This window comes from Thermobia domestica, chromosome 18 (genome assembly GCF_964235325.1).
Source record: "Thermobia domestica chromosome 18, izTheDome1.hap1.1, whole genome shotgun sequence".
Taxonomy (NCBI): Eukaryota; Metazoa; Arthropoda; class Insecta; order Zygentoma; family Lepismatidae; genus Thermobia; species Thermobia domestica.
In genome coordinates this window covers 120,698,134-120,770,222 of record NC_137471.1, presented here as the reverse complement: position 1 = coordinate 120,770,222, position 72,089 = coordinate 120,698,134, and positions in this window count along the sequence as shown.

Below are 72,089 nucleotides of genomic sequence, written 5' to 3'. Positions count from 1 at the left end.
ATTATTTTAGAAAAGGTCTTGAAAAAATAGGAAGACAAAGGTTTAACTTTATCTAAAAAGAAATGTTCCTTTTTTTCAACTAAGGTTTCCTATTTAGGATTTATAATTGAAAATGGAAAAATGTATATGGACCCAGCACGGGTTGAAGTAATTCGTAAATTACCAGCTCCTAAAAAAAGGAAAAGTTTAATTTCGCTTAGCTCTTTTCTGCAATATTATGGCAAATTTGTTCTCCAATTCCATGAAATAATGGAACCTATTAATCGATTAAGGAGTGCTTCTGTAAAATTTATTTGGGGGCACGAACAACAGAAAGCCTTAGACGATATTAAACTCATGTTTGAAACACACATAATGTTGAATCTTCCTGACTTAAATAAGAAGTTTATTTTGAATACGGGTGCGTCGCTCAAGAGTCTGGGAGGCGCAGTACAACAATATGATGAAGAAAGTATCTTGTTACCGGTTGGTTTTTTTAGTCGTCGCCTCAAGAAATATGATTTAAATAAACCTATTTATTTACTTGAAATGATGGCAGTGGTGGAATTGATGGAACGGTATAGTACCTATTTTCATTCACAGTTTGAATTGCGTATTGATCACACGGGATTAGTATATGCCATAAAGAATATGAAAAGAGTCAAGCGTTATGGTTCATTATTGTATCGTCTTTTTTCGTTTTATTTTGTTGTGAAATCGATTTCAACAAATTTAAATATTTCAGCCGATTTTCTATCAAGGTTGTGCGGTAGTAATAATTTTGAGGAGATAGATGTTAACCCATCATATGAGGAACAGGTAACTAATTATTTTTTGATAAATTTATGGAATATGCCTTGTGCCAATATAGCCATCAACGAACATCAAGAAAATGATTCGGATCTGAAAGAAATTATAAAACAACTAAAAGCGAAAAAGACTGTTGAGGGATATAAGTTGGTACGGGGGATATTATGCAAGAAAACTAGGGCAGTTAGAAACCCTTATAAAGTATGTCTTCCGACGACTTTGGCAAAAAGCATCATTCAATTCTATCATTCTAATATTTTGCCCGGATCGCACTATGGCATAGAAAGAACAATTTGAAAAATATTCGCGCGCTTTACATGGCCGGGGATGGTCCAACAAATAAGGGATTTTGTAGCTACTTGCAGAGAGTGTCAATTAAATAAAAGTTCTAACGTGAAACCCCAGGGACACTTAGTATCTCAATATGAAAAAATGGTTAATTGTTGTTGGGAAATGAACCTTTTGGGGCCAATGGTAGAGAGAGTCGTTCGGGACGTTATTGTTTCATAATAGTTCATTCTTTTTCCAAAAGACTTTTTCTAGCACCCATCAAAGTTTTGTCGAGTCAGTCTATTATTAATAAAGTATATAAGTTAATGTGTAGGTACGGATTTTGTTATTCAGTAGCGCATGATAATCATTCAATGTTTAATTCGGCAAAATTTAAGGATTTTCTTTATGAAAATGGGATAGGGGACATTAGAATTGCTCCTTAACACGCTGCTTCGAATCCGAGTGAAAGATATGTCTCAACTATTAAAAATTCGTTAAGAATTTACTTCAATGATAAACAGAGTAAGTGGGATAAAGGATTATGGAAAATAGAATTTTCTATTAATTCGAAGATACAAAGTGTAGTCCCATGGAAATGGTTTTTACATACAATCTGTTTGACCCTTTAGATATACGGTGGAATGTAAGGTTAGAGAAAATTTATACTAAAGATCCTCAAATATGGAAGACAGCCTTAGAAAATATGGAGAAGGCATGGCAAAGAAAGAAAAAATTGTATCATCAAAGAAGACTTCCTAATACATATGAAGTGGGAAATAAGATATTGATTAAAGCTCAATTTCAATCATCTTTGAAAGATAAAAGAACTAAATCATTATGTCCAAAATGGCCTAGGGCCATTTTTTATTGAGCGCTGGTTGGGAAGGAATACTGTCCAGGTTCGAGCGGCAGATAACAACAATGATGTACGTAAGGTTCATATTGACATGATTAAACTATTCAGAGAGGGTAGAAGAATTCTAGGAAATTGAATATATATATTAAACTCTAGTCATTGAATGTATGATTCAACTAAATTAAGACCTATTAATTAGTATCATCAAGCTATAATTATATGCTTATAATTTCGGGAAAACTTTCTATTTATATATATGCGTGTGTGATAATTTTATGTAAATTTTATTATAAATTTTTAATAATTCCAGGCCTGGGATTATTATAAAGAAAATTTATACATTTTAATGTACGCGAATTTAGAGGATTGTAATTAAATGTGTGTCACAGAACGCAAATTTATTTGACTGGATTGTAAACGTCAATTCGATTTTTGATGGAGCATCGCCCTGGAGAAAACTTGGAAAATCAGAGATATCAGCGATGTACATACGTAATTATATATATTGAAGACACACAAGTATGTATCTGTAAATTTATATTTTTAGAATACGAAATGGTTAAAAAAACTCACCAAATTGATATTAAGATTACGAATAGTTTATAATATAAATACATATAATAAATTGAAAATTATAACATTTTGTAAAGGTTATGAATAGTCCGACATTGGACTCAAATTTACTAAATTGCATAGTGTAAGTAGAAGGATGAGTCAGTGTGAGAATGATTTTGGGGGATAGTTTTTTCCTTTAGTTTTTTTCTTTTTTCTTTTGGATGAACGAGAGTTTGCTGGTATGTGGTGGTAGTTAGTAGGTTTTGGGGTAGAAAGGTAGTTATAGATACTAATTCAACATGACGTTTAAAACTGACGATAAATTTTCTATTCATAACTTTCAGTACGGTATTTGTAAAATGATCGGGTATTTAAAAAGTCTGTCAACTTTTTATGTGGGGTGAGTGATATGTGTATCGTATTGACGTTACGATTTTTTCCCTGTTTCTAATGAGACGGTTATGCAACCAGATATGCGATTTTAAAGCGCCATATCTGGCAATATTGGGAACTACTTGTTCTTGCTCTAGCCCTCTGGGTGACATTAAGGTCATACAGACTAAAAAGACCAAAGTGGAGAGTTGGATTCCAGAAGTTGGGAAAGTGTTCAAATCGTTTTTGAAAGTTAGATGGGCAAATCTAAAAAGTAAAATAACATTGCATTTGCAATAGATAGGAAAGAAGTTATTCTTGGATTTGAAGTGAATCGCAGTTTCGTTATTTATTAAAAGTATTATATTTAATAGTGATATTACCGTGAGAAGTTATTGTCCAATAAAAGCAGGTGGTCTTCTATCAAAGCGAATATGAGTGCACATATTAAAATCTCCATGGTGTAACATGATTAAGGTGAGTGTGTTTTTTTTTAATTATACGTATGTTTCGAAGAAATCAGCTTTACTGACTAAGAGGATTAATATTAAAAGTAACAAGTGAATTATTTCGGACTATTGCAGCATTTAAAACATTAATGTTCGATTATGAATTATGCCAAGTGATTGTTTAAATCGAACAGTCTACAGGTTTTGTTAAATGTGTGTAATGAGAAACTTTTCGTATCTTCTTTTTGGAATATATTTTGAGGAAGTTTATAAAGTTATTAGTAAAGAGGACTTAAATATGTTAATATTTCAAAATATACTTTTGCCTAAATTTATGGTTGCCCTGTGTTTGTTGAACAACTTTCTATACTCTGGAGTCGTCTTACCATTGATGATTATTACTAAAGGTACGTATATAGACCAATTTAATTTTTACGTGAAACGTGTCCTAGCCTATATTAAAATAGCTAGAGCCTCCACGAACGAGCTTCAGATATATAACGAGAGCACGTTACAGTTTGGACTGATATCAGATGAGGCGAACTTTATGAATGTCATATGTTTATACCAGTGATGTGCCGTAAACTATAATTTTACGTATACGCGATTGTCTACTGTAATCTATACGTAATCTACATTACACCTTTTTCCGTGTAGACTATGTAGACAACCACTAATAAATGTAAGGAAGAATTTCGTTGCTCGTTTGTTCATATTTCCTCTTTCAGTTGTTTTGCTTCGGTGCAGCGAAAGATTAGGAAAACGACTAACATACAAAAAGTAGATGGAATTATCTAATCTGTATGTTTACTCTGCTCTGCATATACCACTTCCTTAGATTTTCCACTTCGAGCACTGCTTTTATAATGAAATTTACAAAACTAATTCTTACCTGTGGGCTTTCAGTTTTGAATCTGCTGTATTTGCCAATTTTTTCTTGCATATTTTACAAAATGCATAATATTTTTCATTTTCCTTCATCAAGACGAAACTAAGTATTCGAAAGTTACCATTCGCTGGTCTAGTCGCAAGGTAACGACAAAAGAAAGCCCCTTTATTATCCACGACACCATATTAAATTACGTGTTGTTGACATATTCTACATAGTCTACGTTGTTTACATTGTCTACGCATAGTTGACACGTAAACGTAAACTATCGTTTTTTACGCGTAGACGCACATCTCTGGTTTATACATTAAAAACTACATGAACAGTAGTGAAATCCATGTGGGAGTTCCTTTATGTCCGAGAGTAAAAATGAAAGAAATGAAAATATTAAATGTAATTTCAACGTTTACATGATGCTGGAAATTCACTGTTCGTAACATCAACTGAAGAATGTAGATCGTTTTCACAGCTTTTCTGTCCAATGTAATACATGTTAAAAATTATTATTATTATTATTATTATTATTATTATTATTATTATTATTATTCCTAATATATATGAGCTATCGTGTCCAACCATGATATATTTCCAGTTCGGTAGAGATTACATCGTGATGTACAACGATAGTAATTAATGTTAGATTATGACTGATTTCAAGAAGTGTCATCTAATTTATATTTTTATGTTGTAGTGTCTACGTGTCGTTTTCATTTCTTAATAGAAGTGTATCTCAGTTTATCTCTGAATTAATTAATTAAGTGTAAAGTGTAGCTTGCAATTTGTGTATTGAAATATAACTGCGCTTTTTAACCTACAGAACAATTCAGTAGAAACGCTTGAGACATGTTTTACATTTTATTTTTAACACGTTAACAATGGCGAATCAGAAAGACCAACAATGCTCTTTATGTCATTTATTGGCCTACGATTGATATTGATATTGATTCCGTCTTGCATCGGAATATAAAGGGAAAGCAGGATACATAGGGTGTTTGGAACATTTACCTTGGACTTCAGTGACCAAAAGCAGTTGTGAGTGTAATAAGTTTTGATGGCATCGAAATGTAGAACATCTTAGAGAAGAAGAACTGAGCCTCATGGGAGATGAAACGACAGTTTGTCATTGAACTGTGAAGCAAGAGTGGTGGTGAAACATCACAATGGAGAGCACCATTGAAGAATCTGGATGGAAATTATGCGGTGATGGAACAATTAAGTGAAGATGATCATTGAAGGATCTTGGTGGAGATTGTATGACAGTGGTTGTGATTAATTCTTATCTGATCAAAGATCAATGAGAGGTTGTTCTATCTTAGTGGAGGCCTGCAGAAAAGAATCTAGATGAAACGTTCGTAGAATTTTAATGTAACTCTGAAGCAAAATGTTTTCAGATCTTATGAGCTGTAATCCATTCACTTACGCGGGCGGGATGCTGAGAGTGGAAACACTTTCTCAAGAAGTATCATAACATGTGCATTACACAAAAGTAATATTGTTTATTTCATTGATACATCCGTATATTCTTCAATATATGTGTGTAGAAAATATGGGTTAGCTTGTAGACGATTTGAAGTCATATTTGATTAACACCGTTATGCGGTAGTAAGCATATCTGCCTTTAATTTAATATATCAAATATCTCGAAATATGTCTGTCACATGAAATTCTAATGCATTGTAAAATGTACAGTTGATGCGTGGAAATATAAGAAGACATTTGTAAGTTAAATCACGCGTATACTTAAATTATTTCAGTTTAGCATAATTTTCAGATCGGGTTCTAAACATCTAAGATAATAGTAATACTTCGAAAATTTGTATTTCTTCGTGTCAAAGTAGTTTCTGAGTAGCACAAAATTGGTATTAAAATATTTATCACTTTTTTCTTCATAAGGCAGATGAATAAAGCTAAATATAAGAGTAGAAGCAACTTTTCCATACCCAGGAAGACGAAATGCATAAGAATATCCGAAATATCAACAGAATATATAAAATAAGAAGTAAATATTTGGTGCAAATTCTTAGTTTAGATTTTTTACGACGGAAAGACTCACAACGTGACGAGAATTGAGAAATTGAGATCCAATACAGTAATAATTGTTCTTAAAGTATACTGCTAGTGTTCCAAATTGTAAGTCTTCTAGCAAAGTATCAATATTATATGATTTATTGTCACAATCCAATCTAACAAAAAAGTGACAGGTTGCTAGTATTAATTGAGATTTTTTCTTTATAATATGAAAGCCACTTATTTGTAGCCATAAGAAGGATTTGCAATATTACAATGGAAAAACTTCAAACACAAAAACCATATGTGTATTATAATAAAAAAGGTAATTTCGGAAAGTGTATATGCAATTTAACTATATAATTGAACTAGCTGAAACTGAATGTGTTTTTCTCAACGAAGCGTTCAACTTCAACAACCAAATAGAAGAACATTGAAATAGACTAAACAATGGCAAACAGATTATATATGTTTAGGAATAATACAATTCTGAATATTTTTAACAAAGGAAGTAGATACTGTGGGTAAGAAGGCATCAATAGTGAGAAAACAGTATAGATGGAAATAGATAGTACTGAACTAGTTTTCTTAACGCTGTACATTAATAGAAAATCTGGATACATATTGCCCCACAAAAGCAGAAAAACGCTAAGCGCCAAAATGCAAATTTGTCAGGAGAGCATAAAAAAACGAATGAAACTCTAATTAATTTCAATTCTTTCTTTCTTCTAGAATTCAGTTTTCACTCTATACCTTTCATATTATCTCCTAGCATCTGTCTCCTTTCTGTACAACATTAAACATGGAATCTGTATTCAAGATATGCACTTACAGTAGTTGGAAATGAAGGAAAGTGGCGCTTAGCACATTTCTGCTTTTTGGGGGGCGATATGTGGAAAGCTAAAATGCGAATTACGAAAATGATGTTGAATAAAATTTGGTACTTAAAAGAACTAGAGAAAAGGACTCACAGAAAAGTCTTAAAGAAACAATAAATGTGATTGTAAATTAGCATCAATTAACGATGTGTATATTTCTCAAGACTATATAAAACACATACAAGAAAATGTATGCAACATACATCATTAAGAAGAACATTAAAGATAACTTTACTCTCGCATTTTCCTACCAAAACTCTAAGCAACTATTGATCACATATATATTCCATACAATTTACAAGATTTAAATACAAGGGGGGCAATATGTTCATTGTTAAAATTACGTTCTTAATGTAGATGTAAGATACTAACCAGATGCTATACTAGGATATTTTTCAAACATCGTTAAACCTTCAGAGAGAAACACATCAGATGGCGGAACACAAAATCAAATCGGGTCACTAAGAAGCGTCCAGCATACAAAGAGAAAGACCTCGATTTCTAGCATTGTGGAGCACTAAGCGTGAAATCGTTTCGATTGGTATCAAAGCACCAAGAAAACATTCTAATGTATGATGTATTTCGATTCTTCAGGCGGGAGAGCATAATACATCAGTATTTCATAGCAAAATACTCAAAGGAATATAAGTAAAATTTATATTGTTGTTGAGTAGGAACATGGATAACAACGATTAACTTAACAATTATAATTTTCCCTCGAATTCTAAAAATGTTTTAATATCACACAGTAAAATATTGTGTTATTTCATACTTTCGAATATGAATCATTTATCTGCAAAAATATTTTCCAACTCACAAGTAGGATAGATTTTTATCAAATTATCCTCGAAGTATTGAGATTCTCAATTTCTATCTGTATGCATTTTTTGTTCCCAGTTTCCGAAGATTGTTCAAATCACGACTGATATTACGCTGTCCTATGAGACTTGAAATAATAACAACATATAACTTGTGATAAGAACTAGAGCCCTTAAGTACATTCCTAAAGTTTGGTGAACATATACGACAGATATCCTCTTTAGAAATTAAAGTGTGTACTTCATTTTTTCCTAGGAAGTTCCTTGTTTATTTTCTAAAATGTAACTATTGCCAGACTCAAACCATTCATAAGTAAGTTCCAACAAAACTTTATTCTACACCGTTGACATTCCCGTCCATCAAATCCACGCCACCTATCCTATTTTTCTACTTAGATTATATATGATGTTCAGGAACATGGATGCTTATCTTTAAGTTACAAGGGCATCGTTTTGTTTTCATCATTAGTAAGTTTGTCTGGTAATTTGATGCTAATGTAGTTAGGAGTACTCAGTTCATCTACTCATGATAATATCACCGTTACATTTGAAGGCATATTGTAAAGGTCCCCACCTTCCAGTGCGAGCACCTGTTATATCCATAAAACATGTAATATTATTTAAATCATTAGTACAAGGAGACGATACATATAAAGTGATCAGAAAGACAAAGTCAGCACGATGAAACATGGAAGGAAACGAGATTTACTTATAAAGATAGACCTGAAGAGAACCGAGTATCAGACGACTACTGATCGCTTAAACTACACCTAATGCCGAGGTCGGCCTGGACGAAGGATTACTACCTTGCCCAAATCTCTGTGGGCTGCAATGAACTATAGGTATCCCTATGTACAAAATGAACTTCTGGACGCTACCTTGAGCTAATGAGGATACCAAAATACCATATCCTTAAGTCGTTACAGACGCTCTGTAGGCTGCTGTGAGCAAAGGGGTATTTCCTTCCTTCACCTTACTTGTTATAAGGAAACACTCTGATATAATTCTCTGTGTACATACAAAGACGTTTTGTAATAATTTCATAAAATAAATTCGGTGAAGTGTCAAATCCTGGGCTGTTATCGTCTCTACCAAAGATACGTTGCAATATTATTTTATCATCTTCTTCTTTCTTCCATTTGCGCTTAACCCTTCAATACGAGGAGGAAATTGTTATTACGTGAGTGGACGGGTTGTGCCTGTGAAGCACCACAAATCTAATTAACTTAAAAATACACAAAATACTTTTCTTAACTAAACTGCCTTTATGTCTCAAGGGATGCATGTGATACTTGCTGATATATAATGCCGAAAACACGGAACTCGTTATTTTTATTTTCTTTTTCAAAATGTATTAAACATGTTTGTTTTACCTTATTAAAAACGGATGCATTCAAATCTTAATCGGTAAAATTACAACTTCTGAGAAATAACATCCGATTTCACGAATGAAATATTAAGAATAATGTTTGTTAACATAAACAAACGTATTGATACTTACACGTGTGTTGTGTATTGTTTTAACCACAAGTTAACAAATTATTTTTACCCATGCAAATATTATCCTCAATTCATTCCGTGCATAACATTTCACAGTGTTTGAGGCACAGCCAATGTTTGCACAACTTAGAAGAGATCTATGTTCCAGAGTTTTCGCACTTGATATCTCTAACTTCTTTCTTGCAATGGGTCCTCTTTCTCTGGTTTAAAACCTAACAATCTTGCAGCGGACTCATGATGTGTTGCGGCAGATAATGCACCTGAGCTCGTTCTCTTATTTATTCGACAATTAACTCCTAAGTTCTAGAGAAACTGCCTTCTTGATATAGAGTTCTGTTGAATAGTACTTGATCGAAACACAATATAGGCGTTTGTTCCAGATACTGTCATTAGTGCATAGAACAAGCACAGTGGCGAACTGCGTACATTTCTGCGCACATTGCATCTGTCTCATCCAATCTTTTCTTCGTCCTATCGAAAGATTTTAGTTTTCTACTATTACAGGTTTCACGGTCAATTTTGTTACGGTGGTGTATTGACGAAAGTAATACTACACATTTCCCTTTCTTCAGAACATAAGAAACCAGGGTGCAGCTTCGAAGCTCATCTTCACATTATGAGAACGGGCAAGTTAAAAAGTGGTATCTGAGTCCGAATCATCGTCCGAAAATTCCAATTCCGACAGGTCACTGTTTTCGATCAAAATTCTCGTTTTTCTACAGTCAATTTCTGCAACATTTTCTACAAAACACAAATTACAAGTATCCCAACGAAATTTTCAATCAGTGCTTTCTATGTTACGCGAGTACACGGGTGTAGTCTGATAGGCACACAGCAAAAACAATAATCCTACCTTCCCACTCACAGACGACTCAAGCACGAACTATACAAATATGAGTAATTTACCCTCAGCAATTGCAAAGGAATGTACATTGAGTGACATAATAGTATATATCTGTCATTTATTGAAAAAAGAGAAAAATATATTCTTACTGTTTGCTGCGTACTTCTCAGGCACAACCCGTATACTGAAGGGTTAACAAGGAATATTTACCAGAACTCCATTCAATTCATATACCGGCTGCTTTTAACTACTTGATTTAAAATACTTTTAACAATGGATTATATTATTATATTAGTGTTCTACCCTACAAGCCTATGAGATGAAGAGGTTATCAAAGAATACTTCAACTTGGAGAGGATAAGTTACAATATCCAATAAGCTATTGAAACTTTGTCTAGGTAGAGATCTAGGTTCATCAGTTTCCTTAAATTGAAAGATTTCCATGACACATCGGTATGCAACACGTGAACAATATGTACCAATGTTGAATCCAAAACTATTGTTTTTAAACTTTTCACAGGACTCAATATATAGTAGCCACAATAGTATACCATAGTATATCGACGAAAGTACATACTAATGTAGATTATCATTTCTTTCACTATACAATATCAGAATTTTCGCAAGATTTCTCCTTGCTTCAACCTGGCATTATCCGCAACATGAAATGTCTTTATATATCGAAATTTCTGGATAAGCCTGGAAGTTGATCCGTTGATACATTTAAATCACCTGTAGTGCACAAGCAGAATCGTCCCTCGAGGTGTTGTCGAAATCATTGACTAAACGCAGCGACTGAAAATTTTCTTTATTTGTTTATTTTGTCCAAATTACTTTCAAGGTTTTGTTTCGACTGTATTATACGATATGCCAATGTTCTTATTTGGGTACATCGTGTTTGCTATTGCTATTTTTAGAGTATAAGTGATCATACAAAGGTGTGATATTAATAGCTATAGCTTTACAAAATATTTCAGCTTAGTTACACTACCTCTTCAACCTATTTAGGTCATGTATAACATAATGTTATTTAGAACTTATTATTTGTATTTAAGTAAAATCAGAAAAGTGAGTATAAAATTTCTAGTATAATTATTGTTTCTAAGTTGACTTTAGACATTCATAAAACACAACTAAAAATAAACCGTGATGTCATTCATTTCACGAGACGCTAAAACATGTTTCATACACTGTTTTCAAATCAAAGCATTAGGAGGTAAAAGGGACGAGGTGGCTCAGTGGTGTAGCGTTTACTTCTGGTGTGTTAGATCCCAGGTATAATTGCCGCTTACGCCAAGTGAACTATGTGGTGGACAAACACTGTCGTGCGTGGGTTTTCTTGTGCCCACTCCAGTTTCCTCCCACTTGGTTATTTTATCTACTTTTTCATCAACATTCAGTTGCTGTTTATCGTCACCCTTAGATTAAAAGACACACTTGTGGTGCCTTTAACTGAGAGAATTCACTTTCATATACATTGAACTGTTTCTGAGATAACTTACACACGAAATATTACTCTGCAGTTCTAGAATAAGTCGAAAATGTTATGATATTTCTGTCAAATTAGGATTTTCGAAATTAAAAAAAGTCTTACCTCATTGCCATATTTCGTGCAAGTTTAAAATGAACCACGGCATCTAAAGACGAATGCAATATAAAGTCATTCAGAGTATTCTTGAAGACAAGCATTGGGTAGCAAGTTCCGCGTCTGCACAAAATGAGAAATTACATTCTTATTAATATACTAAAGTTTGCTAATATAAGTCTTATTGAAAGTGAAAATAAAAGTTCTAAAGATAAATTTTACAAAATAAATCGTAGTCCAATATTTACAAAATTGAATGAAAATAACACTGTTAGAAAAACAATAAACTTTAATATCAATTCTAATATAGAAAGCATAACTGAAGTCTATTACATTCTCGTAATTAAGTTAGTATTAAGTTGGTGTATAGCCGGACGAAAGAGATTATAACTACGTTGAATTCAAGTATTTTAATTTTAAAATATTACTGATAAACTTCTAAATTACTATGTAGAATTAAGAAAATATGCTAACATATCCAAATTCTTATTTGCATATGACTGTCACGTTATACACGCGCGCCGGATTCTCAGAAATCCCTCCTTTCCGTGTCAGTCACAGGTGACCGACGCAACAGTGGTTTCTTTATTTATTTCAACAATGGACTGAATTATTCCACAAAGCTTAAACTTGGTTCTGAGTACACACAATTTTATTGTAGAAGAAAGTGAATATGAAACCTTTCTCCCAATTATTATTTTTGCTTTCAAGAAAATAATAAATACCGAAACGGGATATTTATAATTTCCATACATTGTTCAAAACACAAATAATTGTTATATATTTTATTGACATATTTCAAAAGCATGTTACTTTAGTTTTATGATTATATAAAATTGATGAAACGCATGGATACATAATCATAAATGTGATAACTCATATGTTAGATCACGATTTTTCATTCATTAGATTATGATAAAGAAAATTTGATACTAAACAATATATGTTATATTTTCTATAAATTTCATATAAAAATGCATTGCAAAACCAATTTTTATTTGAAATTCATAGAAAATACAACATATATTTCTTAGTGTTTCTTTATCCACATAAACTGATTAGCAAAACAATCAGGCCTTGAATCTTACGAAACCGGTATCCTCGAGTACACGCATTATCACAAAGTGTGTCATACGAAGCAGAATTTCGAATCTATTTCTTGACATGATAGACGGCGCGAAGATGTTTCTAAACATGTTTTCCTCGCTTCAATAATCCGACAAGGATGGCATGTTCACTACTCCCATATGTAACTACAATAGAAACTTTCTAATACCTGAGTGGCATATAGGGCTACACTAGTCTGATCAAGTATGCAACATGCAAGAGAAAAACTAGCTAGGTGCACTTTGTGCTGAAGCTGCAACAAAATTTTGGTTCACTCCTTCGTTTTCCATAAATTGCTTTACTTGCGAGAAGATGTGCAATTGTTTGGCAACACACTGCGTATATTTTCTATTTGAGACGTATAGACACGGAAAGAAAGATCACAGCTATGCGGAGCAGAAATATGTATTTTCTTCGTCATGTTACCGCGTATACTACCACTTTCAGCTTCGCTGTCACTTCATGCACATCAAGAATTCTAATCCGAAACACTTTATATATAATCGAAATCATCATCGGAAGATATATCAAAGTTCTCATCAGACATGTTCTCATTAAGCATATCTTCTATTTTTGATGGTGATACAAAGAATTTACTGTTTCTTCGTTTATCCATATTACAGTTGTATATAGAACGCACTACAATTCCAACAAGCGAAAAAATGTTTCTTCGTATTAACAATGAATTCTTTGTGAAAGAGACAAAACTCATACTTCTATATTTTCTACATACAAGGCTATAATAGCAGCATAAAACAAGAAATCATCACAACCGGTGAGGTATTGAGTAGAATAATAAATATGCAAATCGAGACGGTGACCGACAGGCTGCCCGACGCGGCGAAGGCGAAAGAATTTTAAGTTCTACGCCGCATCGAGCACACGTGACAAAAGCTCACTTTTCTCTTTGTAACCGTCACTCTACGTTAATAAATAATATAAGAAATAAATGTTTTACTTATGGTAATAATGGTATGAATGGAAAGAATCCGATGGAAGGCTCGGCAGTCAAAGTATTAATACTTAAGTTTGCTTTTATAATTTTCATAAAATGTCAATTATTTATTAAAACGTATAGAAAATAATTCTATAATAATTTCGTCGCTGAAAAATTGAAGGTTAATCTAATATATTTAAAATTTTAGATGCATTGATAGATATTAATTATAATAATATGTTACATATCAATACTATTAATCATTTTTAAAACGCTTTATTATATTTCAAAAGATTATTGCATATTTCATATAGTTAAATTTCCTTCTGCGTCGCATAATTTATCAGTATAACATTAGTTGTTTTGAACGTAAAATGATGTTTATGAATAACATGTTATTATAATAATGTGTTCCTTTTTTTATTAAGTTATACGATTATATGAAGTTAGAATATCAAACGTTCTCTTTTCTCTAGATGTGAACATATATGGAACTTGACAAAACCAAAATGTCTGACTATGTATTTTTATATCACATACTTTAAAGTTTTAAGTGAAATTTCTTGTTGCCATGATTCTCGTTTTATAATTTAGCAATCTTTTTTTAAAATTTTTCTCTGCCATTTAAATAACACAAAACTTGGAACATACAAAGAGTACCTAGCTCGCATTCTTTCTTGAAGTGTGTATGCGTAAATGACACACTATCTCACATCATTTTAACTTTATAGTTTTCATTTATACAAGTTTCCACCATCCTGCAGTACACACAACAGCAAATCGAATATTTAATTATAACATGTATATATATATAAATAGATAGTTGGAACATGAACCGTAATTTCAATGCTTTAATATGTATCAATATTTTCATTCTCCCTTTTGATATCACAGTCAACAATCAGCTGCATATTTTTTTCGGCAAGTAGTTGTTAAAATAAGTAACGAATATTTCCTTATTTTTGTAAGCACTTTGATACAGAGAGGTTAATTTTAAATTAACCCTTTGACTACCTACGGGAAAAATGTGTCCCGTAAAAAATATTTATTAGTGTACATTTGATAAATACTATTCAATTCCCAGCTGTATGAACAGCTATCATTTCAACAAGAGAGATTCCCAGATTCCAAGAGAAATTGATAAGAGATCAAATTAAATTTCCTGCAAATAAGTAAGGAGAAATATCAACGAGACAGATGATAGTGAAGAAGATACTTTGCTAAGCAATTGGCACTATAATTCAACAGAGAAGAGTCACCACAAACAGAAAAATGGAAGGAAATTGGAAATAGATAGTTCGAGTGCAATTTGTCTCTGTAGCAAATACATGGGAGATTTCGACATCTCTAACCAGAGAGTTGGCGTATATGATGTTTTACAGACGATTAAGAAAATAGTTTTCTATAAGTTCCATATAGTGTCAGTGGTGAATCCTTGGATTTTCTTCAATGAACTCAAAAGAAAACACGTAAAGGTACTGTAGTTTCTTGTACCTATACCTGAAGAAATATTATATATTCAAAAGCAAATAATCATGTAAATCGCAAACGAAGCAAAGGAAGGCCGTCAAAAGTAGCAAAGTTAATGCTGAATGTAGATGATCACTTACCGATGAAAAATGGCACAAAGAAACCGTGTGTCGGATGCACATGACAGAAGGTTGAGAAGAGGAACAAAACTTCCTGTATCGTGTGGCAAATACCATTCTGTAAACAATAATTTACACCTTACCACTCATAAATGGATAACGAGCCTTCATTATGCTTGAATTGTAAATGATTTACAAATAAAACATTATGCTTATTGTTTCTCACTGTGTAATTTCGTTAGCTAGAATACCATTGCGACAAATATATGCGCCTTGTAGAACCAGTTGCACGTATATAAGAGAATCCTGTGTTTACCTGCCCCCAACATTATATGAACATATCCAGCGGTGAGTAATTTATAATGTGCCTATCTAACACTATATTATGAATGTATATATAAAAAATTAACAATCAAAAGGAAACTAATACTTTGAATTACAATGCATGCATTATTAGCTGATGATTATACTAAGGTTTAAAGCAGCGCAATACCTTTGTCTTTCCTCATGTTCAAAACTACAAACGTTGATTATTCTAGTGGAATACCGACGTTGAAATCTCGTCAGACCTATATCAGTTGGTTCACTTTCCTTTGGAAAAGTTTTACTTCTCTGCCATCTTCTCCATATATTTAGCAGCATATTGGCAAATCCAAGGATGCTGAGATACAAAAACTCTATAATAGCAACTAAGCTTCCACCAACAAACAAACTCCCAATGCCGCCCAATGATACTGTAATTAGTAACAATAGAAAGCTATAAGTAGTGACAGATCAGTAATATAAATATATAAATTTAAAAATCGTCTCAAAATTTTTAATTTATAATAGAGTTTTGTGTAATAAATAAAATTTACTAATAATATTGATTATATTTTAAAATAGCTACAGAGCGATGGTAGTAGAAGGAATAAAATATTAGGGCATTTAGCGTGCATGGCCACTATAATGAAATCTAAAATATTCAGTGAAAATCCGAAATGCCAAGCTGGAAGTGAGACGTGTCGCATAACAAATAACACTCGTAATAAAATACAAACTTTTAAATCTACAAGGGTAGTTGGTTGTATTATATGAGTAACATACTTGGAAAATGGAGATTTTCACTTTCTTTCTATAATTCAAATTTCAACAGTTTCTGAATCTTTGGAATAATATCTGTCGAAATATGCGACAAAATATTAACAATGGGAAACTTTTTTGGGTAAAAGTCACAATGTAAAACTATTTGTTACTGCCATATGCACCTCGTTCATTCATTTTAGTATTTTTAATTCAAAATGGAACATAACAAAGCATTTGCATTAAGATTTTTTAAAAAAGCACATTTTCAGAAACTCGCTCAAGGTTCAAACTATACTTCCTTCTACACTAAAAGTAACGATTTAGTAAGTATTCTTTGTTGAAAATAATATCCTTATGTATATGTTGTGTTTACGTTATAAGCACAAAAACTTCAAAAAGCACATAGTAACGACACGGTGCAACACATCTTCAGTGTGGTGGCACCGTCTAATGTACTTCTCTATTGCTACAGCACACATGGAAAATTACGCTAAAATGTGGTAACACACGCGTTGAATATATTTGCGTAGGGATCTGACATTCCGGAGTTTATCAGCACAAACATTCTATTTTATATTTATAGAATGCAATTGTTTTGCGTCCAGATGATCTGGATGCCCACTTAACGTCACCAATTCAACGAATTCACATTTCTGAAGGATATATATAGATAAAACTAAATCATTTTAATTTACGCCACTTCCTTACTACAGGTAGGTTAAAGGAAACGATGATGATGATAGTGAGTAAAATAGTGGGACCAAGAAAGTTTGGGGATACGGACAAAATCTCGCGGCCGAAACATCGCCGCCCAAAATCTCGCCGGCCGAAACCTCGCGGGACAAAATCTCGCCGGGCCAAAACCTCGCCGCCCAAAACGTCGCGGGACAAAATCTCGCCGGGCCAAAACCTCGCGTAGTCAAAATCTCGCCGCCCAAAACCTCGCGTGGCCAAAACCTCGCCGCCCAAAACCTCGCGGGACAAAATCTCGCCGGATCAAAACCTCGCCGCCCAAAATCTCGCCGGGCCAAAACCTCGCCACCCAAAATCTCGCCGGGCCAAAACCTCGCCGCGAATGAAACTTTTCTTTAAAATTTACCCAATGTGTTTCTTAATATGCAATTCCACATTACAAATAATAAATAATAATAATAATAATAATAAATAATAATAATAATAATCAGAAGAAGAAGAAGAAGAAGAAGAAGAAGATACAAAACATGGTGTGTGTGAGCTATCTCGGGTTATTCCCGTTTCCTCCCACTTTCTTTATTCGATCATTTCCTTCATCCTGGTCATCTACGTCTCCTTTAACCTATAGGACATAATCAAGGGACGTCGTAAAAACTCATATATTATTTCATACTTTCATCAATATTATTAGATTTTTGTTAAAATTTTAAGTTTTTGGATGTTCCAAAGTTCTCGAAACTAACCTCGTTAGTTGTCATTACTTTCCTCATGCAGACTTTCTTTCCTTATAACCAGTTTAAAAACATCCTGTCGCCCTACCTTCACATTGAAATCCTCTAATACAGAAATAGAATTTTCATATGGTATCGCGAGACTTGGTCAAATACCCGTAATACTTCTTCCGAAACAGCGTCTTTTATACCGTCATCCTTATCATCTGTTGGAACACTTACATTTTGGTCAGGCGAGATTTTAGGTATGGCGATATTTTGGGGCGCGAGGTTTTGGGTGGCGAGATTTTGGCCCCGCGAGATTTTGGCCCGCGACGTTTTGGGCGGCGAGGTTTTGGCCAGGCGGGGTTTTGGTCCGGCGAGGTATTGTCCCGCGAGGTTTTGGGCGGCGAGGTTTTGGCCAGGCGAGGTTTCGGCCTGGCGAGATTTTAGGCCGCGAGGTTTTGGGAGGCGAGGTGTTCGCCGCGAGGTTCTGGCCGCGAGGTTTTGTACCCAAACCGAAAGTTTGAGGAAACGGGAAAGTCCTAAGAAAAGAAACGTTTACATTATTTGTCCGAAACAGAGTCCACATATCCCTAACGAGCTGAACCGGGATGTACCTGTCGAAACGTCAGATACTGTTCCGCCAAGATAGTTTCGATGAAAGGTAGACCCACGAATTAGATGTCCCATTACTTCCACCAAAGAACTACACTTCCTGTATTATTGTCCTTACTAGGATAAACCCAATTTGATTTACTGACGCACCAGTACTGACAATTACGCTGATGGGCCTTTTCCCGTTCCTATCCCAGCAGAAATAAGTTCGACGTAGAAATAAGTGAACAGTGTGATACATGTAAATCATTGAATTGAATCGTGTTGATTCGGGCTATGCCTCTAGGTCATCATAATTTTATTAATGTTTCATGATATAAACTATGGCTTATAATTATGACAAATTACACAACTTTCCATGTGAGACGACGAGTACTGCGTTTGCACCTTTTTACAATATAAACTAGTATCGTACTTCAAACTCTTCATTTGTAACAATTTTTAGCTACCCCCTACATGGCATATTTTCTCGTTATTAGTCGATCATGTGCGTAGCCGTGATGCGCAATAGTGGATGTCTTCCTAGGTGCTTCTATTGTAGTCCTCTGCAATGTATCTAGAAATGCTTATCCCGAATATTAAGATGATTTATTATCTTCTGTTTCTTTCTCAGAGACATCTTTAATCACTTAGTATAATATGAAATTATATCAGTAACATTGAAATCTGTATAATGTTCAGTGTTCATAATATGTAGACCTTACAAGATATAAAATAAACTATTACATCTTTGGAGTGCGGAACACACGCCGGTATCACTTGATATTGAATGTACAGTCCTGCACTCTTATAAAATTGTAATTTACGTAAATAAAGTAAATTAGTAAAACATTATTTACAAATCATTAAAGTAACGTCAAAGTCCTTTCTTCTGTTTCGCCAGAAGTAAGATATAAGTTTCAAAATAAAACAATGAAGTATATGTCTTTCATGAACTGTATATGTCATCACCTTTACAAATCACCATGTATTTAGAAATACTTTCAATTGCTGATATTCTTTTTCAAATTCTATTGTAGTGACATGTATTGAATGGTATAATAGAAAACCTTTTGTTACCATTACATACTTTTCCATATAAACAACATTGAACGATGCAGTTTCAACTTATTTCTTATTTTTTGACAGTTTAACTGCTTCCTGTTGACCTCTTTACCCTGATTCGATTATTACAAAGGTAGAACTGCAACTGCTGTTGCTATTACGAGAAATATTATATTAACGCTTTCAGGTTTATCCAAGTATAGAAAATCGCCTATTTTGCGAACTTAATAACTGATCGGTAGGCTAGAATTGATTTTATAACTGCACGCATTGCACCAAATTAAAGTGCGAAGATAAAAAATCTAATACTGCTCTAACAGTGTCAACAAAACATTAAATATAGCTATCACTTTCATTAACACTTAGTGCAGCAAATAAATATCGAAATATCTTATAATGCGTCTGTAAACATTGATCTGAACAAAGCATATAGAACCTCTAATCATTACTGCCGGTTCTACAGTAAAATGGTATACTGAATCTAATATAATCTTCATTTTTCCCCATCACAGATCCTTTTTGTGGGAGGCTCGCCCACTTGTTTTCGAAATTTTTTGCAAACTGTCGAGGTTTGAAGAGGATTAGTTTAATTGCAAGGAATAATAGATTCAAAGTAAAATAATAAATATAAGGGTAAATAAATAAATATATACCTTCGTTGAGGCTTGGTTTATATTTAACCTTGAAGTAGATTTCTCCCATACGAAAACCAGTTTGCTCTACCGATGTACACGCGCTGAACTTTCCTGAAAACCTCCTCCCGAACTTAGTGATGTTGTAATGGAATCGTTCTCGCTGTTCATCAGAAACTACTCCTAAATTTTCAGGGAAGAAGTCTAGATGTCAGTGAACAATGCAACTTAGGAGAAATATTACACCCTTGGTCTTATAAGCTGCAGTAGTCCCAGTCATGAGCGACGTAAAATGAAACCTTTAGGTTTTACGTCACACGGTTATGCCTGTTAGGCTAAAGGAGGCGGTGATGATGAGAGATGAGTTAAATGGTGGAATGAAGAAAGTGGGAGGAAACGGAAGAACCCCGAGAAAACTAACGAGCGCGATGTTTGTCCAATGAGCGATGTAGCCATCACTTTGGTTGTTACCTAAAATATTTCACATATGTTTTGGAATCCTAGCCAAGCTCGTTTCTCCTTTCGTTTCAGGTGTCCAAGGAGAGTTGCATCTATGAATATGTGTAATGTGGACACTCAGAATAACTCCATCAGTAAGAGGAGAAAGTTTTGTTTCCAAACATTGAAATGCATCACCTGCCTTCTCATTTCCTTTCACTAACTATTCGATCAATCCGAGTTTGATATGCAAAGACTCGAAGTAAACATTACCCTTCGAAACCAGAGGATTATGGACGAAATATTTATCAAAAAGTAAACTTCCTTGCAGAGGTCAGTAAGAATGATGTAAAGTTTTTCTCATGGTCGGCTGTCCAATTCACATAGAAAGCAGCACTGTATTGTGAAACCTGATCGCAGACCCTTAAATAGAGCAACAACTTTTAAATTAGCCCGAATTAAGATTTTCCAATTATAATCATGATAACCGTCTTTATCAAGGATTTAGTTGATATTTTTGTATATCTCCATCTTATTAACACAATATGCAACCAGGACAGATGATAACTAACTTCCATTGGCCGACAGGACTACTTTCAAGTTTGTCTTTGACGAATCTACAAACTGTCTCCATTTGTCTGGGTTATGAAGTACATGGCAATTTGAGTTCTATCATCAGAGCATTTGATTTAAAGTAGACAACTAAGCATTCATCTTCCAAAAAAAGTAATTTCAGGGTTGAATGACTGGGCGTGTATGAACAAATTTCTATGCATTTTTCTAAGAAATTCGACTGCTGAATTCAGTATCCAAGACGTTAAGATTTACTCTTAGGTAAATACATTGCTCCACAAAACTTAAGCAACCCGAGAGAACGTGGTATAAGTGACGTGTGGGGCCCATTCAACACTGGTTAGTGGCATGCACATATACAGAGACACACAGGCAAGGCGAGCACCCATTCTATCGCATAAGCAGCACCGTTGCAAGCGCGGTGAACAACTTATGGCATGAGGCGTACACCACAGCCCAGTAGTGTCTGAGGCTCTGAGCATTGAGATTGTGGTTTTTGTGTGGGGTACACACCTTGCAATGGCTGGTAGACAACATTTGATTGACTTTGACCGCGGGCGAATAATTATATTTGGGCGGTTGGAATTGGGCCGATCGCAAGTGGAAGTGGCGCAGAAATTCAACGTGAACAAAAGTGTTGTGTCGAGGTTGTGGAGTCGCTTCCAAAATGGAGGTGAAGTCACTAGACGTCATGGAGAAGGCCGTCCGAAGAAGACGTCGGTCGTCGATGACCTAATTCTCACAATTTCTGCCAAATGTAACCGTCAAGCTTCATGCTCTCAACTGCAATGAGCTGTTTCAGGCTACAGAACGCCTGTGCTGTGTGTGTAATTGAAACTGGAGCACAAACGTGCGCGTTACACATGGTGTCAGGAACATGTTGCATGAGAGGAACACCAGTGGGTGCGTGTCATGTTCTCCGATGTGTCGAGATTCAGCTTGTCGTCAGATTCTGGTCGGACTTTAGTGTGGAGAGAGCCAGGTACACGCTATCATACAAACTTTATTCCTGAACGACCGTCTTTTGGCGGTGACTCCATTATGGTGTGGGGTGGAATTATGCTGGATGGGAAAACAGACCTCCATATTGTGCAACATGGCACTTTGACAGCACAACGGTACCGGGATGAAATTCTCAATACACATGTGCACAATTTGCGCGGAGCATTTGGAACAAACTTCCTGTTCATAGATGACAATGCCCGTCCACACCGTGCACATCTTGTGTCCGAGTATCTGGAGAGCGAAGATATTACGCGTATTGCAATGGCATACATATTCGCCGGATCTGAATCCCATCAAGCATGAGTGGGATGCTCTTGGGCGCTGAATAGCGTAGCGCAGTCCACCAGCACGCCCTCTCTCTGACCTGCAAACAGCTCTCCTCGAGGAGTGGATCTGCCGCAAGACTTGACCAATACTCTGATTTGCAGCATGGAGGCCAGATGTCGTGCCTCTATAGCTATTCGTGGTGGTCTCACGCTATATTGACAACCTATGTCCTCGCACAATCCAGCTCCGCCTGTTGGTGTATCGTTGTGCTGAAATTTTTGATCACTCTGTACATCCTAACAGTATTGTTCGTTTTCACTTGTATTGCATTGTGCATCTGGACCGTCTGTTTGTTCATTATACTTGGTGCAGTGACTGTGTCGTTTTATTTTCTGCCACTTCCTTGGAGTTGCTTAAGTTTTGTGGAGCAGTGTACAAATCCTGATGAGATCATTCAATTCCGACTAAGTAATGAGATGAGATTGCCGATGAGCCAAAACAGCTGCACACTCTCATTACCGGTGGGCATATCATCGGTTTATGATACAAGCTGTGGATCAAAACCTTTCAAATCATTTTCTGACTGTAGAGTGTACGTTTTCTGGGGCAATGAGTTTTTCTAATATTCGTTGTGAGAAGTTAGTCTTAGGGCTAAAAGGATAATAGGATACTAAATTGTAATTTAACGTATGATAGAGGACCCGGCGGTGAAATTCATACAAAAGTAACATTCTACTGGACGACAGCTAGGTTCGCGCCAAGCCATATATAAACAGAAAATGGCATTGATTTCTGATAATTTTAATCCATTTTGTAAGCTACTGTAACAAGGAGCACAGCATATATTTGGAACTCAATCCTTGTCATTATAGCTAAGTTGGCAATCGAAGTAAAATTTATAGGCAGTTTTAAGAAGGAGAAAAAGGAGTTTTCATTTGCCATTAAAGTCATTTCTTCGCAAACATAGCAGAAGCTATTAGGATGATTTTTACACTTACGTGGCATAATTAAACAGTAAATCAATGTTTCATGTTAATCACAACTCGGATTAACGTGCTGCAATTCATTTGGACAGAGCCGGTGTAAAAACATACCGTTTTACATAATTTCAACAGTTTAAAAACTCCGAATCCCCGCCTAGCACCAACAAATGAATCCTACGGTCGCTAGAAATATACTAATAAGCTAAGTATGAGAACAATGACTGGTAGATATGTATGAATTTTATTACCCTGGGTAAGTGTGGATCGGTTATCATCGTGGTGATAGTCACTGGGTGCGAACATGCCTTGTTTATCCGCTACGTATAATACATATGCGAAGCAATGACACGGTGAGACTGTGCCGAGTTATACTTTAAAAACACCGGGAAAAGACAGAAAATGAAAAATGTGTGCAGGTAACCTAATACTTACGAAAGGGGAACACGTAACCAAGAAGAAGACAGCAGTGTCTCACAGTGTGGGCAGTGTGGCCAACACAACACAAACATGTATTTTTTCAAATATAACATTTACCATTTTATGGCATTAAAATAATTGGCGTATAACGTAAAAGAAAATAAGCAAAAGGTGGATTATCAGTGGTGCCAAATGTGCTAGATATGAGGCTCTAAATTTGAGAGATTATGAGGTCCGTACAGAAAAGCGAATACATGTACAAAAATATCAAGACTGCAGAAGGAACAAATGTATAGTAGGGAGTAAAAAACAGCATGCACATCATCCCGTGATTAACGGGCTTGATACAGGATTCACCCATAAATAAGGCACATCTTGAAGTAGCCGTAGAAAGAAGAAGTCCCATGTGACATAATGCGGAAATGTGAAGAGCAAATCTTCCTCTAGCGCAGCAATTCCAATGGCGTTTGTTTGGAGTCAATATTTCTGTAGAGCTATAAAACAAACTGTCTTGCGGATGCAACATCGTATAAAATCTTGCATGCGTTCCAAATCACAGAAACGACGGCATAGAACTTCAAAAAGTACAGAAAATCTATGGCACGAAAGGTAACAAATCTGTGACAAGAAAGTACGTCAGAATCGATTCTCAAAGATGGATGACCCATAATATGTATCAGTCGAAAGTATAGGTAACATTAGCATGTGAGGCAACGATAAAGGCAAAACACACTGCATTCAGGTTACTGATAATATACAAACGAAAAATAATTTAACATAATAAGTACACTAATATATACAACAGAAAAAACATAGATAGTATGACAAAAACGTACATTTCTCGATCTAGCCATATACTCGATATGACTTATCAAGCCCGTTAGTCACTAAATGTTGTGCATGTTGTGGTTTACTTCCTACTCGAGATTTATTGTTTCTGCAGTCTTGTTGTTGTATATGTGTTTGTTTCATTGTATGGACCCCATAATCTCTCAACTTTAGAGCCCCATATCTCCCTTATTTGGCAACACTGATAACTCACCTTTTGCTTATTTTTTCACGTTGTATGCTAATTGTTTCAATGTCATAATATGGTAAACGTTCTATTTGAAAAACTAAAAGTTTATGTTGGGATAGCAACACTGCTTGCGAGACACTACTGCCGTCTTGTAGTTCACGTGTCCCCTTTCCGTAACTAACAGCTTACCTGCACACATTTTTCATTTTCTGCCTTTTTCGTCCCTTTTGAGGTATAACTCGGCACAGCCTCACCCGGTCATTGCTTGGCATATATATTATACGTAGTATTTAAACAAGGCATTTTCGTATTAAGCGACTATCCCCACGATGATTAGCGATCCACAATTAGTCAGGGTACCAAATTTCATAATCATCTAGCTGTCGTGGTTTGCATACGTCCCTTGTAAGAAAAGGTAAAGATTACAGTGCATGATACAGTGCAAGTTTCAATTTACCATAGCGTGAAACTTAGTGTGCAAGCGTGAGGTTCTGTGTGCGCCAATGTAGTATAGAGAATCTTTAGAACTATTGTTATATGTTTATATTATTGTAGCTATTGCTTTTCTTTCAACACACAAACAGTCCTATGAAATAATTAAGCCTACTCGATCGATACTGCTCCCAAATTTTAGAAAGCTGTCCAAGTTATTTCTCTCTGCTAATCTCTGTTGTTTTAACAAACTGGTTATTCAAACCTCCACAGCATTATCATGTAACGTAAAGGCAGAGGACAACAATTGTCTGAACATAAACTATCTATAGCCTTGATTAAAATCTTTAGCGATCGTAACTTTACGTAACATGGTGGCAATTACATATTTTGTGATTTCAAATTAACTGTCCAGGAACAAATCTCGGCTAAGCATCAGGTGGTGCTGCAGATCACTAGTTATGCACAACATTTGAGAAATGGCTTTTGTGTTACTAAGAACGAAGGTATTAACCAATATTGGTATCGCAGTACACTTAATGATGTTGTTAAATTAAAATTAGAGGAATTCTGTGTTGAAAGTGATAATGACATAATGCTTGAGACTCTGTATATCAATTATTGCTACCTTCTATCTAGAATGTGTGTTTAGGAAATTCAAATTATAAAATGAGAATCAGCAGTGATTATCCATAACGCGCTCGTTTATGGAAAAAGTTGAAGTGATTCATTGGTTTCGAGCTTGATCCTACGTTTCGTGCATCAAAATCGATATAAGTTAAAATACGATCCAACTAACGTAGAATCGAAACCTAAATCTAGCCCCAATAATTTAAAAAGCTCTAAAGAAATATTCACTCACAGAAAAAGTTTGATGTCATAATCTATTTTGACATAATCTATAAATGTTGATATAGTTAACTTAAAATAATCAGTACTTACCTAACATTTCTAAGTCTCCAAATACAACATCACGCATATATCTAATAGTTGGAAAGATTGTCATAGGACATGATACTCCATTTACTTCAATACTGAAAAATGAAATGAATTTACTTGTAAAGAGAATTGTTCTGTCTTTTATAATGTAAATCTATTCTGAAATTCATAAAATTATCTTAAACTCAACAAAAGGAACGGTAAGAGGTAGTGCCTCCTAAATTTTCTGGAATTTCTATTCAACAAAGGATCAAATCGCATTTACATAATTTCACATACAGCTATTTTAAAGGAACTTTCTAATTCAGTGTCAGTCAGCTTGTATTTCATTTGGTACTGTAAATTTTGTTCGACAGGTTCATACCTTAGGTTAAAAGAGATGATAATATAACGTTATTCTTCGTTACATTCCCCAGGCCCAAATCTTAAAGAGTTGGTATTTATAAAGTTCATAAGAAGAAAATAAGTCACACATCACGATTATACACTTTAGAGTATATATATTGTGCGTTAAATACTAAATTTGATTCATTAAAATGATGAACGTCAAATTTACACAAGATGGTCTAACGTTATATTATATCTTAGCTACACAATGAGCAACATAAACAGGTAGTCATAGCAACCAAAACAAGAAAATATGTTGATGTAATAACGGCTATTAAAATTAGTTTTATATATATTCACTCTACACCCACTCTACACCAACTAGTTCACATTCCTCTCCAAATTTTTCTAAGAATGTACTAGCTGGTATATCCACAGATCTACCTCTAAATTTAGTCAGAAATCATATTTCGCTAAATTTTAAACGGGTATTATTATTAAAATATCTTGGACGTCTAGATTTTACGTATGCATTGTTCCTTCGATGCGGTCTTCTTTCTACATTCTCAGCATTAGAAACGATCTCATCCTTTCGGAATAGCTTTCAGATGAATTACTATCCTTTTCGCATGATCTCGATTCAGCTATCTTACGTTCCACATAAGCTACGTTGACGACCGTATCAGAATTATAATTTACTGTACTAAGCTTCTCCTTAATAGACTTTATTTCTTCTCGCAATCTCCTAATCTGGTTTGTATGGCCATTAACTTGAGTTTCTACCGCTTCAGCTGTAATTTTCACGACCGCAAAACTGTGGATAATTTGTCCTTTTTTATTGTCGGTTAGTTTCAGTTTTGTGTTTATCTGTTCCGACATTTGTCCTATTCTGGCACTTGAACGCTGCGCTATTTGTTCCATTTTGGTATTCAATATTTGTGTTACTTGTTCTATTTTGGTATTCCTTTGTACTATCATAACATCTACTTGCTCTTTATTAGTATTTAAATGTTGCGTTACTTGTTCCAATTTGGAATCCATATGCTGTCCTGGTTGTCGTATAAGGTCAGTCATACTCGTTAATGTCTCAGTTACTGCTAAATTAGTATCTTCAACTCCAGTACTGATATCTTCATTTCTATGAATATTTATTTTGGTATTTCTGTATATTTCCCTTTCATTTCGTAATAAAATATACTCCGTGATGTTCAAATAAATGAGACAATTTACTGAAACTTCTAACTAATCTCAAAGCTCCCGTTTCGGCACCATCTATATGTAATGTTATTCTTCGTTACATTTCCCAGTTCCAAATTTTAAATAGTTGGTATTTATATAGTTCGTAAGATTAAAATAGGTCACACACCACGATTATACACTTTAGAATATTTATATATTGTGCATTAAAAACCAAATATGACTCATTAAAATGGTGAACGTGAAGTTCATACAAGATGGTCATACGTTATATTATATCTTAGTTATCTTATGAACAACATAAACGGGTAGTCATAGAAACCAAAACAAGAAAATATGTCGAAGCAATAACTATTAAAATTAGCTCTATATATATTCTCTTCTTCTTCTCTTCAGCACCTTGTGCCCTTTTAAACAGCACTTTACTTCTAAATAGATAAAATACTGAAAATAACATACAAATATACATTATCGTTGTAATAAGAAATTAAATATGATAATGGTATGAATCTTGAAGGATCAACACAAATTACCGACAATGTAAGCTTTATGATAGTCTGTTACTTACTGGTGTTTAAACACTAGTTCAACCCTTTATACTCCTCCATTACATTCGTGAAAGCAGGTTTATTGATGCGATGAATTTAGAAAATTAAAATAATTAGAAACTGTTAGGATAGCAAAATATTGGTTTCATGTGTATTGCTGTTCCTCTTCTCTATTTTTAATTTTAGTTGTATTGAAGTAATTAATAAAAATTGAAAAGAAGTCCATAAGACAGAATAAAAGTGTATTTCTGTCTGGTATTGTTGCATTATGGTTCAATCCCAAAACATTCCACCTAGAAAGTCAATTCCACTATAAGTGGTCGTCGGATCCGTTTATATATAGTGTGAAACCTCTATTAACGGACACTTCTAAAAAGCGGAAACCTGCCATAACGGGCTTATTTTGCAATCCCCAAACACTGTAATAGGAAAAAGCATATTGGCAAACCTCCGTAAAGCGGACACGCCCTAGTAGGTCAAGGACAGTCTTTCCTGTCTTTTATCGGTATTACTTACCAATAATACCTATTACGGACACTTTCTCTAGAAACATGTTGAAACGTACAGAAAAATGCGTTTTTAGCAGTGCATGCGTGTGTCACCAAGGTTGCATATGAGAGTGTTACAACATTTTGCCTCCTTAACTGTCTGCTCAGCAACCCAAAGGAGAGATATTCGTTTAACTACACCCTCATGCTTTTTGCTTGTATTTCACACTCACCGAACCCGTTTTAAACACAAAAGTGACTGACAGTTGCCCGCTGTTAGGGATGGCATGTCATTCTACTTTCTCGCTAGAATACCTAACCAAGCAGAAGACAAGTTTGGTATATTTTACCCGCGGGTACGCATTTTATCTCAAAAATGATCATTACTGGACAGCAATTAACCCTCCAATAAGCGCGCGGGCTAGTACTGTAGCCCAGCGTTTTTATTTTCCTTGCCCCAAAGTAATTCGAGATGATAACTCAAAGGGTGTCTGTATACTTTTCTATCTACTATCATTCTGCTTGTTTAGTGAGTGGTCAAACGTGAAATCCAAAGGAGATCATTGTTATTCTGCTTGAAAGTTTCATGGGCTACATTTGTAGCCTGCGCGACTATTGCTGTCACGGGTGTCCCAAAGCGTCAAAATTTTTTCATTATAGTTTGAGTGTTGATCAGATGGTCAACGAGTTTGCAAAATGCCAATTCTGATGAGGAATGTTTTCTAGATGGCGATAGTTAACATTTTGAGAGCGCAGAAATGCATTTATCGGACACAGAAATAGTGAAAATTCAGAAGATGTGCCTGAGAATTCCGGGCGGCAAAATCACTGATACCTGTTGATAATAGTAATAAAGACAGTTCTGAAGCAAATTATTATGTAGTAAAAGACAATCTCAAATGAAAAAAAGTCACTTCTACCGTAATATTTGCGCTCGTGCTCATAATATTGTGCTTCGTTTTCCAGGACCTAAAGGTGGGGGTAGGTTTGCGTTGTCGGAGCTTGAATATCTAGATGTGCTTTTAGATGCAAACATTTTGAGACTTAAGGTTGCTTTTACCAATATTTACATTGACAGTGTTAGATTGAGATTTGTACTTAACCGTGATGCAAAACTTACAGACGAGATTGTAGGCCTACGTGCCCTTATTGATATTTTGATGCTTTTGATGAGTGGTCAATGCTTGAAGGAAAGTGTGCATTGATCACTCACCACTTGTGTGCAGAACATGTTTAGAAGGACAAGAATACGGAAATATAAAAGGAAAAATATATGAGTGTAAATAGCATATGTAAAATTATGCAATATCGTGATCAAACTTTGATACCAGAAACCCTTTATGCTAAAAAGGTTTATGTTTTATGGATAATACGTTCATTTGTAATATTTGTAAATTTTTTGAAAAATTATACTTAATTTTTAAAGAACTCTAACACATATGTTTAAGATGAAGAAAATTTTAAAATGCGCCAGATTGGTCCATTTATTGATATATACAAATAACTTTTACAGTCTTGAAAAAATGTATCACTTTTGAAAAAATGAATGGTGTTGGTCTTCTTTGTATATACATAGCTTTCAAAATAAACATATTTCTCAAATGGTGTATAAAACCTTTAAAACAGTTTATAAAAACAATTCTCTACAAGAAAGACAGAAATATTAACAAAGATAGGCAAGATAATAAAATAAAAACAAAGGGCTACAGTGGTAGCCCGCGCGACTAAATTCCGCGCGCGTATTGCAGAGTTAACTCACAAATTAGAGTAATACACCGAAAACGTAGTAAGTAGCGATACGTGTAAAGTGCAGAAAACCGTAACATCTTATTTCCATGTTTTGCCTTGAACAGGCCTTAGATAAGGAAGGTAGAATAACATTTTCGTAATATTCTTAAATACCTGATTCATGCAAAAATATTTTTTCTAATTGCATATTACCTCGTACTAATTTACGCAAGAAGATATTGAAACGGACGGATATTGAAGATCTAAGGCATACATCTCTCTATAGCGGACAATTTGTGATTCCCCACGGCTGTCCACTTTCGAGAGGATTCACTGTATATAGTAATCTTACAGTTAAGTAGGTAAAAGAATACATTTGATAATAACGCAAGTAATGAAACATAGATGAAACTTGATGATCGCCATTATTATATGGAATTGACATCTTTAATTCCATATTGTATTGTTGAAAATTAAGCAAACTTTCAAAATAAATTATCATTCTTTGTTATATTTGTTTGAATTGAACCAAGGTAACTCATATAAAGAATATGCATACTTGATGTAATGCTTTCCTTCGTATTAGGATAGATTACTTTAATGGTATATTTCAGTCATCTTATTGTTCACCTTAACCATAGATTGGTGGGTAACGTGGAAATGTTGAAACTTATAATAGATATTAATTATACTCTACGGTATTTTTCATTCAATATTTTTATCTTTATAAAATTGGTATGAAAAAGCCATTCCAGTCTTGAAGTTCTTTATTATTTCTAAACAAATTTTACTGACATTCAAGATATCACTGAGAGCTACTAAGTCAAGAAGTAATGGACATATTTGATAAATTCAGAAGTCTTATATATGACTTAATAGAGAACAATATTATTACAATATAAGAGAAAAGATCCAAGTAATGAGACATGTAATTATCACGGAACATAATGGACTTACATAAGTGCCTGCAATTTATTTTGTCTATTTTTGAGAAAATTCACGAAATAATTTACTTTAAAATCAAAATTGATGTACAAAAGCAAAGGCAGCTATCAAGTTGATACTGATATTCCCGCACACACTAACTGAGCTATAGTTTTCTCGTGGTAAATTCTATAATAGAGGTAGTGTTCAACGCGGAAGACTCATGCTTAATTATCAGCTGGAAATTATGTGGTTCGCATCCCGCATTAAACTACATGTTAATATTTCAAATAGGCTAGCTACTGAGAGAGGAATGTGACTTAAATACAACACAATAAAACACAATAAGAATCAAGCTGTGCAGGACGCCAGCAAAAGATTATTGTAAAGTATACTTAATGAAATATAGCCAAAAATATAAGAAAGAGTGTAACTTTAGTACTTTTCAACTATAATGTTTTCCAGAAACAAAACATATGAGGCGTTCCGGAAAGAACGAATAAACTCAACATCGAATTCATTTTTTCTACTTTCGAGCGACGATAACAGATTGAAGTTCAGGAATTTATAGAAGAATCCCGGGAGAAGTATTTCAAATTATCTTCCTACATCCAAAAAAAAAGGGTAGCTTACTCATAAGTGAAATAAGAAGAAAATGTAGGGAAAAGGTGGGTAAAATTATCCCTGCAGGTAAAATTATCCCTTCCCCTTACAGTGGATACTGTTGGCGCTGCCTGAAATACCACGTGGTTGGTACGTCACACAAAAGATGATTTTCTTCTTTGTAAGTTCTCTTAGGATCAGAAATGTTTTCCTTGTCATCCAGACGAAAAATGATATTTTCAATAAAATTGTTTATAAGGTAAGTGCTATTTTTGTTGTATTTGTAATAATACATGAATTAGAATATAAGTGAGACGCTATTTGCTGAAAGGTCAGTGCTTAACGCTATACATTTAGCAATAAAGGTGGAAGTGTTCTAAGTGTTTTGTCACAAGAACGTATTTAATGGAAGTCATATGAAAAGACAAAACGATTCCGGGAACATTTTACCTAAGGGCTATTCCATTTGCTTAGGGACCATTTTGCCGCTTTTGTTTATTTAACTCAAGATATTCAAATGATCACGATAATGACATCCTTGGAGATCCTTGAAATTCTTCTGGAGTTTTCAGCAAACATTTTCTATATTGAACAATATGTTAGCCTACTTCAACAAACAGTTAATACCATTATGACTAACATACTTTAACACAGTATGATTACACACTGCACTCCATTTTTCTTTAAAAATATAATAATTTTTGTAAGTGAACAAGATTTTTCTATTATAATTATTTTTAATGAAGAAATCCTTTTACCTACCCTCTAAAGCAAAATCATTCTATCACAATAGGTTCAAATTTGTGTCAAAATAATATCAGAGATGTCTATTAACAATCTTCAAAATTGCACGTTTGAAACCTGAGATATAACCTTATCCTGCTGACACAATTGACATAATAAAGATCATTAGAGCTAAAATCTGGAGGCCAATAAGTCTTAAAGGGATCATTTTATTCACCTCTCCCCTACTTTTGGGTGGGAGATCTTCCTGCATGATTTTCTCAAATATATATATATGTGTGTGTGTGTGAGTAAAGATGATTGATTCCTATATTTTCTTTTAATCCCCGATTAACGTTCTTTTTGTGTTCTTTAGATACTTAAACGACAGTACGGTAACTTCCTCAGGTAGGATTTATATATATATATATATATATATATATATATATATATATATATATATATATATATATATATATACAAGCCTGATGGTTTCTTTCGACTCCTGGGTTGTGAACTCTGCGGTCCTTGTGGGTATCGTGGAGGCATTCATAAAAAGGTAGGAAGATGGGAATGACAACGACGGGAAACGAACTACTTACTCATACAGCAAAGAGTTAAAGCGAGCCTCCGGCTAGCTCAAGTAGTACAGGACCGGCTTCAGTGCCGAGGTACTGTTAGTAATTAAATAAAACAACGACATTCTTATGTAACGAAATGGTTACAAAGAACAAAAGTTAAAAATGAAGAAGAAAGAAAAAAGAAAATTATATAAAGTGTACTATATCAAAGATTTCCTTGGCGAAGCATTTCTGTAGCTAGTAAACTAGCTGGAATTTCTTAACTCTCCGCTAGGTGGAATGATAGCCCTAGTGTAGTTGGCTTGAAACCTTCCCCACTCCCACACACCACTCTTCTTTGTGGTTTTCCTTTATTTTCCTCAAATCTTTTCTATGTTAGAGTTCCCCATCCACCTCTCACCACTGCTCTCCGTTCAAGAATGACCCTGAACAGGTATATAAGGAGTTGCAAACGGCCTTAACCTTCCTACTACCGTGGGGTCCTATATGACCCCAAGCTAAGTTTAACAGTGTGTAACTCGCGTAATATATTACATTAAAAAATAAAAAAATATTGGATTTTCATGTTTGCTTTGGAACTTCACTTTGGTACATTGTGATATTTTTTGAGTGTATGTGAGCGCAAGTTTCTTTACTTCCTGCACCGAGTACCATTGGGGTCATATAGGACCCCAGCAATTATTAATAACTTTTGTATTTTTCGATACATGTCACTAATTATTCGGAGTGAAATTTGACACAAATCACTCTTCAATTGTTTTCTCGAATGTATGAGAAACACCATGGCATCAAAAAATCTATTTTGCGAAGACGTAGAAAAAAAATTCATGAAGAAATCACTGATTCTGACTTTTCGCCAGAAGATCCTGCAAGTGATGATGTTTCATTTAGTGACGATTGTGAAATGGATGAAATTTTGGACTATAATGATATAGATGAATATGATTCAGATTCATTTCTAGATTCTGAAGATGACTGTATGCTTGAAAGAAGCAAAAATGACACCTCAACATCTGCACTTACAAATAGGTATATTCTAATGGACTTCTACTTTTGTTGCATTTGTACTTTTGTCAATCATTGTTGTCAATTGATTTTATTATTTTATGGAAATTGTAAAATACAGTGCGATATACTTTCATGTAGTATAAAAATCTAAAATAATGATTTGTTTTGTTTTGAGTTTGACGTCTCTCGATTATGCTGTGTAGACTAAAGGTGACGTAGGCGTACTGAGTGTAGGGGTATCCGAACCAATTTCTTCCTTCAACTGTACTCCTACCGGGAATAGAACCCGGTCCTGAGTCGAAGGTAAGTGTGCTATCCTCTCGATCCAGCGGTGTCCTGAAAATAATGAGAAATAGCTTCTAGTTGAAATCGTAGCCTTGCAATATCTGCTGTATGTCTTGTCCTGATCTATTAGTTTTCTGAACTTTCATGAAAGACACATTTCAGAATTGTTCTTTTATTTGATAATATGATTCCCCTTTTCGTTATTTCTTTTTTCCCATCCTTATTCAATATTGTAGAAAAAGGAGTTGGAAAAGAGTCGATGGTTATTCCACCTAGGCTAAAGCTGACGACGATAATGAGAATAAATAAAATGGCTGATAGAAGAAAGTGGGAGAAAACGGGTGAACCCCAAGGAAATCCATGCACACTGTGTTTATTCGATTGAACCAGGAATCTCAGGCACCAGAGATGAAGGTGCTACCAATGAGCCACCGCGGCATATTATTCAATGTTACAATCCTGAATAATCCACTAAAATTGTTCCTAATGAGCACGATCAACTACGATGATAAACATATTTCTATCCTTGTTCTGAATTTGATCCTGATTTCTGTTAGTCATCTTATGTTATTGCAATGTTGATTTTCCCTTTCTTTTTATCTTATGAATCCGCATTTTCTTTTCAAGTCGGAGAATGGACATTAAATCTACAGTAGTAATCTACTAAGGACTTTTCAGGACTCGGTTTTCGTCTCTAAGACTCTTTTTCGCAATATTATCAAGACTGGAAACAGGGCTTACACGTCATAGTATCAGGAATGTGGATACGGTTCAATCTCCTTTCGAGCACTTATGAGACCCAATATTCTTGAAACTATTTAGAAATGGACAAACAAGGAATGTTCTATTACATTTTATATAAATGAGCGTATGTTGATAAGGGTGAACTTCAGTGTTTCATATTGCTTCTTATACTGAAGGAAGTATAAAAAGCACACAATGAATGTATTATACATTTGTGGAATAAAGAAGATGACAGGCCTATTTGCAACAAATCAATGTGGAGAAATAGATTTACATAGATATCTCGATGTTTCCGGTTCAATGACACTCAATAACGAGGCAAAAATCATATTTCGGACAAATTATTTCCAATTAGAGACGCTTTTGATGCATGTGGAAGTACGTTACAGGACGCATATATAGTGGGTAACATTACTATTGATGAACAATTAGTGTCATTTTGAGGACGCTGACCCCTCCGTCATTAGCTTCAGTGCTCTCGACGATTTCATCATTTGGTTTTCACTCAATCCTGAATGGAACAGCAGAAGTAATTACAGATGGAGAATATTTCTTCTTGAACTAGCTAAGTCTCTAACTACACAAAACCGACTTCGGCGTTCAGAGTTCCCGTGTATATCTTCAGAAGCCAATAAATATGGAAAACGTGGTCGTTGTCATTTCTATGAGCGGTATGTTATGCAAGACATATGCAAAGATGCGAAACATACGTGTATAAGCAACACTCAGCTATTCTTTGTGTAAAGTGTGACAACGACTAAAACGACAGTGTAATTTTGTACAAGTTCTTTTATGAGCAGTTTGTTTCATGGAGATCAAAATTTCCTGAAAAAAAAACTTTACTTCGCAGGTAAACAAAAATTTAGAGAACTGTTTTAGAATCGAATTGCATGTCTAAAATATGCAATTAGACTGAAAAATTCAGCTATACTACTAATCATCATCCAAATTATTAAGTTTCCCTATGTGCATACCTGTACTTAATTTATATAATTTCACTATGTTATCAATTTATCAACACATTAAGCATATTACGTGACCAGAAAAGCTAAGTTAATAACAATGTATAAACAAACACGATAGAATGTAAAAGTGGGCATCATTAAATGTGTTTTTTAAACAAAGAAGGCTGTGTTTCTTGAATAAATGAAATGGGGTCACCAGTGACCCCAACGGTATTCAGTGTAATGTAAAAATTCCGGTAGTAGCAGGGTTAATCAGTTCCGGGCATCAGTTTTTCATCGACGTTCAAGACGAACAGACGTGCTCGAAGTAGTCTCCGATAGCAGTAAGGTATGATAGGACTTAGCCTCTGAGCTAAGTTTTTCCTGTAACATAAGAGTTGGTCTTAGAATCGGGAAGCGGCCTCGCCCTTCTCATAGACTGGTTCAGACAGACTACTATGTCCATTCGGTCTACTTTGAATAGCCTTAGCCTCTTTTTACTTCTTTTCTCTTGCTACTCTCTTTTATGATTGTTCCTCTTTTTCGCGATTTTTCAACAACGAGTTAAAGCAATAAATGAAGCGTGGACGTATTAAGGAACTTAATCGTTTGAAATAATCAAAGAGTAACTGATAGACTTTAACTTGTTAGACTAAGTAATCATGGCACTTGTAAGAACCTAGTGTTCACACCATTATATTTCTTCTCTTGTACTCGTTCTGTATAACTATCCAATTACTGTAATAAACTCTACTATTCTGAACTTTTTCTCTTCATTCAACTTCTTGTACAGTAGAACGACTACTGGGTAGATCCAGAAAGAAGTGACCAATTGAAGTGATGCCCATGCAAAAATAATTAAAGCACTTTTCTTCGTCATTGCGCAAATCAATAAACATGGAAGAACATTCACCTTTAAGCAGTCGTGAGCTTAGGTACGGATGAACCCAGTATCGCCTCTATTTCTTCCTTGGGATTTACTGGTTAAGTATACGAAAACAGCACGTTTTCTTCTTTCAATTTCCATTTTCATTCAACTGCAGCTGAAAATAAAAAGAGGTGTTTTCTATGTCTATGTGAAGTGGTTGGGCTGAGACGCCCGCACGAGTCTGCTACGAGTCGGTTGCGGGCCCGCAACAGACTTTTCTTCACGTCTGAACCGAATCTTAGTCAACCTTCCATGATCTATAGACCTTGAAAAATACTTTTCACGTTGTAGGCCTATAGTCTTCAACGTCCCATTAATGAATCTTCTTCAGGCAGCATCCACACATTATGGTCACTCTATAATAGTTATGATTTTTGAAAGCGAATAATAAATGTTATTCAAGACCTACGCTAATGACAATAACTTTGTTTAAGACCAAATTAGGTTTGTCCCGAACATTATTGAATGAAGCATCAATTTTTCACGTGGTAGACAGAGATTGTTTCGACCTTGTGGCATGTCGATTTTTTTCTGATACATGCTACGAAATCACCACTCTTTTCTATATGGTTTCACACTTTTGTTGTTGGAATCTGTACTGATATCACCTTTAACACTTAAGTTTATATTTTTGGAGACACGATTTTTCGTTGCTTCTTCCCTAAGCAACAGAAAGCACTACTTTATTAGAAAAACGTACAAGTGGAAACCTCATTTTTATTTGTATATTGTCAATCCATAATGTGCTTATATTTTGATTCATTTTATTTTTTAATACTTTTTATATTTCTATAACATATAACAGTAAAAATGTTTGTGTGCCTTTACCATATTTTCAATATCTTAATACGTTTTATGTTTCTTGCTATTTGCTTATTCATTCATGTGTTAATATTTAATATACATACAAAAATATTCTAAGGGAAGATTTTATAGACACTTTCATTCTAAGGAAACTTTTATTTAAATGTTTGATATTTCTTGAAGTCAATATTTTTATGATTAGTTATTGTGTTTATACATCTACTTCATATAATACAATATAAGCGATTAGAACGCTTCAAAACATTTTACGAATTATGTAAAGTCAGTTAGAAAAGAAAGAAAGAAAGAATTTAAATAGCTCTTATAAACGCTGTATGATAAATTATAGTGAAAAACATAGGGGAGAGAAAAAACGTTAACACACTGGTGTTCAAACCACATAACGTTTTTCTAACACCAAGGTATGGATAATATTCCGCCTTTCCCCTTCTGATCAGCTCAGCGCTGAAGAACAACGTGGAACATTCAACATGGGGATAAAACAGAGCATTTCTTTATACGCAGTGACGAAGAAATGGAAGACAAGGGAATCCAACCACAGCAATCTTGTGAAAGAATCTATTTACTTTATCGAACGCATAAACTTCAACATATTTTGCTATAATGTGTGATAAACAAGTTATTTATATAACTATTTTTAATTGCATCACGTGAAAAGCCATTACACATTTATGCACTAATTTGTTCTCACCCTATAACAATGTTGTTAACCAACTGATCATAATTTTAGCTGAGGAAACGAATTTTATTCAAATTTCATCTCAACCTGTACTTCGTGTACATTTGAAGGTTAGTCCCTCGTCGAGGGTCAGTTATATAACCGTTACCAGGTTATGTAAGTAGTTTTTGGACGCTCTGTATATTTTTGAAGAAGACAAACCATTCTTCGACGTATATTATGTTTTTATAACCAACGAAAATCATTTTTTTCTTTGGTGGGAATAGCGAACAACTCGACTTCTCTCCCACGAGATAGAACAATAGAACCTTTCATCGTTCACCAACACATACATGTAAAACGTTGCTTCAAAGTGAAAGGATTTTAGTAAGTAACAATGACAACATTCAATTTCTGAACTACATGTGTAAGAATCTACTTCGTCTACTTGGACACTTCATGGTTTCTTCCTTACTCATTAATATTTAAAGACTACGCTATATACAACATTGTAGTTATTTACAACAGTATTAAGTGCTTTCGTCAATTACTTATAGAAATACTATATCCTAGCTTCGTTGAAGTCACGCCGACGCCAACCATATCGCTTAACCCGTTCTTATCTGGGTGTTCTAACATTCGAATTATTCTCATCTTCTTCTACATTGTGGGCAGTGAACTGTGAATTAACGCAAATTCTTTCAACATTTAACTTGCATATACATACAGGTGGCTATAATCACATTACAGTTTAAAATGAACTACCAACTTTCACCAGTTGGTCAGCCAAGCTCTTACCCAAGTATCTCCAATCAGGGAGTTCTTCTCCATGCGTTGATTTAGCCACCACGCTAGTTTGGTTCGTGATAGAGTTAAACCAAGGGGGAATAAATTATGAAGTAGTCGCAGAAGGACGTTGTCAGTGGCTAGCTCCATTTAATTAATTCCTTGGTCCTCTAACCAAGATCGAATATCAGTTATCGTTCCTAGCAACTTTTCGATCTTTATACTGCTATTGCAGACATCTCTCCCAAAGAATTACATTTGAATCCTTGTTGGATTCTCATCTCATTGCAGCAGTCAGCAGCCTACTTCGTGGGAGTACTCCCAGTGTCACCCCACAGTGTTAACACCAAGGTACATTATTTAGTAATGTGAGAAAAGTGTTTATAGTGATCTTCAAAATATAAACTTTCCTAGCTGCATATATATGTGATAAAGATTTAAATGAATATTGTATGGAATGTGAGGTGTAATTTTGTTTTTATTGTAGTTAATTTTGTACATTCGTACCAATGTTTCATGTTGTGATTATTGTTTTCTGCATAATTATTTTTCATATATATAGAGTGTATGTAATAAATAAATATATTAATATGTTATTCAACGTGTTTTTTTCTCATGTGTGAATAGTATGTTTGTGTGTCGCGGTCTAAGCGATTGTCTAGGTGCCCTTGAGGATTTTGAGACGAAACATCCGAACCTCTCCGTGCTTTGTGCTCATGTCACTTTTGAGATCTGCGAACGATCCAGTAAAAGCTCTGCAATTCCTTCCTGGAAACCAGGTAGGCTGATCTGTTTTGAAAGTAGACATTAGTTGGACGTCCGGAGTAGAACCAAAAAGCGGTTACATCCGTTTACCGTTTATAACATGGAATATTTTATTAAGTCTTTACAGCAGTTTTTCAGAACATCGCAACTTCTTTCTCTTATTTTCACTCTTAAATTAACTATCTTTACATTTGAGTAGGAAGAAATTTCGAAACCTTCCTCTCTGGTAGCTCATTAAATCTAATCTTTTATCGTATCTCGATAGTAAAAAACATGATCCGATATTTAATTGATTCGAACAAAGAGGGCCTTTATTCCATTTATGTCTTACGTTACTAATCTGCTACAGTTGGTAGTCCTTATTCAGATGAAATATTTATTTAACTATGCATTGTTTGTGAAACCCACATTGTCATATGGAGATTACATCTATTGATATTTGAATTCTCCCAACAATGACAACGCAAGCCCACTTCCAATCGTGACGTAAATATTACTTGCAATGATACGTCTAATATACAAAGACCATATAGTCCTATTCGAATGCTGAGCCCTTTCTAACTACATACTATGGAATTTACATTTCGTTTTTCATTGGATAAAATAATAATTTGTATCCTGTAATTCACACAATTTAAAGAACACGTAAAATTTCAAAACAAAAATTCAACCCTTCATTCCCATTATAATTTAAATATACAATATTAAATGAAAAATCTTTACAATTATGAGTTACTTTATCAGCGTCCATGTATTTTCATTTCTGGTACCACAAATATATTAATACCATCACTACAGACTACAAGCAAGAGAACTCGCTTCTAAGATATCAAGACTTGAAAAAGTGAATTTTTTCAGTTGCCTATGATCCAATAGATACAGAACACAATACTTAAATAATGGTTTATGAAAAAGTATTGAAATTTATTTATATTCACGTAACAAAAGTTGTTTTAAAAATATTTTAAAATCTAAGAAAGTAATTTCAACAATATCAATCTAAATCTATATGTTATGTGTTAACATACTGAGAGTGACTTAGAATGGCAAACAAATTGATTGTATCTAAAAGCGTAATATGAATAGTGAAAAATTCTTACTTCAAGCAAGTAACTAAGTGTGCAGCGAATATATAATTTTCACATTCTTCGTAGCAATCACAATTCTTCTTTCCATGATTCAAGGCTGAAAAGGTAAACAAATGGTTTCATTACGTTCCCCTTCAAAGAACTACCTTTCATCTTGTCCTACACAGAAATGTTATTATTTAGTTAAAACCAAATTCAGCAAAATTATTTAGCAATATATATACATAGAAATTTACTATACATGAAGCAATACTTTTATCAAATATTTACTATGATTGATTTATAAGTAATAAACTGTTCAAACTTCGTATATACCTTTGGAAGCTGAAGAAAAATCCTTTAAATAGTCATCGCTAGAATCTGTATGAATAAATGTTCAAGCAGAATATTAAGATACACTTGCTCATAATTTATTAAACAATAGCGATATGTTCAGCTATGGGCAAGAAATACATATCATTAAACTAACGTTTTATCAAGAAAAGTCTTTTCCTTATCTGCTCGAAATTATTAAAGGTTTTAGGAGAACGAAAGATTAGTGTAGGCCTCTCTCTCTCTCTCTCTCTCTCCCTCTATATATATATAAATATATACAGTGGCGTATCCAGGAAATGATCAAGGGAGGTACTAAACCATAATTTGCCGTATTAAAGCAGAATTGAAGCCCATTTTATTCAGTGCAAACCTGAGCGTCAAGGGGGCTATAGCTCCTTTGCCCCCCTTGTATCTGCTTTTGTATATATATATATATATATATATATATATATAGAGAGAGAGAGAGAGAGAGAGAGAGAGTATTATGAAGCCTATATGTCCACAGGATATCCGGTGTGATAACAATGATTTATCAATGTATTTCCGCTGTTGGTATACACTATGTTATAGACGCCCTATGTTTTAATATCAGTGTTTTCCGGATGTTGATAATGATAAACGTCAATTGGATGTAGTAGAAGGGGGTGAGTGGTATGTTGGTAGATAAGTAGAAAATGATAAATAGGAACAGGATGTAGTGGAAGAGGAATGAGTATCATATAAATGATAATAATAAATTATACACAAGATAGATGCCGGAATAAGTTTTGTATAAAGTTTATACTTCAGATTTGACTATGTCTTTCTTCAAACACTTCAAACAAGCCAATAAGAGTTATTTCATTGGTAAATACTGCACTGCAAAATCACCAACGTTCTCAGGATTCAGTACAATTGGATTAAAGAGTAAGTATACGTTTATAATTTTCAAAACACATTGTTCACTAATTTGATCATCAAGAAAAAAATACACATTTACTATTTTCGCAAGACATTTTCTTAACACAGTTCAATCACGTTCACTGTCAAGATTAAATCTGTCTTTTTCAAGTAATATGCGTACGAGATCTTCTCGTGCATTCATATGAACCGTCAGTTCACCGTATGTGATATTAAAATAGTCTCTTTTTAATGGACCAATAGGATGAGTTAATCCGTAAATATAAAACAATTTGTCTTGTACACGAGGAGTCATCAACACAGACCATGCACGTATACCTAAATGTCATCCTCACAATAACAACATCCATGAGCCCTCTGAAATGTATCATTCCAATAACATGCATAACATATCACATAACCATCGGGAATCCATTTCAAAATACAATCTCTAATACAGTTTACATCAACCTGGTTATCACTATATCCACAGTTCCAAACTAATTCCGATGGAGCAGGTGATGGTGCCGACGTATCCATATTTAATACCACGGCTTCGTATGATTCCGCCTCAAAATCCAATTGATTCTCCGAAAACTCGTACACTTCGTCATCGGATATAACATCAGTTTCTTCACTATCTGATGATAAGCAAGGATAAACTTCTACATTATTTGCATATCTTTCTAACAACGTTTCAGTAATGATGAATCGAGAGAATTTGGATGGTCTTCTATCTTTGCTTTCTTTTTGCGAGATGTACCATTCTCATCGTCAGACTTTCGCTTCTCAACAAGTTCTTCCACCATCTGATGCTTGTCTATGGCTGAAAAAACAATACACTTAAAATTTTAACAGTAATATTTAAAGAAAAATTTTCAATGACGTCACGCGTTCGCGCCCGCAAATTTTTCCCGTTCGCGCCCCTGCGCCCGCACCTCCGCGCCGCGTTGCATTTTCCGGCATCTATCTCGTGTATAATTTATTACTATCATTTATATGATACTCATTCCTTATCCACTACATCCTGTTCCTATTTATCATTTTCTACTAATCTAACGACATACCACTCACCCCCTTCCACTACATCCAATTAACGTTTACCATTATCAACATCCGGAAAACACTGATATCAAAACATAGGGAGTCTATAACATAGTGTATACCAACGGCGGAAATACATTGATAACTCATTATCACACCGGATATCCTGTGGACGTATAGGCTTCATACTACTAGAGAGAGAGAGAAAGAAAGAGAGAATATAGATATAGATGTGTTTAATAATGGAGTAAGATAATTAAATGATCAGAAAAATTTTGAATATGGAATAGCTTTCTTGCATTATGTGCCTTTTTTACGAGGAAATTTTCGAGTAGGAAATCATGCTCTTCATTGGTGGAAAGTAAAACTTTAGTACAAACGACACAACTTAAGATGTTCAGACTTACCTACAAAACATTTTATCAAATCTTACCAGACGTATTCCATGTTGCCAACCCTCAGTAGCAAAATGTCGCTAAATTCAGCTCCAAAAGTCGCCAGAAAGTCGCGAAAGTCAACTATTTGCAAAATTTAAACACATACACGATTTCTTTTACTCTTCCTTCTATTTTGCGAAACAACAAAGTAGGCATGTGTACATAAATATAATTCGTTAAAACGGAAACCACGTTAATAATTTACTTATTCGCAAAGAAACATTGGCACTCATGGTGCCAGTCTTCACAAATGCATTACAAGCAAAAATGCAAAGAGGTATTGAAACAGTTATGTCAATTATCGCCAACTAAATCACATTTTTTTCATTTACGTAAAACTTCACTTCTGAGAATCACTGCATCCATATACTAACCAGATTATGCAAAATTCTAATCGTTAATAAGGCTTAATATTACAAAAATTCTGTCAAATGTCTTATCCTTATTGTAATAAATTAAAGAGGCCCGCCTAAAAATTTTAATTTTCTTGCTCTTTTCTAAGAAAGTTTGCCAGTGCAGTAATCTCCACAAATACTTTTCTGCTCACTATGTCCCGTCCTACAAGTGTTAACAAAAGTGACGCATCATTACCGTTTCAAAGAGGTTCTATTAGTAGTTGTAACACGCAATAGGTATATTTCCCTAATGTATCGAACATGGTGTATAACATTTTGAATCAGATGGTTTATTCCCGAATTATGCTCAATTGCACTCCTATAATGATTCGTGTTTGTTTTATACATCGATCTGTTGACGCACAGTAAGTAATTTTTAAAAAGCAATAAACAGGAAGAGTTTACCAGTTTCGTCTCCAAGACACTTCAATAGTCGCCAAATTGCCGCTAGTCGATTTTATTAAAATTCTCTCTACAAATGTGCTAGATTTAGCGATTTGTCGCTAGAATTGGCAACACTAAGCATAATTTGTCATGAAATTATTATAGGTATTATTTGTAGGATCCTAATTGTTGTGGTTAATTAAGTATTGATTTATAATTATCATTGTAACTGAAAATTGAGAATAACAATAATCTGTACCTATTTTCCAATATAAACATCAAGGTAATACCTGCCTGTACTAGGTAAGAAAATAGAAAGCGATAAAAATAGTTAGATACAAATCAACACTACAATGGCCTTGGGGTTAATATGACCCCAAGGGAAACCTATTTCATAAATAATTTGTTTGTACGATCTTTTGGGGTTATTGGTTATTTTAGTATTCCTCGACCAAGTCTAGTTCTTTATACAAGCCAAATATTAGAAAATATATTTATTTTAAATACCGTTGTTAAATAAAAAGTAGCACCCCAATGTCTACTATTATATATTTCTTATTTTATTTTACTTTTGCGTGATGTCTTCGGTTACACATTACTTTTGTATTCCTCTACCTAGGCTCATTCTTTATATAATTTAAAACTTAATAATTAATTATTTTAAATAACGTTGTTAAATGAAGAAGTAACTTATCAGACCTTGAGGTCATATTGACCCTAATGTCTAAATATTCTGTTTTTCCTATTCTTCTTCTTCTTCTTTTTTTTATTATTATTATTATTATTATTAAACCACTCCAAGACACTAGATTAACTATTATGTTACCATGCAATTATGAGCTATTACATAATTGGGGTCGAAGAGGCCTCAAGGACGGACGTGTGTTTAGATTTGAAGGACCATAGGAGGGTTAAACTGTGAAAACCGAAGGTCAATAGTTCGAGCACAGAAAAAAAACGTAATATTTGACTTAAGTAAAATTATGTAATAATGAAAATATAAAGGAGTATCCATGAAAAATATAAACAATCCAGAAAAAACACCAACAGTCAAAAGTTGTTGTCAAATATACTAGAAAAGTCTTTGCATTATACAAGGACATGTTCTAAAATATTGGTGATTATACATTAGGTAATAGAGTTACTTAACCATACTCTATACTTCCTGTGTTTCTTTAGTCATTGGAAGAGCAATCAATTAGAATTGCAGCATGGCATTACTTCAGCGAATACAGTATCAGACTACAAATATTGCTTTTATGTCTAAATAGTTTCGTTCTGTTTTAATGCTACTATTTGAAATAATAATGTAGTTATTTGGAATTAAGCATATGATCTAAGTACGAGTATTCGTACTGCGAAGTATTATCGCCACAAAAGATCTTCTTTACTCCGTTTTTCTCCGTAGATAAACATATTACAAATGGATTGTAGACTAGCATGTAGGATAGAACAGAAACAGGTTATAATTTGATACTGGCTTATTGGATAATTTAAAGAAAAAATCATGTTCTACGTTTAAGTTTATTAGTAGCTTTTTGCCTTGGTTTGTAATTAAACACTATTTGAAAAAGATATTGACTAAAATTCATTAATTAAAATTGGATAGTACGATTAAATAAGTAAGAGAAAAAAGTAATAAAGAAATAATACGGGGTTTGTCCAAGCAGTAGTAGCATTGACTTTTTCCCACCAAAACATGGTAAAGAAATGGAAATTTACTGCATAGTCTGGTGGTGGTGGTCTCAGCTACCAGTGCAAAAGTCAACAGACATTTCCAAGCCTTCACGAAGTGTAGATCAAGTTTAAGGTTAACCCCTTTCAAAGTGTCTTGTCATCTCCACAAGGAAATGGTCCGCTGAGAGTTTGAAGCGCCTGGTCGGACTGTGAATACTATATGCTGCGTGGAAGTACTTGAAAGATTTAGAAAACGAGTCGCCAGCGTCCATCCTACAATCTCTGGATAACGGGAGCTTCATCACAATAATGTGCTGAGTCACACCGTCTTTTCTGTTATAGACTTCCTGACCAAACATGGCATCACGCAGCTGTCTCACGAACCCCACAGCCTAAATGTCGCATCTGCAGACTTCCTCCTCTTCCCCCAACTGAAAAGCATTGTGAAAGGACGACAGCAGGGCACGGCTCGACACCACCATTGAAGAAAGTAGCTGAAGAGCATTCCAGTTTCGCGTTTCAGGGAGCCTTAAATGATTGGCAGAGACGCAGGAATCGCTGTGATGATGCAGAATGGGCATATTTTGAACACTATTAACTCGATGTTTTAAAATTTTGGATACCTTTATTGAAAAAACTTCAATTGTATTATTTTCCAGAAAAGCCTCGTATATATTCGGCAAACAGAATTGGATATTACGGTCACAATAATATTAAGGATGGCGATATGTTTCCTTCCTTATGGTTCCTTCCTTAAGATGTATATTACTTATATAGGATAGTATGGGACTCTTGGATAGTATGTAGTTATGATTCATTCTTAAACGTTCATAGGATCGATACTAGAATTTTACAATTTTCGACGAATTAATTTTCAAATCCTCAGCAGCATTTCCTCACAGGAAAACGAAGGATGTGACAACAATATATTGACTACGCAATCAATCACGCCGTTGTCTAGAAATCTAATATGTCAAATTACATTGCGATATAATAACATTTCTACGCCAGAGTTTATGTTTACGAGCAGTTTTATGAGTTAATGAGTGTGTTGACTCTTGGATCACATTTTACTTACTTGCACTAGGGTACGTCACACCCAACGACTACTGGATCATACTTTGTATATTAAAGAAAGGAATAGTCGTCACGGGAATAAACACTCTCAACATAACTTTCACCCGTTTCATTAAAACTGTAAATCTTGCTTTCTCGCTAGTGACACCCAGAGTGCGAAATCCTGGAGGGAATTCTTCCACTAAATCTTTTGAAGAAAATTCATCCCACTAGATTCGTGCGGCGTAAGAATAAAGTGAAATAATGTCAGAAGGTCGCGAAATAATTATACTAATTCATATGTAATTAACGTGTCTTTAATATGTAATTAACGGGTGATCTAGTAGTCCCTGGTATAATTCATGTTTTTGCTCTTCAGTCACAGTTTTTTCCCACTACGATTATCGTGGTTTCACACCCAGGTTACATCCCGATGTGGTGAACCTTTAGCAAGGACATTGAGGCTTTGTTGATTCATGGGGTCCAGCCCACTGAAAAATATTGCACCAGGCATAATATTCAATTATTGCAGTGATTTTTAATGACACTGATATTTTTGTATACCAACCACACTATTTCTCAACCTCAAATAAAAAATTTAGAACAACTGTAGATGGGAGAATCTGCAGCAGGTGTTATTCCTATACGTATCATCTCTCAGGAAGCTCCATCTCTGAGCCAACTCATTGCTTGTACTCATTACATTAGAGTAATATATATTACAAGTAAAAGGGGGCACAATTTCAGCCGACATAAAGATAGTTTATCTTAAGCTACTTTAAAACTTCGGGAAACAAGCTCGAAGAGCTGTAAGATTTTAGAAACGTACAAAAGTAATTTATTCAAGTAATCAAACATAGAAGATTTCCCAAATCAACAGTTATCTTCGAAAGCCTAAGATTGCGTGCTCAAAAGCGGCCAATTTCTTAACTATTCATACGAAAGATATTTTCTTAAGAGCCACTTGAAAAGATCGTTATTAATTTACAAAGTTGTTTTCGTGCTTGAGAGAAGTACCACTCTAAATCCGTTGTACTATGGTTGGTAGTAGTTGGTCAAAAATAGATATTATAACTGTATGCGGACATAAATCGAAACAAGTATTGAAGTTCATGGTATGTAGAAATTCGTTCGAAAATTTTGATTAACTAATTTCCGTTTCGGATTTTTTGATTGGCTATTCTATTCTCGATTATTGGACATTCTGTCATTACTTTTGCACAGTTTGACTTTATTTGCTCGTTAATTACTATACATTTAAAAATAAACCAGCGGAGACCGAGCGCGGGAATATTACGGACCGGCCTCCACAACATTCCCCTTTAACAATATTGTTAATGCACGAAAATTGCCCTATTTAAGATTTTTTCCAATGTAGTCATGTTATGCTACTATAGGACAAAAGTATTGAAATTAGAGTATTATCACACTTTTTCCTTTACAAAGTAGTACAATGTATCTGAATTCATCAAGAAACAGGATGTTTGGTTTACAAATGTCATTTACAGAATAAGCTAGTTTTTCTTCACCTGGTATTGATATTTGATAAATAACGTAATGTCAAATTCCTTAATTAAAAACGTTAAAGATAGTATGAAAAGTTGTAACATTCGTTACATTAACTTTATTTGGAAAAATTATTAACTGCAGTAATTGTTCCGAATGTTTGATTAAGTAGTGAATGCACTACTTATAGATGTTTAAACAACTTTAAGACCATGTATTGTTCTGTACCCTTCCAAATATATGAATCGTTTTAACTAATATAAGTTGCATGACTAATAATTGTGCTGTCTGAACTTACCTTGTTGATCAGCAATACACGCCATTCCTTTAATATCGCATGGCTTATACTTGCCTGCAAATAGAAAATCAGTTAATGAAATTGTAACATATTCCACACGTTAAATCAAACTTTCGAACATTAGATATTCAGAATATTATTAATAAGATGTTAGTTATTTGGTTATTATATCTTGGTGACATATACAAAGTAGTATCTAACGCTATATGATATTGAATCACTGACTATAATGGTATGTCGAATAGATTTTGCTGTTGACTTGTAAAAGCGTCCTTGAATAAATGTGAATACGCAATATACATGTGAGCTCTTCCGTGGCTAAGCGGTTAGCGTACGCGCCTTTGCCGTGGGAGACCCGGGTCCGATTCCCGAGAGGAGCTCATGTGGTTCGCATTCCACGTTAATCAGTAGGTCCACGTCTCATATAGCTTCGCTGCTGAAAGGGACTCTAAACTAAAAATCCAAATCTAAATCCAATATACATGTATCAATATCACCGTTACCCAAAATAAAAGAATTAATAACAAATATAACAAAATAAATAAATATAACGGTATTAATAAATATAAAATGAATGAATAAATAAATATAACTGTTTTAATAAATTTAAACATTAAAATTTTCATTTCTTCCTTATAAGCACATATAAGAATACATAGATTATCTGTAGCCATAATATTTGTTCCAAAAAACATCGGACACCTTGACAACAATATCATTCGGGTCTTTAACGATTTTGAGTAACAAAATAAAATCCGTGGATAATGTTGCTACCACTCCCAAATTTACCGGTATTAGTAATGACTTCCAAGAATTTATGTTTATCCAAACTGGATTCAAAACATTCTTCATGGACAGAGTCAAAGTGGTTGTCAGCCTCCTAGGATGTCACTACTTCCGTCTTATTGTGTGTTATAGAAGAAAAATCTCGTCAAGTTCTTTACTAGGAGGTAATGTGCCTAAGATCGATGACACATTCTCGCGCTGGATGGCGATGCTGATACGTTGGAAAAGAAATGCAGTAGCTCGGGGGTCACCGGTTTTGATTGATATTCGATGAGCAACATCATTAACGAAAGTAGATCCTTCGTGGCCCCAAGACCCACTGGTTTCTATTGCTACTGTTACGAATCAATATTTGTCCAATAGGTTTGATTATTTTAGTCTTTTGTCTGATTCTCTGTGAGCGGCGACCTGCCTGAATTGAAGAGTGTGGTAAGTTGGAAGGAGCAAACGTATCGGAACATGTGAAATCCCAGACTAGTGCTTTTCCATTTTTCCACAGTACCAAGGTCATGTCATCAGCCCTTTTACCATCAGAACGCCAACAACCATTTTGTTCTTTTATGGAAGGAACTCCCGCTGAAACTAGGGCTCTACAAATAATGTCTTTTACAATACAATCAACTATACACGAAAACGTTTCTACGTCTGTTGAATGGCTTGCCAAATTTTGTGATTTCATATCGAATTGCTTACAGTACATTGATATCTTGGAACACTAAATTAATCTACTCCAAACCTCCGACTTTAAAATTATTCAAACTTCAAGACAACTAATTGCGTATTAAAAGCTTAAAATAATTTTATCAGAGACTAGTCATACTAGTGTTCTTAATAGCTAACTTTACAATTTATTCGAGTCACTGAATATCTCATTGTTTAATTATTCTACACAAGGATAGAGAGACTGGTTGGTAATAACTTTGCAGCCAAAGAACGGAGAAGAAACTAAGTGAACACTTAGTAAACTTCGGCTTTAAGCTTCAAAAATAATTATGGAGTGAGAGTATATGATAAACAGAAACCACGTGAATAGAAATCAAATAGTCGTTCCCAGCTCACCCTATCTTCCAACAAAGATAATTGCTGTTTTCTTAAAGCACCCTTTTATTTATTTTTCTAATTATGTTTAACTTCTTAATTCATCATCATATCATCAGATGAGAAGTTTCCATGCTCCACGGTCTTCCGCTAACTTCTTCGTCTTCGCGTATGATCTTTCTGTTTTTATATCATCCATTGATTGTAGTCTCCTTCACCCCCTCCTTCTCTTTCCCGCCACCATACCCTCTAGGACGTCCCTCATGATACAATCTCTTCTTAGGCAATGCCCCAACCAGTTTCTCTTCCTCTTTCTAATATCTCAAAGTGTTCTTTTCTCGCCCACCATTTCTAGCACTCTCTCATTCGTTTTCCGCTGGACCCAACTAATTTTTTCCATTCTTCTTTACACCCACATTTCGATGGCTTCTAGTCGATTTTTAAGACCTTTACGTAATGTCCACGTTTCCGCCCCATACAGTACAACACTCCACACGAAGCATTTTATGAGTCTTTTACTCAACTCTTTATTCAAGGTCCCACAAAACACAATTTTATACCTTCTAAAGGCTTCTTTTGTCATTCCTATCCTTGCTTTTATTTCACGTTCGCACTTCATGTTATTACTAAGAATACTACCCAGATATCGAAAACTATTCACTTGTTCTATTTTCTCCCCTCCTACTTTTATATTTGACACAGATCCCTTCGTTCCAAATAGCAAACAGTAAATGTAGAAGGCAGAACTGAGTAGGTCATTTATCCAGAATAATAAGGTCCCTTTTAAAATAGGTCCGTTTAAAAGAAGAATTATCTTAAAATCCAATCGTAAAGTACTTTTAGGAAGGTCAAGGCGTGGGATATTAAAATATTAAGATGGATGTCGGAGAAATACGAATACAAAATAAAAACACGATCCTATTTGCTAAAGTCAGAAGTCACAGAGTTAGTTAGCTTAAAAATTATGTTTAAGATGTACACAATTTCTTGAAATTACTAAAGTAGTATCTCTGTAAGTGTACTATGTACAGCACACTGTAACACAAACTCGTGATTTCCATAAAACAAATGGATTTTGGTATTAAACCCATCCCTCTCCATGTAACTTCACAACAGACAACGTATGATTCGTATCATTTGACCCTCAGAAATGCATTTGCTTACAGTAGAATAGCGTGGGTAAGATGTTTTTGACAGCTACCGGACATATTACCAAAACACGTAATCGTTATGTGCTTGCGTGTCTATACCAATATCCTTGAAAAATTCTGAGTGTCCTTTAAGATGTAGCTTTCAGTTTGATCAGAACGTGCCATTAACCACGAGAAGGTATTAATTAATGAGAAGAAATGCTAATAAGTATTTTATCTACCTAGTCATATAACTCCAGTAAACTAGGTAGAAACTATTAAAGTTTACAATCATTATTTACATAGATTACAATCATTAGTATGTTTTACATATAGTCACTTTTGAGTTTTGGAGTCGAAAAATATTTATAAGGGTCGTCGTTTATTTGGAACAATTTTTAGGACAGAAAATAATTAACTGTCATTTGTTATGTTACTGAAATTAAAAAGAATAAAATAACTATCGAATGTTCTTCCTTGCTTAATTTTCTGTCATTCGCTCATTTCTAAAATATTGTGTATGTTACTAAACACCAAACTCTAAAACGTTTGATCAGTACCTGTTAGGAGTAGAAAATATAGACGTTTATAAGAAAAGGTTATAAGCGTTGAGAAAATAATAAGGCACTAGACAAAAAAGAAGAAACGGAAGGAAAGGGATGTTTATGTTGCTAGGGACAGTTTTATGTTGTTGATTTGAAAATGTAGTAAAGTTCGAGTTGATTCAAGAACGGATCTATTGGCATTTAAGTTTGATAGATTGAGAAATGTTGATAATTGTAAAGTGTGATGGTAAGAGAGAATATTAAGTGTACCAGGTTGAGAAATAATAAAAGAGTATCAGCAGTTTGTGAGGTATTTTATCAGTGTTGTTAGTAACTCATGAGTTAGAATTTTGGAAGATGAACCTAAAAGAGTTTTGAAAGTGAACTGAATTTAACCTTACAGATTAGGGGAATAGAACTTAACCTAAAGACTTGGCTCAACTAAACAAAGGAAGTTTTATACTAACAGTACCTTTTCTTTTAATCCTATTTTACTAACTAATCTGACTTTCATCAAACATACCCGACAATAAATTTCGCATTTATACCTACACATTTTCATCTTAGATTTTAAAATAAATATTTCACCATTTCTAAACCTATGACGGAATGATAAAACATCGAGCTGGGAAGAGAATTAATTTTTTTGAATTACAATGATTTGCTACTTTCCTATTCTGCATATAGAGAGAATATTTCGACATATTAAATATTTGAAAAGGCGTTTCTTTTTTATACAGACTGATGCAGTGAAATAATCTGTAATACGGTGGAAAGGGTTGCGTTTTACCGGAATATCACGCAGCAAACCTTCTATTGTTCTTATACTAACGTGTAACTGAAGTTCATTTGTATCATCGTCTGTTCTCATCTTGTATCGGCAATTCATTCAGTTGCCCTGATTTATGACATAATTGTAGAAAGAGGGGACCAAAATATAACAAGCAGTTCAAGCATATTAAGCACTTCAAAGAACACTCTATTTTCACTTCAAAAAACTAAGACTGAAATAAGAAGTAACGTGATAAGTGTATAATGGGGTAAGATTAAAATACACTGAACACTGAACAAATGATATATAGATGCTTCGTATGTTAATACGCTTTAATCTATTAAAGGTAGCTTCATTCTTAATTTTTATATTTCAAACTTTAACACACTCAATGATTATATACGAACCCATGTATGAACACTGTATTTTAAGGTTCAGTCAAAATTCACCAGCAATAATTTTATACACTCATGTCCAAAATTATTGTTGCATATCTATAAATATGTAGTTGTAGAAATATAGTTTGATTGCGAATTCGGCCGATATTTCTTATAATTTTAGTATGAGTACAACCGGCAAAGACATATAAGTGGCAAATTTTATAAGAAAAGAGCAGTAAATAAGAACAATAAAACGAAAATAAAACTTTGTTGTAGATTTACCAACATTTTGGTTTTCTCACTCTAATTTTCGTATTCATTATCCTTTTTCTATGAAATTTACCACAAACATACATTTTCCCACAAATATACATTACCCGATTATACACATAGTATCAGTATTGAAAGTACCCTGCAAAATCATTATCAAATTATATTCTTACAAGAAAACAGTTATAGATATGCGACAATCTTTTTGGACATAAATGTACATGAATTGGCAAGTGTGAGTAGCTTAAGAGTACCATAAAATATTTTCGGAAACGCATTCTGTATGAGGTCCCGTCATGATATAATCACTCTCTGCCATGATGTGTACAATTTCAATATTGCGTGGTTAGTTTCCAGCAAGATGTGAGTGAGTTGTAAAGAAACAAAAACAGTGAAAATGGACGAATGTAATCTGAAGATGATAATATGTAGCCACAAGATTGCCGAATAATTAAGTACTCATTTTTTCAGTCAGGCGTAATTAAAACATGTATATATCGAGCGTTTAGTCTTTATTTCTATCAACGGAAAAAGGTTGATAAATATAACATATTTTTGAGTGACTGTCTAGTCATTCAACACTAAAATCGTTTATGAATTTTATTTTGTGCTCTGGTAGAGGTTTGATTTATTGATTTTTGAGATTCTGTTCCGTTCTGTAGCGAGGCTATATGAGACATAGACCTACTGATTAACGTGGAATCCGAATCGCATGACCTCCCGCCGGGAATCGAATCCGGGTCTCCCAAGCCAAAGGCACGTACGCTAACTGCTTAGCCACGAAGAAGCTTTCTGGTAGAGGAAGTTTAAAGTGAACGGTATTGTGAATTGAAAGAGTATAAATTACGTATGATGGGTAACAAAGCTATCGATGTTATGCAAGGACATGATTACAGGAACATGACATGGGATGATTACAGGAACATTTGTCTTGAAGGAGTCATATAAAGAAAAATACAGCCGTAAATTATTACTAGACAGGAGCAAAATGTTTTACCAACATTTTCCCACAAAAACTAGATACATATCTTCACGAGCAAATTTTTAATGAATAATATATTGTCCGGAAGGTAAACAGGTCCGTATGTAATTCACAAGTCACCCCACTTAACACCGATTACGACTATACGGAGCTATCAAGAACATATAGAACATAAAATAGTCACTACAATTAGTTAATAGAAGACACGCGAAAGAAATAAGCGTGCTAGTTTCCCTCGAAATCAATATCCACTACCAATTAGTCAATTTTCTATCACTCCAGGTGAAAATCACATTGTTCACTATGGCTTTAATTTGCAGATTTTGACTTCAGTTTTTTTAATAAATGGATTGCAATCTTTGAATTTTACGTCCCACAGTTATGCCTGAGAGGCTAAAGGAAACGGTGGTGATGAGAAATGATGGAATGAACAAAATGGGAGGACATAGGAGAACCATGAGAAAAGAGACGCGCACAGTAATGACTTCTTTAGAAATCAACTTTTATTATGAGCAAGAAATAAATAATTTCATGCATGTTTAACTGGATCTTCTCTAATCATAATGGGATCGCGAAGTAAGTTTGTGGTAGACAACACTGTGTCCGTGAAACTTCTTGGTGTGCTGCCGTTTTCTTCCACATTCTCATTCCACAAGTTATTGTATTCTCATTCACTTGACTTGATCATCATAACCTTTAGACTAAACAGCATAATAGTGGGACGTTAAGGGAAAGTATTTCATTCTTTTCAGTTCCAATAAGATTCGACTTGTGTGTATTTCTTGAAATATTCGTTGTATTTATTGAACAAGTGGGACAAAATTTCGTTATAGATTACGTCGTGAAGGAAGAAGATACTTTAAGTTATTAGAAAACATTGAAGATATTTCTTCCACATTCTCCCTGATATTGTACCTGATAAATGTGACATATTATACATGAAACACTTGTTTCGACGTCATCAATTGTAGTACCTCGTTGTGAAATTATTTTCATTGATTCCTATATGATCTTTAACAGCAGGTGACTCAAGTTTGATTCCAGGAAGGAGCCCATTTTGCTTTTATCACACTTAAGCTGTACATTTGCCTTAATGTAATATGTGAAAACACTGGAGAACTTTAGCTTGTTAAAAGTACCTAATTTTTTAATGAAACTTTCTACTTGACGTTCTGGATGTGAAGAAATTTTTTAATCCTAAAATAGCATGTTCCATACCCTATTTACCTGTCTATATTGATGCAGCGTCTCAGCAGCAGATCATATGTCCATCATTGTCTCTCTACCAAAAGAGGAATTCGTAGAAATTTATTAACCTTCCAGTAATACAGCGAAAAAGCATTCTTACTATTGCCCATAGACAAAAAATGCGAAATAGTAAGAAATGGCTTCTCTGCTGTAGATTCTCGAGTTTCAATACACGTCTCATCTTTCTACCGAAACCGGAAATACAGCATTCTATTTCTATGTCTTTCATCTTATAACTATCCCGACCGGAAGCTATAGATATAGTACTTACGGTTTAGGTATGGAATTGGGATAGTTTGTAGTGTTCCAAAGATTCAAAATTTGAAAGGAATCTCACTTCGATATTCATATATTTATTGCACTACTTCTAGTGAACTTGTAAAAATAGAGCTAATAACACTTACCTTGACTCAAGAAAAAGATTGGTACACACTGACATGTTTCCATACTTTGCTCGTATTCGCATTGTAGACTACAGGAATAGCTAGTATATACCGGGCTAACATCTAAAATCCTCTCTCTTCGGAAATAACATTTCCGTTGTTGCGGAGACAGATTACGGAGACTTGGGGAGCTTACTGTAGCAGTTATTGTTGTTGAATACACACAGAAATAACTCTCGTACACGATTTTGTTCATCATAGTTTGAGGATAATCGAAGGGAGAATTCACAAAAATCTGAAAAAGCAAATCAAATTTATTATTACTTCTGCGTGTGAGAAAACTGGCGTTAAAAGGTAACATATATTTAGTTTATTTTCTTTGGGTATCTACAGTAGATGATCCTAGTCAAACATGGTATCAAAAAAATGTTTCATCTCTTTCTATAAATATGAGCAAATTTCACCTTGTTTTCGAAATGTAAGGAGACGTTCTGTGCTCTGTTCATAATGTGTAATATTGTTTAGTACTGAATTGCTTTGTCTATCACTTTCAAACATTTCGTTACACTGAAGATTATTAAAGTTTAAGTCATACATGTTTATTTTATTATTTATTTAAGCTATTAGAATACACATATTTTTTACATACTACGGAGGGCATAAGAAAGCTGAAATTACGTTAATATTTCTCAAAAAAGAATTTTAAAGTTATAATGCCAACGTACTAGATAAAATGTCCGTTCTCCGTACGGAAAGAACTAGGTTTATGGGAAATGCTTGAAATGTGTGACAAGTAAATCTAACATTCGGAGTTTTCACTACTCATCTCAACTATCCCATAAAATAGGACTAGACATTAATTTCCACCATTTTCGATTTTGTGAATCACTTCCTACTAAAACACATAAACCACTCTTTACCTCAATGGCGGATGAATTTATGCTCAAATGGTATCTAGAAAAGCAAACTATATCTCAATGACCCCATAAACTGTAGATTGAACCCTACCTTGGATCGTTTTCGATTATTTCCACATGTCAACCACTTCCCACCATTATTCATTAACCGAGTATATCAACTTGTACTTGGATGTCACAATCAATGTCAGTATTTATCCCAGTGACAGGAAAAAGTGTAGATTAGCCACTGAAATTGTTTCTAAATGTTTACTTTAACATGTAAACCTCTTCAAAACTCTACACGACAACCTCATTCCAGAAATGATCGTTATTAATTTGGTTTTAACACGATACGAAGTGTCACTGTTTGTCTTAGTGACCCCCAAAACTATGGAATGTACATTAATCTCCGTCGTTTTGGGTTTTGATACGTGTCAAATGCTATAGTGAATACATTTAAGGTTTGATTACATCACTAGTATCATTATTCATCTCAGTGATCTCGAAAGCTACAAATTGAACAATAACATCCATTGTTTTATATATTCTGGTTATAGACATATACATATCAGAAGTTTTCTAAACAGCATATCGTCTCAGTTTCCTGCGCAAGACCACATAATTGACATCTATCTATGATCAGAATTTATTACCGCAGTGTGGTATTGTTCCAAGGAATGAGCATCGTAGAATACTTCCTTTATAGTTATATTTTTGATCTCATGTAGTTGTGATAAATCTTCACGACACCTCGAAAAACATATGTTTGTATTTAAAAGCACGATTGGTTTTCAATAATACATACCACTTCATTATGGACTAAATTTTATGTCACTAGATACAAGCCTGGAATTAACAACAAAGAGACAACATAAACTTCCACTTATAGCGTATAGAAATTAAAAACTTCAATAGATTTCCAAATTGAATATCTCATCTTACTTTTCTTTTTGAAAAAAAAAATAGATATCTAGCAGAAACACGAGAGTTTAGCAGTATCCTCTTTTCTGTTACTTTGTTGTCTCAGGTATGAAGCAAGGAGTTTACAAACAATACGTGTGCATAGGTTTTAGATTGTGTTGATCAAGAAATATTATTTTGATATGCGCTCCTGCTTTCCACTAAAATGATAAAACTAAAATAAAGTTCGCTTTACATTATTTCAAAAATTTAAAGAGACACATAATATCCACATCATTTGGCTACAAACGAGTTGAGAAAGTGAACAAGGCGTGAATAGGCTATTGTATTCTAGTCACAAACATTGTAAAAACCTCATTTTGAATATTTGTTTTTATTATTAGTATTACAACGGTACATTGTATATTTGTATTATAAATGTTTATTACTTTGTAATTTTGGACCATAAGATATTCTAAATATGTACTAGGCTGGCTGATTTTAATATCAGAAGAAGAGAAAGAAAAAAAATAGTATATAGATATAATGTTAATATATAAAAAGATATTCAAATGTTTTAAATCATAAGATTGTGGTATTTCGTTGTCAGGACAACAAGTTATAAATAAATGGAATTATGGCAGAGAAGTTTGCGTTTTAGTGGCTCAATCAATTCAATAATTGAAATGAACCGTTATAAAATTGGTGCCGAAACCTCGGGAAAGGAAAAGTGAAAGTGTATCGTTCGAAGTACAGTAAAACGGGTACCATTGAGCCTCACATTGATGCCACTATTTTAAGAAGTGGAAAAGTAATACACAGAAAAAAACATGAGTACTACGAATAGTGAAACGATGGATATCCAAATGGTTCAGGCTGAAATAATGCTTCAGAAAACTTAATGGATATTCTAAGAGGGATATCATAACAAATTAAGGACCAAGCTCAGCATTTTGATGAAAAGCTTGAGCAATTGCAGGAACGCAACGACGGCAAGTCGGACCAGATACAGGAACAATTGGATCAAATGATTCAAGAAATTTCTGCTACATTCGGACGTTACGATGAAAATATGGAAAATATAGTACAAAACTGCGCCAAAGTACAGGACTCTGTAGACATTATAGGAACTACGATAAATGAACATGCAAATCAAAGCAAAGAGTTGCCGGATGAAGTAAACTCCATTAAAGAAAAGCGTGTTCACGAGAATGTAGTGCGAAATGGTGGGTACATTACATTAGTGAAATATACGGAGTTTTCACAAAAGTATACTGCCGTATTGGTTAGATAAGATTTTCCTAACTTCTTTCCTCATTCGAATGTTTTTGAGTGATTTGCTCATACTATGTGTAACGAATATTCTGGTATGTATCAGTGAGCGAAAAGTTACGATCATCTTCATCTTGAGAACGCTATTGACTGTCTGTGTTCCCCGTATATTCATCCTATGGATCATGTAGCAGGAAATAAGTTGATTCCAATATTTTCGTGAAACGCAGAAAGAAAACCTGTGTTCCTATTAGTACTTGTATTGATTGGTCAATTGAGTTGAATTTGTTGAATTGTTCATTGAACGAAAAGACCAAAATGATGTTAGTAAACAATCCAATGATGCTTTCACAGAACGTGATGCAGTGCGTTGATTTCCATCATCCAAGTGTGATGTAAATTTTTGAAAATCCATCAATGATTCAATACAGTACTAGTTTGAATCTAATTAACCTTAATCGAAATCAAGTTCGAAGTGTCCATATAAGACTAAAGTGTGATCCCATTGCTTGGGGTCCAGGTCTTTTGCAGTTGTGAGAACGCGCAGACAGATGCAATCCAATTTACACGTAACTTTTCTCGGCACTGACAGCAGTTGCTAGCCCTAATCCAGGTGTTTTTGCCAGTAAAATTGTAAAGTAGGTGACTAACGAAACAGTTCTCCATTCTTAGATCAATCTCTTTTGTTCAGAGAGTGTTGCCCAATGAATAGAGATACCAGGGTTCGAATAAAACGGCTTTTCTGGGAAAAAGCTCGTTTTTTTCTGCTTAGCTTTTTGCTTGGAAAATTTTGGGCATTTTTCAAAATTTTGGTTTAAATTGATAAAGCATACTTTGCTTCGCTTCTCTACAGCACAAGATCTCGTTTGGTTAGTGGTTGATGTAGATAATAACATAGAACCTCTAAAATAAACCATGAATTTCGAATATATTTTTTTAATTCTTAACATATTTACATTACGAATTCCAAAAGATTAACCAATATATATATATATATATATATATATATATATATATATATATATATATATATATATATATATATTATATATATATATATATATATATATATATATATATATATATATATATATATATATATATATATTTAATAATATTTCTTAATTTCTTATACACAAAAATAAATACTTTTTTTTAAAAAAAGATACACAAATAACTAGCACAATTGTATGTAGCATTTTGCTTCAAAATATCGCACACCCTCTCTTCGAAACAAAAAATAAAACATGAGACAAATATATTTATATGATAATCTTAAAAGCTGCACATCAAGAGCTTGGTTTCGGGTGGTTCTGTACATTCTTGAAGTTTTTAAGTTTTAACTTTCATATACATTGTATGAATATCTAAAACAAATTTTTCATTAATTGATCACACACGTAATAATGTCACCACCTGTCAGGTGCTTGGAATCTGCAAAATCGTTAAATTCCAAATTCTATAATGCACTGACTGTTTCTTAAGCTTGTTCAGAATCGGGAAAGTACCAAATTTTCTGTTAATGAATCATATGCGTAATAGACTGTTCATCTGATCATGGAGTTTCATAGACTTATAACCACCATCACGGTGTACCCAATCCTGAAGGTTTCTGAATTTTTAAGGACACGAATTCAACATATCATTACGAAACTTTTCTAGAAAAAAGAAAACTTTGGAATACATTTAAGAAAAGTATGCTCTTCCAATTCACAAGAAAGGCGACAAAACTGAATGTAATAATTATCAAGGCATTTCTCTTAACATTCTATTAACAAGATTGATTCCATACGCACATGATATTATTGGAGATTATCAGTGTGGATTTAAGGAAATCGATTACTATCGACCAGATATTTACTATTCCATAAATACTCGAAAAGAAATGGAAATATATTACCCAGTATACCAGCTGTTTATTGGTTTTAAAAAGACTCAAATATGATGGAAACATTGTACAACATTCTCACAGAATCCGGAATACCGAAAAAGCTATTTAGATTAATTAAAATAAATTAAAATGAGTCCCAAAGTAAAGTCCGAGCAGAAAAATTGTCCATGAGCTTCCACGTTGAGAATGGCCTGAAACAAGGAGATGCGTTATAACAATTATTGTTCACCTTTGTTTCGAGGTACGCTATAAGGAAAATTAAAGATAGCAACCAGGCCCTAGAGCTGAATTGTATTCACCAGGTTACGGCGTGTTCTGATTATGTAAATTTAATAGGGGAGAGAAATGCAGAGTCCTTATTAAACGCTTGCAGGGACATGGGTTTAGAAGTAAATGCAGAGAAAACTAAATATATGGAAGTTCACAAGGATCGTAATATGGCAAATTATGGATGCGTTAAAATATTACATAATGCTTTCGACAAAGTGGATACTTTCAAATATCTGGGATCAATATCACCAGACCAAATCATATCGACAAAGAAAATAAATGTCGACCGAAATCAGGAAATTCGTGTTATTATTCAGTTCAAAGTATTTTGTCATCGCGAATTCTGTCGAGGAAGTTAAAGCATAAAATATATAAAACAGTAATCATTCCTGTTGTATTTTATGGTTGTGAAACATGGTCGCTTGAGGAAAGAACGCAGACTGAAAGTATTTGAAAATAAAATCCTGAGACAAATATTCGTACCCAAGAGGAACGGGAATGAGGGAAACTTCATAACGAAGATCTGCATAATTTATACGGTTTACCAAACATAGTTACGGTCATCAAGTCTAGGAGGCTCAGGTAGGCAGGTCAAGCAGCCAGAATGGAAGAATATAGGAACGCTTTCAAAGTTTTAACTGGAAATTTAATCGGAACACGTCCATTAGAAAGACTTAGGCGCAGATGGGAGGACAATATTAAAATGGATCTCGCAGAAATAGGAAAATATGAAATCTTTAAGCTTAACGTCCCACCAGTCTAACGTCTGGTTAGGCTTAACGAGACGGTGATAATGAGAATTGAGTGAAATGGTGGAATGAAGAAAGTGGGAGGAAACGGGAGAACCCCGAGAAAGCCCACAAGCACAGTGTTTGTCCACCACAAAGTCTACACGGCGCGAGCTGGAATCGAACCAAGGACCCCAAGCACCGGAGGTGAACGCTCTACCACTGAGCCGCCGCGCCCCCAACCGCAGTAATAGGAATACAAAGTAAAAACTAGATCCAGTTTACTAAGGATTGAAGTCAGTGGAGATCTTTTGTGAACGCGGTATTAAACCTTCGGATTCCATAAGCCATATATAGAGAGAATATATTTAAGTTAAGTACAACTGCACAACAACCATGAGTGAGTGGTTAGCTTTTGTTCTTCTATCGGTGAGTCCGGGATTCAACACCACATTCGACCATTTTGACAAAAGTTTTCCCAAATTGTATCTGTGAATGTAGAGGTAATGCGTGTACTGCTAGTTCTGGCCTACTTCCTTTCTTATCGTTTTTGAATCGTTGTTATTACTAATTACCAGACTGACGGATTTACGAAGGTAGTTAGGGTGGGGATGTTTTACGGGTGAAGCTTGTACCCGAAAATTACAGAACTTCAAAAACAAATTAAATAGATATTTGTTATGCCTTTACTCACAAACTTCAAGCTCTTCTCAAATAAAAGTTAGGTATTTTTAGAAAAACTAAACATTAATAAGAAAAAACCCTTCTAAAATAATTTTCTAAATCCGCCACTGATTACACTAGTAAACAAATTTAAACTTTTTGTTTGTTACATGAGAAAAATCACCTGATCTTAAAGGAACTTTTTGCGCTGAATTCGAATATGCACTAGGTTTCTCTCCATCACGTACAGTTTTCCCGTAACAAATTCCCTCCCTCAAAAATTCCCTCAAAAATTTCCCTTTTTCAGATATTTTATTCCCCTAGCTCCTGTCCCCTTACATATAGTAACATAGAAATTATACCTAACTATACCTTGATTTAAATTTAATAAACCCTAAAAGTTTCGTAAAAATCGCTTTGTTCTTTCTACAGAAATAAATATATATGTATGTATACTGTGTGCACTGTTTATTGCACCTGATAGTAATGCTTTCAGATCTCCTGAGTTGGGGTAAAAACGATTTGCTTTATTACTACAAACACAGACATAAAAATGAATATTTACAATAGTCAACAACACACTTGTATTGCTCTCTGTAAATTAGAAACGTGTATAAAATAGAATGTACTTCCAACGTATATTTTTTTTAGACGTACAGTATATGTATATCTTAATACATATATATACAATTCGCCAAGTTTTTTTCGTTTTGTTCATGAAATGGTTATCAATATTTGTTATCAAATGAAACAGAATGCAAAAGAACTTCCACTTCCCGAGCCTCCTACCAACTGGGAAGAGGTATGGCCTAAAGACTCTGATGATGATCATGACCTTGATGAACCATCGACATCAACATGTACATCTAAGAATCCAACGCTCATCCCTGACTGTGTTCGCGAGCCACATTTCATCCGGCAATGTGAACTTAATGACCTACTCCGTGATTTGCACCTGACAAAACAAGAGGCGGAACTTCTGGGATCAAGGTCCAGCAGTGGAACTTATTGGATGCAGAAACGAACATATCAGTGTACAGGAAAAGGCATGTTCAATTTTCAAGCTATTTCTCAATGCAAGATAATGTGTGCGTATGTACGGATATAAATGGGTTGATGGCGAAGCTAGGAATTCCTTACGTTCCAGAAGAATGGAGGTTATTTATCGACGCGTCAAAGGTCAGCCTTAAAGCTGTTCTTTTACATAATGGAAATAAAGAACCTTCTATACCACTTGCGCACTCAGTGAAGATTAAGGAATCCTATGACACCATGTCAACTTTGCTAAATCTTATAAATTACAAGGACCATTGTTGGCAAATATGTTGTGATCTCAAGGTAGTTGGTATTTTATTAGGACTGCAGTGCGGTTACAGGAAGTACCAATGCTTTTTATGTTTATGGGATAGCCGAGCTGATGACAAACATTATGAAGTGAAGGAATGGGAACCTAGAGTGAATTACGTACCTGGAGAATGCAACGTCAAATACGCTCCTTTGGTAGATCCTAATAAGATATTACTACCGCCACTTCATATCAAGTTAGGACTTATGAAAAACTTTGTCAAAGCCATGGACACATCTGGTGAAGGTTTCAAGTATTTGCGAGATAAGTTCCCTAACCTGAGTAATGCTAAGATTTCAGGGGGAGTGTTTATTGGTCCCCAAATTAGGAAATTAATGCTTGATGATAGCTTTGACAGCAAGTTAAACAGTGCTGAGCTAGCTGCCTGGACAGCATTTAAGTGTGTTGTGCGCAACTTTCTGGGCAATAACAAAGCTGAGAGTTACACAGAAATCGTACAGGACATGATACAGAAATACAAAGAGTTGGGTTGTAGGATGTCTTTAAAAATCCACTTTTTGCACTACCACCTCAGCTTCTTTCCTGCTAACCTAGGTGCTCTCAACGACGAACAGGGTGAAAGATTCCACCAAGATATAATGGCAATGGAGAAAAGGTACCAGGGACGATGGGATCCTTCAATGATGGGGGACTATTGTTGGGGTCTTGTTAGAGAATGCAACATTTCTTACAAAAGAAGGAAGTAGTGTACGTTTTTTGTAACCCAATGGAAGTTTCATATATTGTGATAATTTTGATTGTCTTTTCATGACCTTTTGGTACATTGTATTGTTGTTTATTGTAAATTGTCACACTTGTAAATTATATTTTATTATATTTTATAGGGGGCGCGGTGGCTCAGTGGTAGAGCGTTCACCTCTGGTGCTTGGGGTCCCGGGTTCGATCCCAGCCCCCGCCAAGTGAACTTTGTGGTGGACAAACACCGTGCTTGTGGGTTTTCTCGGGGTACTCCCGTTTCCTCCCACTTTCTTCATTCCACCATTTCACTCATCTCTCATTATCTCCGTCTCCTTTAGCCTAACCGGCATAACCGTGGGACGTAAAACTTATAGATTTCTTTTCATTTCATTTTTTATATTTTATATATGTGTTTGTGGTAATAAAGCAAAACGTTTTACCTCAACTTAAGAGATCTGAAAGCATTACTATAAGGTGCAATAAACAGTACACTCAGTATACATACAAACATATTTATTTCTCTAGAATGAATAAAGCGATTATTACGAAACTTGGAGGGTTTGTTAAAAGTGAATCAAAGTATACTTAGGTATAATTTCTATGTTAGTATATGCAAGGGGACAAGATCTTGGGATGTAAAATAAACGAAAAGGGAAATTTTTGAGGGAGTTTCCCGAAAATCCCTCCGTTACGGGAAAATCGTACGTGATGGAGAAAAACCGAGTGCATATTCGAATTCAGCGCAAAAAGTTCCTTTAAGAACAGGTATTTCCTTTTATGTAACAAAACCTTTGTTAACTAGTGTTATCAGTATAAAATTTTCTTCAAGGTTGTATCCGGAAGGGTTATTGCTGAATATACAAACAAAACGAAATATTAACTATGCTTGTACTTCTAAACTCCGAAATAAAAATTATAAAACTTTAGAAAAACCAAGCATCAAGCAGAGAAACACCTCCCAAATACTTTTCTGAATCCGCTATTGATTATTTGTATAAAATGGTATTCAAGTTTGTATCCGAAAGATTATTGCTAAATCATTGCACAGCTACAGTATAACAAGAATGTGGAAGTACGCTTTGACAAATATACTGACAAACGTACACTGACGGGTATATTGAAAAATAAAAGTTTAACTTATGTGCTAGAAACTAGGGTAGGCCTACTAATCTCTAGGAAATGAAACACGGGTGACTAAAAAGAAATGATGTAGAAAAGAAAAAATGTCGATAGCTCAGAAGTTAAAATAAAGTTAGATATGTTCTATAGTTAGTACGTACTTTATGTTTACTTTAATTCATAAAACATGTGTTCCACCAATCATGATGGTGAATTCTAGAGCGAAATATAGCATCTAGATCATGAAATCTTACATAACTATAGAGTATACTATAAGAAAGCTATTTAAATAGAAATGTAATGGCCGGCTTTTCTTGCATCTCTACCAATAAACATCATATGTTAATCTCAATATTGTTGTGTATGTAATGTATTTTATCATTAGATACTGTATAATCAAAGAAATAAAAACACTGATCACATATGAATCAGAAAAGGCTTAAAAGTAGCTGAAAATGTCAAATCTTGTCTCCATTGAGAGACCTTCTAGAATTCTCCTTATTCCAACATATTCTTTCTGGAGGAAAGAAGATCTTGCTTATCATACTGACTATGTATTGAAATTGAAATTCAAACAAGAAAACTTGAAAAAGCTTCAGCCCGTCGGGGACTAGATCCCGGGTCCACCAAATAGAAGAATCAATACGCTAACCACTCACCCAACGGGCCATTTAAAACATTCACCCAAACTAACACCTAGTTAAAATCGTTCCATGGAAAAATATTAACAAAATAATCGAATATAACAAAAAATATATATAAACAAAACTGCAAACAAAAGGTAAAAAGAACAAAAATGAGTCGTTGACCTATTTGAGTAATATTTATTCGTATGGCTTAGAGATTTATCAATATTGTACCCTTAATAATTTTTCCATGTATGCAAAGGGGCCAGTGAGTAACTAACGGAACCGCAGACCTTGCTGTGCGGGAGGGCCCACAGGCTCCGGTGGGCCCATAAAGATTAAGAAGTTGGGGAGAGGGGGCCCAAAAATTTGAAATCAACTTTTTCTAGAGTCCCAAATAAGCTTATTGATGCTCTCCTCCAGAAAAGAGTTGAGTTGATTTTGAGGTTAACGTCCCGTTCAGCAGCGAGGCTATATGATACATGGATCTATTCATTAAGGTGAAATCCGAACCACATTAGCTCCCGTCGGGAATTAAACCGAGGTGTGCCACGCCAAAGCACCCCCCAGAAAAATCTAAGTTATGGCGCTGGTCATCGGTTGCAGGGATGGTCACGACTTACATTACATTTCGTCTTTAATATAACTTCTAATTTCTAAAGAAGAAAAGACGACAGAAATTATTTTCACATTCTTTAGGTTGTATCAACACGTGTAGAAATGCAGAGTTCTATGTTTATGTTCTATAACTGCTAGTTTATTTTCTTGTATTCATATGAGGAGTTTGTGGGAAATTCAGGACACATGATCATGCGGCTGCTGATCATCAGGCGCAATCCACTAGGGGTTCGAATTCCTCTGAAGAGCAATGTCGGAATTTTAATTGTCCTCAGTATTTCTGTGTTTGTGTTCCTGTAGTGTTTGGAATATGTCGAAAGGAGATGAGGTGCCAGTGGCGAACAATACTCCGGTTGGGGCGATTCGTTTAAAAGAAATTGTTAAGCAAGAAACTCCCATTGCAGCTACTTGGGTTCAAATCCCGTCGTGGTAATTACTAATTTTTCTGAATGGTAAGATAATGTATATGTAATTGGTATTGCAATTATGTTATTCCTTGATGATGATGATTATTATTATTATTATTATTATTATTATTATTATTATTATTATTATTATTATTATTATTATTATTATTATTATTATTATTATTATTATCACAGAATGATAGAAAAGTAACTTAGTTGAAGGTATTCATAAGAACAGAACAGATATAGAGTATGTCAGATGTTTCATAGGTTTATACATAAACGCAATAATATTACGTTTACGGATTTACAGAAATGGAATATAAAGATTTGTTTGCTGATGACAGTCATGCATTTTTTTCGCCCTTCTTCTAAGTAAAAAGGAAAGTTGACTTCTTAAATAGGATCTTTCTCGTGACTAGCGATCCCTATTATATGTTCGATCACTATTAGCAATGTGTGCACTGTTACGAATAATTCCTTGGAACTCATGTTGGCCTATACTACAGCGGAAAGGACGTGTATAGCCCTTATATATTCATCAATTCTTGTCCAAACACGTTATTTGCCAGACAGTTACTAAGGTTGATACAGATGACGTAAGTTCGTGTTATTGACGTTTCACCTGTAAAGAAAGTTGTTTCAACTCTTAGACCAAGAGAAATTGAATATTTTTCATTTTAGCATATATCAGAAGTATCAGTTTTGTATATTGTAAAAAAATTCTTAATCCTCACACCTGGAATCGATCTCGCGTGCCCAGCATTACGAAACTTACGCTTAAGCCACTACTCTAAAACAACACTGTTCTGGGAGAAGGAAAAAACGGAGCTGTAGTGAATTTAGTAATTACACAATTTTACGATTCCAGCGTAATAATGCTGAAACTTTCTAATTTCAGATATGATAAAATAGTAAAGTAATATGAAGAAAGAATAGTACAGAGAAGTCAACTTTAAATTGACAACTCATAAGTGCGGAGGCGCTGCCATATGCTGTCGCCTCGGGTCCTGATTTTTCACGGCACGTCATTGGACAGATACTTATATTGATTGGAATCTGGTATTTCAGGGCACTGGATTATTTTTTTAAGTTAACTCATTTAACGAACCTCTCTGCTCACTACATTGTACACAGCATCTTCTGACAGGACAAAACGCTGATGAACTAGAAAATTACTCCCGCAATATATGTTAAATCGCCTATATGTGTGATTTCGTTACATTAAGGCGAGTCTAAAAGTACTAAAAAAAGTGCCAGAAAATTATCCCAGAGGAGCTTCCGACCACCAACCTTATGAATACTGGGCGGGTGGTTTTCGACTTCGCCACGGAGACGATGAAGAAGACATCGCTTGTAAAGGGATAAATCGTTGAGATCGTTTTAATCTGTTCAATCAGAGTGCTCTTTTAACCGTATATATGAGACGATAACTGTTTGGGATTAGAAAAAATGCGTTCGCCAAATAATTTTATAACAAAATGACGAGTATCTATTTACGTTAATTCATAGTTCTCCCATACTAACTTTCTAATGATCGACGACAGTTGCCATCTAAATTCATACAATTATCGCACTCAAGATTTTTAACTTCATGATTTTTAGGCAGTGGTGATTCTTGATCCCCAGAGCTCACTTTAGGAACAATTCTTTAGGAAAAAAATAATATATAATAATAATAACTGCATGCACATAACTGGCGATAGTTCATGTTGGTCCCTTCGCGTTGCTCCGCGACGAATCCGAAGGAGCGCTGACCAAAACAAAGTCCTCGCTGCGACGTGGTGGGAACTTCAACACCCCGACGCGAGATATCTCTTTTGACTCGACGAAACCCTCCCGACAGTGAGACACGGTCTATTCTCAATATTGACGATCGACGTTTACCCGCAAGTAGGCCATACGTGTTGGCGACGTTTACGGCATGGGTAGGCTCATTTTCATATAGGGACGTTAACCTCAAAATCAACTCATCAAAAAATACAGTGCTTCGCATCATATATCCATATATGCTTACCATGCGCTTTATAAAAATTGCTAAAAGCTTATTTATTATATGGGGCGCTTAGAGCACAGGGCAATGAACCCATTAAGTTGTGAGGAAAATAGACATAAAATTAGTAACGTAAGCTTCTGTATATTAGTCTACATACATTGATTTGTAAGTTTCATATTTCATCCGCTTTGAAACTGAGAAGTATCGATAATTCAACAAGAAAATAAGTAGACCATGATAATTTAGTTGAAAATCATGGTAAGTTTACCCATTACAAACATTTTTCATTTTATATCGTAAAGGTCAGATCCATCATTATTATAACAGAGCTGTGCTTGACTGATTAACCGTAGAAATTCAAACTCCGATTAGTTAGAATTTGACAACCTGGTTTCATTACAAGTATAAACTCATTAGTCGGTAGAAAAGAGGACGTGGATCATGTCTCAGAGTTGGTGACGATGTGTTTTGGTGGGTCAGAGGTTCATTGCGGGTGGTAGGGCGGAGTGGGTCATGGTGGGTAGTGGGTCTGAGAGGCACAAGTTGGGTGGTGGACCATGGTCAGAGTGGGTCGCGGTGGGTGGTGGGTAAAGTTTTCATTGACCCACGCCATCTCTGATCAAATCTGTAAAACCAGATCAAAGAGCAATACTATTACAAAAAACGCTCAATATTTTAGCTATTCATGACAAAATATTGCATGATCCGAATAACTCCAGTGTATCCACGAACCATGATTTGTCATATTTTACCAAAATACGTCATGATTTTTCTGACAACCTGATATTTGAAATGTTGTTAATACGCAAAGTTCATTGATCTCATCACTTATTCAATTATTCTCTTATGATCATCACAATCTTTAGAGTACTTCCCGTAGATATAGAAAGGTGAAATGTAGAATCCAAGCTTGACATACCGTGCAAGTAAACCAATGAAAAGCAACAGGATAATATTTCCCTCCTACAAACCCCCTGTAGTAGAATGTGTTGATTATTCAACAAAAAGACTTGAAATCCAATCAGAAAATTCATAAGATATAAAATATGTAGCCAAGTCTAGACTATGCAATAGCAATATCAATACTACTACTACTACTACTACTACTACTACTACTACTACTACTACTACTACTAATAATAATAATAATAATAATAATAATAATAATAATAATAATGATAATAATAATAATAAGTAGAAGTAGAAGTAGTAGTGGTAGTAGTAGTAGCATTGTTGGTATTAATTACATTGTTTATATAGGATACTCGAAGAAAGTACTTGAAACTACACACCGCATTTGGCTCGGTTTTCTTCGTTTTGACTCGACTCGAATCGAAACTTGAGTCAAATTCGTGTCAGGTTGGAGGAAATTATTGGAGTTGAGTTCTCGATTCGAGCTCAAAGATGTCTTTTAATAGTCGACTCGAGTTTGAGCGAAAAATCGCTCGTGCCCATCCCTACAATTCTTCTTTACTTTCTGCATTCCAAAGAACAAGATACGATGGAAATTATTTTTCACATTCCTTGAATTATATCAACACGTCTAGAAAAAGTGTGTGCTATGATTATCTAACATAACTACTAATTTATTTTCTTGTCTTTGTCTGAGGAATTGATGGCAACGTATGAGAGCAGAGAACTGCCATTACAGTCACCCGGGTTCGAATCCCGGTGTATCATTTATTATTTTTTCTTGTTT